Here is a 60,948-nt window from a genome sequence, read left to right on the forward strand (position 1 = left end):
TGTGGAGGGAGAGGTTGAGCCAAGGGGACCCACAGGGTTTTGACCAAGATAGCTGCCCAGTTCCATTCAAAACCCATACATTTCCTGAGCACCTGCTATGTGCACAGCCTGGATTGGGGGTAGGAAGGGATGGTGAGGCATTAGTGTGGGAAAGGAAATGACGGGAAGGCCCAGGTCCTGGAGGGCCTGTGATACCATGCTAAGGAGCTGGGGCTGCCTCCTTAAGACCAGGGATTATCAAACTGTGCTCTGTGCATCCGAATCTCCCCTTTAGCAGCCGTGAGGGGACACTGTGCCTCTCAGTCCCCCCACTGCCAGTTTACTTGAGTGAAGTTTTGGGGGTAAGAGAAGGGAATGGCAGCCAGAGGAAAATGTATGACTGTTACTAGAAGTGGCTACGCCTGAAACCCTTAAGCCTTAAAAGGACAGTTCTTAAGCAGTGTAAACCCAACAGCTGAGAGTGCCAAGCTGTATTTGTTTCAGAGAAAAATGTGCACCCTAACAGGTTTTACTCCAGATAAGACATTCATAAGAGTGTACAGTCCAAGGTCCCAAATCACACCCACGTAACACCCCTCATGAGGGGCCAGCAACCCAGTCAAGGCTGAGCTGTCCCTTTCACCATCTGCAGTGTGAAGGGTCAAAGCCAGGCCCACATGTCCCTTTGGCAGTCTTCAATTCCTGACTCCTGGGAGCAAAAGCTCAGACAAGAACAGACAGACACACAGACACACACAAGCACTACCAAACACATCCCTAGGAGAAATAATAATATACAAGTGGGGAACACAGTCTCTCCAAATTTAGAGGGAGCAGTTTTCTTTAACTCCATAGGGAAGCAGTTGGGTCCCTTATACCCAAGAAGAGTACAAAACAGAACACTTAATACCAGCTTGAAACATCCTGTGATCGGGGCTTCCAGCAGAATGCTGAGTGCCGGTGCTCTTGGCTTTCAGCAGCCCCTCCCAGACTCCACCGTAGGAGACAACCACTTAGAGCCTGTAAAGTGGTGATTCTTCTAGCTCGGAAGAGTTTCCATGCACTTCCCATTGGTCACCTTGTAATAGAAGGTAAAGGTACTGAGTCTCAAAAAACGTGGAATAACCAAAACATCAAACACCAAAAGCAGGGCTGCGATTCAAACTCGTTCTCTCAACCAGTGGGCATTCGGCCTTCCTGGTGAAGTGCTGACTGGCACACGGTGAGTTGTTGAACATTGAAGATGACCTTGATCTTGGGCGAGCGAGACATGTGAGATGCTCAATCAGTAATGAGATTACACAGGTAGAAACATGTTTCTGCCTCATACTTGGGACTTGGTGTCTAAGTCTTTCAGATTCAGTATGTGGTCAACATTGGGTCTTGCAGCAGCTGGGCCTGGCTCCCTTGACCTTGTATGAGCCAGCCCAAATGAAACAGGCAAGCTTATTCAGGGTTGAGTGCCAACTCCACTGTGATGACCAGCATCAGAGATCCATATTAGCTCTCTCAAGCGTATCTCCCTTGGCTTTATGTTGGAGGGAAATTCAGAACTGAGATCTTGAGTAGAAATGTGATTCCCCCTCACCATCTCAAAAAAAAAATTGTGGGAGAAAAGAGAAGCAATCGTTTTTCATTTCATTTTCTCTGGTTATGGAGAAAGTGGGAGGGGAGGAGTCTGTGGACAAGAAAGGCCGGTTGATTGGCAGGATAGTTTGTTTCATTTCCAGGCTATAAACTCACTGGGGCCCAGATAGGTCAAGTGACTTGTCCAAGGTCACACAATTTGTGGGACCAGAATCCTGCTGCCTGACACTCAATAAATGATTTTTGCCTCCTTTCCACTTCCTGCATCATTATCTTGAAGACCACACATGCACATGCACACGCGCGCACACACACACACATACACACACACACACAGCCTCCAAGAACAAATTAAGTAGACTCTGGGGTGACTTGTCATAGCATCAGTCACATCATCACAGGTGGGGTGTTCTTGAAAGGTTGTTAGCAAACTAATGAATTCTGTAATGGCTGCTCAATAATTCCCAGGGTTAAGGTGAGCTCCCGGAACACACATTTTTCGCTTGAAGAAGATTGAATTAAAACCATGTGTGTGGTGCCCTTGACAAGCTGTGAGCACTGCCCTTTTTTCTGAGAACATTTTCATTAGGAAGAACTCATGGAGATGGAAGGCCAAGGTTACCTGGGGAAGCAGACCTGGGAAAAACACCTGAATCAGGTGATTAAAGGGTGAGCGCCATCTCCAATTAGGCACTAAGTCCCCACCATCGCCAGGCCCACCACCGTGGTCCTAGGCAGTCAATAACAAGCTCTGAGTATCCACTGTGTGCAGGGCTCAGTCTTGCATACTGAGAGAGAAAACAAAATTAGAAATATGATGCCTGGACACAAGAAGCTCTTGCTTTGGTTGGGCGACATGGTCCCTGTTTTGGGACACCTCCCGGGGAAGACAACATTCCCTACCTTGGGAAGCTCTCAAATTCATTGAAGACATATGAACTTTTGAAGCTCCCGGTTGGGTGGAGAAGACAAGGACTGTGCTCTTGGGAAAGACCAACCCATGTGTTTGGAATGGAGGAAAGGGAAAAAGACAGCGCTTGCCCTTGGGGACCCTCCAGACTGATGGGAAGGATAGAGTTTCTGCTCTGATCAGGGAGAGGAGTGGCCCTTGGTCTCAGGGGGAGATAACATCACTGAGGTCCCCTTCTCTAATAGGGAGCTGGGTCCCAGAAAGTGATGTCCACACGTGTGCATCTGCCTGGTAGCATCTTGCCTGGAATAATCTCTTATATGGATGGCTGTTACTATTAACGATTTTCTTCAAAATTCATAACCCAACTCAGAATACCACATTTAGCCTGGTCTCCACCTGTACTTGGCAACTGATTTATCCCAGCCCCATGAAGCCTTCATCCATCAGTCCATGGAGAAGCCAGCCTCTGGAGGGCAGGGTGCTGGGGCCTCATTCTCAGACACGCCACAAACTCTTTCATCCCAGGCAAGTGGCCCTAGTGCCTGGCAAGTCCAGGAGAAGATGGGCCACGATGAATTTTTCAGAGGCAGCAATGGAGATGGTTGTCCAGCCCTAGTCTCAAGAGGCCCAGAGCAGACAGGGGGAGAAGTCAAGGGGACTGTTAAAATTCACTTCTATATTTTCACACTTTTTCTCTTGTGACTCTTGCTTCCCAGGTCCTATCAGCCTTGGGAACCAGAGGTGATTTGAGTGAGAATCGTAGAGGTTTCTGGATTTGAGCTCCACCCAGTTCCCTTCCTGGGCTCCAGGTCCCAGGTCCTGCCTTCCCCATAGGCCCAGGGGCCTGTTGCCACCGTGACATGACATATTTCTGTTTCTCCAGCTCACAGCTCCTCCGCTACTGCCCTCACAAGTAGATGTGCCTCTTTCCACCAACCTTGACTGGTTGCTTCTACTGACTACAGCTCATTTCCAGGGCCCATGCTCAGCTTCCCAGGCCACTTTCCCTAGGAACTTAGAACAAGGCCCTCAAGGAGACTCAAAGGGCCCTTTGAGAAACACACTCACTGGCCAGTGTCAAACCTGAACTGGGCACCCACCCAGGGTGTCATGGACTTTGATTTTCTCCTATTTCAAGTTCAAGTCCCAGCTTTCAGGGGACCTGGTAACCTCCTCCTGGCCCCCAGGACATAGTGGAAAATTTCCCTTTTGTTTGAAAGTCTCAGTTCCATGTAGACACAGCTGCTCCTGTGTTCCAGCATTTCTGAGAGGAGGTTTGCCAATTATACCCCGCATCATGACCACACTAGTTTATTTACTTTATTAAGAAATTTACTTTATTAAGAACTACCACCTGGAAAAAAAATCAATAAACAATTCAATAAGTCAGACAACGTAGCCTAACCACTGTGAGTTAAGGTTTATTGGGGGAAGAAAGTCGTTCTGACTTGTTGGATAATCTAAATTCTGGAACAGTTTTAAGTAAATACTGATTGGTAGCTCATGAGCAAATCCCACCCATCTCTGCTAACACAACAACACACCAGGGTCTTCCTGGGCCAGCTTCCACGGAGAGCACACAGTTTCATTTTGCCCTTTTGGACTCAAATGCACAGCGACCACTGATTTGAACTGGACTTTCTCAGTAGTGGGAGCAGGTTAAAAGTCTCTGGGATTTCAGAAAGATGGAAGAGGAAAAAAAGACTGAACTGGGAGTCGGAGGATTTGATGTCAAGCTGTGCATCTCCAAGGAAGTCATTTAATCTCTCGGTTTCTTCATCGATAAAACGAGGGAAATGATAATCATCTTGTGGATTATTCTAAGGTTTGTGAAAAGAGACATAAAAGGGTCAAACCAAAAGAGATGTCAGATGGAGCGTAGCCACGTCTTTCTCCTCCTGACAAAGTGTCTGTGATCACTGAAGTGATACATTTGGGGGAAGAAGAAGGAGGAGAAGGAATGGAAGAGGAGATAAAGAGGAGGCAGAGGGGGCTTCCCTGGTGGCGCAGTGGTTGAGAGTCCACCTGCTGATGCAGGGGACACGGGTTCGTGCCCCAGTCCGGGAAGATCCCACATGCCGCGGAGCGGCTAGGCCCGTGAGCCATGGCCGCTGAGCCTGCGCACCCGGAGCCTGTGCTCCGTAACGGGAGAGGCCACAACAGTGAGAGTCCCGCGTACCGCAAAAAAAAAAAAAAAAAGAGGAGGCAGAGGAGGTCTATCTCTACCAACACTGAAAATATGATGGAAGGAGAGGAGGGAGGGAGAGAAGGAAGGAAGGAGGGAGGGAGGGTGGGTGGGGCTGGCAGACCAGAAATGTTGAGGAATTCCTGGAAAAGAGTAAGCAGAAGGGACTAAGTTAACAGAGGAACGAGTGCAGAGAAAAATCACAGTCCAAGAGATGAGGAGTCTCTTAAGAAACAAACAGAGATTCTTACGTGCAAATGTGAAGAGACAGCCAAGAACCACTGAACATCTGAGGAAAACCCACACTATAAAATAGAGGCCCTGAGCTCACAAAGAGGGAATTGCATCTATAGAAGAAACAGAAGACAAATTTAGAATAATAACTAATATGTTCAGAAAGAGTCAAGATGATGACACTCATATACAGAATAAAAAGTTTAAAAAAAAATCCTTCCATTAGGGGCTTCCCTGGTGGCGCAGTGGTTGAGAGTCCGCCTGCCGATGCAGGGGACACGGGTTCGTGCCCCGGTCCAGGAAGATCCCACATGCTGCGGAGCGGCTGGGCCTGTGAGCCATGGCCGCTGAGCCTGTGCGCCCGGAGCCTGTGCTCCGCAACTGGAGAGGCCACAACAGTGAGAGGCCCGCGTACAGGAAAAAAAAAAAAAAAGTTGCAATGAAAAGCAGCAATTCTTGAACATGAAAAACATGAATATAAAAATTAAAATCAATTAATAATTCCAATTAATAAGTTGGATGGTGGAGTTGGAGAAGTCTCCCAGACACAAAGGGAATGGCCTGAGATGACTGGGGGCAGCGGGGTCCTTGGGGAGGGGTGTTCTGTCAATGCTGGTGGAACCTGAGAGGTGTTGTGGGAGGGGCACCCTGGCATTATGGAAATGATTCTTCCGTCATCACACCAACACTACTTGTGAGAAGTCAAGCCCATTTCTGGGTGAATTATGCAAGTGTAGCCTTCAGCCTAGTCCAAGTCAAAAAAATTACATGCTCAGAGTCAATGGGATCTGAGTTAGCCACGTCTGAGTGCACAGAGCTCTCCAAGGACACACACACACACACACACTCGGCCAAACTCCTGAGCTTGCTGAGTGGAAGGCTTTCCTTCTGTGGATCCTAGAGCCCAATGCTCTCTTTGCACAGATGAGGAAACTGAGGCTCAGAGGGGCAGAACTGGCCTCTCCTGGCTCCCTCTCCACCCTCATACCTCAGTCCGTCCTTTCAGAAGGCTCCTTGGAGTCCAAGTTCACAGGACTGTGCGCGTGCATTTCCCTGGAGTCTGCCCTGCCACCACTTCTCCTTCCCTTTGGGTTGGGGCAAGCCCTGGGACCTCAGGCAGCAGTCTGGCCCAGTCGGCAGCTCTGGAGAGGAGGAGTCCTGAGAGCTGCCTTTACGTTTGGGCAGCAAAGGAAGATGGAGACCAGCTGCTCCTCGTGTCAACTCTTCTCACGGGCCCCAGATAAGGGCTCTGCTTGTCTGTCAGGTGGCATCTGGACTCAGCTGGCTCTTTTCATCCCTGACCCTGACTTCTTCAGTAGGTACACTTGCCCTTCAGATTCTAGTCCCCCTAGAGCATCATCCAAGGCCCACTGTCTGATTGCTCCTCCCTTATTCTGTGGGTTCTTCCAAAGGAAGGAAGGAATCTAACATCTATAAACCCCTCCTATGTGCCAGACCCTCTGCGGGGCATTTGACATACACCTTTTATTTTCTTCTTCTTTTTATTGTGGTAAAATATATATAACAAAAGTTACCATCCTAACCAGTTTTAAGTGCACCACTCATTGGTATTAAATATACTCACATTGTTAGGCAACCATCACCACCATCCATCCCCATGACTCTTCATCTTGTAAAACTGAAACTCTAGACCTATGAAACAGTAACTCCCCATTCTCTACTTCCCTCAGACCCTGGCAACCACCATGACACTTTCCGTCTTTTTTATTTTAGCTGCTTTACATACCTCATGCAACTGGAATCATACGGTATTTGTCTTTTTATGATCTGCTTATTTCACTTAATATAATGTCCTCAAGGTTCATCCATGTTGTAGCATATTGCAGAATTTCCTTCCTTTTTAAGACTGAATAATATTCCATTGCATGGATGTACCACATTTTGTTTATCCATTCATCCATTGTTGGACAATGAGATTGTTTCCACCTTTTGCCTATTGTGGATAATGCTGCTATGAACATGGGTGTACAAATATCTCTGAGACTCTGCTTCCAGTTCCTTTGGGTATATATCTAGAAGTGGAATTGCTGAATCATAGGGTAATTTTATCTTTAATTTTTCGGAGGAAACATCATACTCTTTTCCACAGTGGCTGTACAATTTTACAATCCCATCAACAGTGCACAAGGGTTTCCTTTTCTCTACATCTTCACCAACACTTGTTTTTGATCATACTCAGAGCAACTATGTGATATAAGCATTCTTCCTCATTTTTATACATGAGAGAATGAGTTCAGAGAGGTTAAGTAAGAGATAGAAAGCCACACAGCCAACAGATGGGGAAGCCAGGATTAAAACCATGCCTCTCTGACTCCTTGTTCCTCCTGTCCTCAGGCCAGGGGTCTTCCAGTGAACTTTGAGTCTCATATGACTTTTCTGGGAAAGAGCATTTTAATTGGGGTGACAAGTCACACAAATTTGGGACTTGGATTAGCTAACTCCAGGTAGCAGGTAACTAATGGCCAAGTGGGGGCCTTGCCATGAGATTTAAAGCCACTTGATCAGGGAAGCTTCATGGAGAAGGCAGACTCAGCTTATTCCTAAAGGGCAGGCAGGCAGAATTTGGAGAGCCAGAGAGAAGGAAGGAAGACTATTCCAGGCTTCCCAGGCAAGATTTTAAATTGCTTTAAAAAGTAAAAGACGGTATCTCCATCTGCCTTTAAAGAGGGCCAGGGGTGTAGATTAATTTATATCAGGGAAAGATTACATCGTGGCCTGGATCCCTTTACTGACGGAGTCTGGTGGTGGAGCGGGAGCCACATGGAAAAACTGATCACGGTGAAGGGAAACTGACATGTGAGAGCTTCTGCTGGTTCCTGCTCATGCTTTTGATTTACAGAAATGGGTTCCAGCCCAAGTAGAGGGTGGAGGGCCGAACACTGCTCTTCTTAATAGAGGAAAGGAATCCTGAACTTCTGGGGGCAGCCCAAGGGAGAGGAGTGGAAAGGGGAAGAGAACAAAAAGAGGGAGAGATGTGGGGAGGTCCCAAGGGAGTGAGGAGCCGGGAATCCAGGGGCAGATGGAGGGCCTGGGGGAAGGGACGGCGGGGGAGGAGCGGCCTCGGACCTTCAGAGCAGCCATGAGCGACATCCAAGTTGAAGTTCACTGTGCTATGTGGTGACACAAACACACACCCATGATCCACAATGGAACAGGAAACAGCCTAAAGTTGGATTGCTGTAGGGATTCCAGGTAGAAGGGACCACCCCACAGTTCTCCCATTATTCATGAAATGGGGACCTGCAGCAGTGTAATTTAAATAGCAAAAGCAGACCCCATACATGGGGGAGTTTGGGGACAGTCAAATGGCTCACATACAGATTACAAAAGCAGAGAGAACAGTGGAGACAAACGGTATGAATGAGGTTGATGGCTTTCATTCACAGGCAGAGCCTTACCCTCATCCAGCCGTGGTGGCTATTTTCATCTAATTTTATTCAGTAGGTCTGCGGCACCATTCCTGTGGCCTGGCAACTGTCACAGTCGCTTTTGAATAGCAGCTGAAGCTTGTACATTGACAGTGCTGTCTGGCAGCACTGTTCTGAGCACTTCAAGTATCAGCTTAATCCTTGCCACCTCCCAATGACATAGCTTACTATGCTTATCCCCATTGTGCAGATGAAGAAACTGAGGCACAGGGAGGTTGAGTTACCTGCCGTGATTACGTAATAAGGGGCATAGTTGAGATTCCACCCTTGATGGTCTGGCTCCAGCGACTCACTCTTAATCACTTCATTATACTGCTTCTCTGCAGCTCTCCAGCTCCAGCCGTTGCTGCCTCTTTCCTTTGCTACTAGATGGAGGGTCTAACTACTTGGAGAGTAACAGTGGAAAACCCACAGACCCTCGTGATCCATAAAGATTTAAATTTGTCATCAATCCAAAGGATAATATCAGGATAAGTGAGTGCAAGAACCAAGGAAAAAGGTTCCAGCTCAGTAGAAGGATGACCTTGCTAGCATGCTGAGCCATCCAAATGAATGCACAGTCTCAAGAGGTAGTAAGCTCCCTGTCATCAGAGGGATGCAGGTGAGACTTCCCAACAGCTTGATGTGGATGCACACTTAGCTATGGGAGCTGTTCAGTTTCTCTCCAATTTGAGATTCTATGACTCCAGGAAATTTTCCTGATCTAGAAGAAATCACTCAAAAGGGTCAGATGCCAGGGATCACAAGAATCCACAGGCTTCGAGTTACCCAGGGTTTGTTTTATTGTCCATTCCTGAAATCTCCTTCCTCTCTCCTTATCTGCTTGGTTAACTCCTACTCATCCTTTAGGTCCCAACGTGAATGACACCTCCTCCAGGAAGCCTTCCCTCCTCATTCCATTCCTACTAGGCATAGGGGTCACCCAGGCTCTCGCCGCTCGCTGCTTCTTCAATTACCACGTCTTTCTGATTATAGGTCAGTCTCCCTCTGTAGACAATGAGCACCCAAAGGCAGAAACCAACCCCTATTTATGTCTCTAAATCCACAGCTCTCATCTTGGGGAATGTGGTCAGCAGGATCAAGCCAGTTCAGCAAATATGTCTTTACTACCAGTCTATTCTGTTCCACTCTGCTTATCTGTGTTTACAGACAAGCCATCTCCCTAGCACTGCCTCACTTCCCCCTTGAACACCAAGCTCCACTTTCTCTCTCCTGCTATCTGACCTGTGCACATTCTGTAAATGATTCATGGATGGATAATGTCAGGGGCTCCCTCTTGGCTTAGTTCTCCTGGGTCCACACGAGGTGAGAGGTGGCCAGATTCCCAACATTGGAGCTCTTCAGCATCCCACAACCGTGAGGGCCAGGAGCACCTTACTCATCTCATGCCTGTGGTGGATGCTTGGATGCAGATTCCCCCTTAATGAAGGTCTTGCTGGGAGGGCTGTGGCAGGCAGGCTTCGGCAGCCAGAGGACAGCTGCACCAAGGTCACACCTCTTCCCCGGAGGACCATATCTGATGACTGATTTAAGTGGAGAAATGTGCATTAAAGAGTTATCGTAAACACCTCTGGCTGCCCTCCTTCAAAGGCCTGCTGGCAAGGCTGGCCCTGGGCTGGTATCTAGGAACTTGGGTTTTGGAGGGTCCCCACCAATCCCTGATAAGAGTGGCTCCAAAACAATATGCTTCATGCTGAACACCCGTCTTCCTCCTGCGAGTTGGGAATCTGGTACGGGGCAGGCAGAGAGGCCTGTGCGGCTGGCCCTCCCCCCTCCTCCTGACAAAAGCCGTGGGCACTGAGTCTCCAATGAGCCTGCCTGGTTGGCAACACGTCACACGTGTTGTCACAGTTTGCCGCTGGAGGAATTAGTGCATCCTGTGTGACTCCACCAGGAGAGGGCTCTCAGAAGCTTGTGCCCGGTTTCCTCTGGACTTCCTCTGTATGCTGTTCCGGGCTGGTTTTGCTTTGCATCCTTTCGCTGTAATAAATCATTGCTGTGAGTACCACTGTATGCTGAGTCCTGGGAGTCCTCCCTGTGAGTCATCGAACGTGGGCACCTCCAGCACAGGGTGTAAAAGGCCATTTTGGTTTCAGAGCTCTGTGAGAGTTGGACACACTCTCCCTCTGCTGCTTCTATCCCTCTCCTTCCAAGGATGTTGATCCCCAGGGCACTCCTAATTAATATCCTGACTGCTAAACTCTGTCTCAGAGCTTGCTTCCCTGGGAACCCAATCTTCAACAGATACAAATGCAGCATTTCAGGGCCTACAAGTCACCAGGAATTTTGTTGTGTGTTAATTTCATCATCCCAACAACCCTATCAGGTTTTTCCAGAGGAGGAAATGGGAGCTGAGAGACGTAAGTGACTTGTCCAAGGTCACACAGCCAGTGAGCATTAGAGCTGGGATGGATCCCGGTCAGGATGTTTCTGAAGTCTGTGGCCTCTCCTGAACTAGGCTGCCTTTTACCTGTGGCTCTGAAGGTCTAGGATTCTTCCAGGCTCAAGGACCAGTGAGCAAGCATTCTCCAGTAAGATACTCCAAGAGGCATCTGGGAACCAGATCTGGGCAGTCCTGAGTGGGAGAGAATTCCAGTCCCAGGAAAGGGAGCAGAATGCTTTCTCTCTCCCAGAAGGACTGAGGAAAGGATGAGTAAACAGAACTCCTGAAAGAGGGATAACTGGAATGCTCACACCCACCTGCCCGCACACCTGCACCCTCTGGCCGGGACCTCAGACCTCCTGGGCCTCAGAGCCTAGCCCTGGAGTCTGTGTAGAGGACACGAGTCACACGGGGTCTCATCACCCATCGCAGCAGCCACGGGAACAGCCCAGAGAGTGACAGCGCTGAGAGGAACTTGGCTTCAGGCAGTAGAGGGGCTGCCACTCCGCAGAGGCAGCCAGGCCAGCTGTCGACTCCAGAGAAGATGAGGCTGCAGGGAGACGTGACAGACGGAGTCCCGGGGAGCTCGTGAACCCCATCTGTCCACGGCGGGTGGGGGCGAGCCGCCCCCCCAAGTGAGACATGGGTTACAAAACCAACCCTTCTAAAGCCACACAGGGGCTCTGATGCCCAACTCCATTCCACAGAGGTCGGAGGCCCGAGGAGGCGTTTTGGGGTGCCACCCTCCTCCCTCTTCCCTACACAGAGAGCGGCTCCATCTCTGTGCCTCGTGCTCTGTGTTACCGACAGGCCTGCCGATGGCGGGGATTTCTCAGTCCCCCGGTGGAACAGCACATGGAGCCAGGAGCTGCCCCAGGTCTGAGAAAGCTTTCACCCCCAGGGTCTTCCCTGCGCCGGCCTCCTGCTTTCAGGCCTCCATCCCCATTTCACACTGAGTCAACGGGAACACCACACGTAGCCCCTTTCCCCTGTTCCACAAAATACATGAGTACATAAGCAAACACGCTTGCCCAGTTAGTCAGATGCCCAGTTGAATTTACTGAAGACCCTGGGGGAGTCCCACATCGCAGGCCTTACTGTCAGCAACTTAAAAAGCCCTCCTCCCTTTCCTGTCTCCTGGGATCCTGAAATTCACATGCAAATGTAAGGGGACCCAGAAAAGCCAAGACTATCTTAAAAAAGAAGAAACAAAGTGAAGGACTTAACACTTTTTTAGATCTGATTTCAAAACTTATAGGGTGAAGGAAATGGGGAGATATGAGTCAAAGGACAAACTTCCAGTTATAAGATGAACAAGTTCTGGGCATCTAATGTACAGTATAGTTACCAATACTGGATTGTATAATTGAAAGTTGCTGAAAGATTAGATCTCAAATGTTTTCACCACACACACACTCACAAAAAGGTGATGGAGGCGTTAACTAAGCCCTACTGTGGTAATCATTTCACTATATATATATATATATATATATACATGTATCAAATCATCACGTTGTACACCTTAAACTTACACAAAGTTATATGTTGATTGTGTATCAATAAAGCTGGAAACAATTATTTTAATTTTTAAGAAACTTATTACAAACCCACAGTAATCAGGACAGTTAGGTACCAGCATAAGTATAGACATATAGATCAATGGAACAGAATTGAGAGTCCAAAAATAAACCCATACATCTATGGCCCATTAATTTCAACTAGGAAGCCAAGATGCGTCTATGAAGAAAGAAAAGTCATTTCCACACATGATGCTGGAATACCTGTATACCCACGTGCAAAAGAATGAATTTGGACCTTTACACCATATGCGAAAGTTAACTCAAAGATCTAAATGTAAGAGCTAAAAACTATAAAATTCATGGGTATAATCTTTGTGATCTTGAATTAAGAGACAGTTTCTTAGATGTGATAACTGAAGTACAAACAACAAAAGAAAAAACAGATAAATTGGACTTCCTCAAAATTAAAACCTTTTTTTGTGTCAAAGGACAGTATTAAAAGTGAAAAGACAATCCACAGAGTGGGAAGAAATATTTGCAAATTATATATCTGATAAGGATTTCCTCTCCAGTATATACAAAGAACTCTTATAACTCAACAATAAAAGACAACCCAATTAAAAATGGGCTAAGAATATGAATAGACATTTCTCTAGAGAAGATATACAGACGATCATTAAGCACAGGAAAAGATGCTCAAGATCATTAGTCATAAGAGAAATGCAAACTAAAACCACAATGAGATACCACCTCACAGCCACCAGCATGGCCATTTTCAAAAAGATGGATAGTGCTGATGAGGATGTGGAGAAATTAGAACCCTTACACATTGTTGCTGGGGATCTAAAATGGTACAGCCCCTGTGGAAAAGAGTTTGGCACTTCCTCAAAATGTTAAATATAGAGTTATCACATTTAATATTTCTTCATAAGCAGGAATGTTCTTGGGATCAATACCTGGGGATGTGATTGGGATGAAGCAGAAGTCATAGGAAGAAGTAAAGCTGTGATGCTGGCCAGTGACAGGCCCTGGGCTGACCCTGTGGGAGCTCTGGAGCCGAAAGGACCCATCAGAGTTGTCCTGCGTTGGACCAAAATAACCGATCCTTATACTCCCTCATTGATCAGTCATCAGATGGGGCATCCCCTCCAGAAGGGCATGACTGTGGGCGAGGCAGCCCTCCACAGCTAAGACAGCCCCCAAAGGTGGCCTGCCTACCACCCTCCCAGCAGCCGAGGTAAAGCCTTCGTTGATGGGGGTCTGGGTGGCATGTCTCCCTGACCACCCTGCTGGGGGTGGAGGGATCCGTTGTTGTGGAACAGAAGCACCCAAAGCCCAGTGGAAGGGTGTGGGGTTTGGGAGGTGAGGGGGTCGGTGCGGGGGAAAGGTATAAGCAGTAAGGGAACGAAGACACAGCAATGACAGATGCCTGGAGACCTGCCCTGTGGAGGTGGTGCTGGGACACAGGGATGGAAGGCAAGCTGCTAACCTTGCTCCCACCTCCTCTCTGGGAGGCCTAAAGGGCCTCTGCTGTGAGTGGGTCAGCTGGTGCAGGGTTGGCACCTAAAAAAGGCTGGTGGGAGCTCTGGCTGGTGGGGGCTGGAGCTTCTGTGGTCACAGCATTGTGCACTCAGTGATCCCCAGTGCCGCAGTGAGGCTGCCAGGTGTGCTGCTTGGGAGTGTGTTGGGGGAGAGGGGAGTGGGTCCTGCCTCTTTGGATGGAGTTGGTTAATCCATTCAGGGACGATCTGAGCTATTTCCTGAGTAAATAACTCTTGGGCACTTATGTACCTAAAAGCAGGCCAAGTACGGGAGTGAACACAGTTTCAGAGGCGCTGTAGCAGCACGTCTCCCAGGGAATGCTGGCAAAGCAAGGAGAAGCCCAGAGCACCGCAGGTGGGAAATGAATGCTTGGGCTGCAGCCCAGGTGGTGCCAGTGATTAACTGTGTGACTTGGGGCAAGTTCCCTGACTTATTTGGCCTTAGTCCTACCCACGGTTTAATGAGAAGGAAAAACCTAGATAGCCTCTCAGGTACATCCAGAGTTAATCCACAGGACTCATCACCCAGCAGGAAACCAATCAGGAAGGTTCTAAGGCTTGTGCTCCCCTCCACCCAAAGGCCCCAAAGGGCAATCCAGGGCTGCCCAGGGTGCTCACCATGCCTGGGCCCTCACACACCACTGTGCCCACTCTCTCGGGCTCTAGCTGCAAATTGGTTCACATGAGGAACACGAGCCGCCCAAATCACTCATAGGATGGCTCGAGAAAAAGCAATTAAATGCTTTCTTAATTGCAGGATGGCAAGAGGTTAATGAGTTACTATAAAAACCAGTCCCCGCCATCTGGTGGCTGTCACCAAAGCCCACATGCAGGGAGCGATCCCAATTTGTAAGACAGGACGACGGGATCACTCCAAGTCAGGAGAAGGGGTGGAACCGTGGGTGCCAAGGCTGGGGGCCCTGAGCTGCAGAGCCCAACGCGGCCCAGCCGGCCTCCAGCCGTCCCAGGGCTGCACAGAGCTTCAAAATCATGCTGGAGGGAAATCAGACGGGGAGCCAAAATCACTCATCAGCTCCTGCACTGGTTTTCTCTGGGATTCGGCTCTAGCGAGGGACGGCCGACAGCCACTTGCTCAGCGCTAGCCAGGAGAGGAGAGAAAAGCGACAGCTGAGAGAGAAGCCGGCCAAGGCGGAGGGAGGGACAGACAGAGGCAGGGATGCAGACCCTGCAAAGACAAAGAGATGCAAACCAGCCTGGACAGACGGAGAGACAAAAGAGAAAGGATGAGCGCTGAGATGCCAGGAGGTGGAAAATGACAGTGACACAGACAGGCCGTGAAAGTGAGAAGTGGATGAAAGGGCAGGTAATTTTCTAGAATCAGAGATAGGAAAGAACCTTTGAAGGTTTTGCTTTGTTCTGGGCAAACGTGTTCTCTCCAATATTCTGCAGCTCCCAGGAGTCAAGGAGAATGGCCCTTCTCCCTTGGAGGATGTGAGGAGGAGGCATTCAGGGGGACCAGCCTCCACTCTGCCCCTGACTAAAACACACACACACATTTATATATGTGCACGCACGCACACACACACACACACACACACACACTGATACACACCATCCCAGGCACAGCCAGTTCTCACTGGTCAGGAGCCACTTCTCCCCGTGTTGAGGAGGCCACGGGTCTCAGGCTGTCTCTCCTCTTAGCTCTGGTCACAGAGGTTCCATTTGCAGCCCCAAGCCTGGCGGAAGCAGGTCTGGTTTTCTGGTACAAAGAAGAAGGAAGCCAGAGAGCCTACGTATCCCAAAGGCTGCAAAGCCTGTGATTTCCACGAGGCTAAGCTCACTGCTGGCCCTCTCTGTCATCTTCTAGAAGTTGGCTGAGAAATAGAGAGATCACCCGTCACCTGTTCTTCTAGGGTCAGACTATTCTTCCAGGATGAGACCTTGAGACACTCACTTCCCAGGATTTTAGAAGTTTCCCCTCCCAGAGCGGGTTCTAACTGGCCACAGTAACAATATAGCAACCTGCTTGCAGTGAGAGGGTGGGACTCCTCTTCTGGATGTCACCCACTCCACCATCACTGCCCCCCGCTTTTGAGGACCACAGGAGCTTGCTCCTGAAGGCCAAGGTCTCAGCTTAAAACAAAGCCCCATAGCCCAAAGCAAAAACAAACAAATGGGGATCTACAGCTGGAAAATTCCAGTATCTCCATTTTTCACAGTATCTTTTGTCCTTGATTTTCCCTTCTCCTCTCTCCCACTCCAGTGCCATTTGGCCGACACATTTTCCAGAAGACTCTGTACCCAATGAACTAGAGACACAAGGAAGGTCTCGCTAATCCATCCATCTTACTAGAGGTTAGAGATTGCCCTAACATCTCTGGGGGAATCTAGGGAAGGGATTGTTGGTGTTCCAGGGTAAAATTAGAGTTTGAAATTCCTTGTCTACACATGGTATCCAACCAGCACAAGGGTTGACCATCATTGTCTCTTTTATTTCCAGCCATAAACCAGAATCCCAAAGCTGTCTCTAGCTGACCCCACCTAGCCAGCTGGTGGGTCCTTTGAGGACTCATGTCACCCCTAAGTCTCCCTGCAGCGGTCTGCCAGGTCTATGAATCAGGTCTCCCTGATTCTGGTCTGGGCAGCAACCTGGGTCCACCAGCTGTACGGCCGCAGTGCCACTGGGTGACACCCAGGAGCCAGCAGGGCATCAGCAGTGGTTCTGGGGAGTGATTTTGCTTGTGGTTCTTCCTTTTGTCCCTGTGCCTTTAGAAGGTCCAAGTGTTCTTCTTCCTCGGGATTCTGTGAGCCACTCAATTGCTTTCCTGTTTCCAAAGGAAAAGAGTGGTCAGGCAGACACACGAGAGAGACAGAGACACAAAGACAGTGACACAGAGACAAAGAGACAGAAAGAAACAAAGAATGAAAATACTCTAATCCTTGGAACTGCCATTAAACCACAGGCACTGGTCTCTGTCCCTCTTCTGCTCTCTCTGGACTGAGCTTTCTGTCCTCAGCCACGCTCCTGGAGGCCCCATGAGTTCAGAGCCCAGTTTTGTCCCGTGGCTTCAAACCTTACCCCTCAGGCTGGAACAAATACCCAGTCCCTGCTCTTTATCAAGCCACCCTCCTTCTATCCGCTGCCCACAGCTCCCCTGACACAGAGAAACGTACACACACGTGTACACACCCCACACCCACCTCACACACAACTACTTTGGCTCGTGTTCCACTCTGCATTTTCCAAAAGGCATTGCTAGAAGGGGACACATTCCATCCTCCAGCTTCTGGTCTGCTCGTGTTCAGCCCCCCTCAGGACTGCAGGGCCTCGGGCAGGGGAGCCAGGAGGGAGCAGAGGTGGTCGGCATCCAGAGTCTGGGCTGTTATATGGAGACAAATCGAATGCAGCTCACGTCTATTCCATGATCTTAAACTATGGAAAATCAGCACCCCAAACATTGGACCCAAAGGTTTTTCTTTAACTTGCTACTCTGGAGGGGTAATTTTCACCCAGGTGTGGCATGTGCACAGCCACGGAGCACCTGCCAAGTCATCTGATGCCCCTGAATTCCTTTTGAGCCAACACCTAACTTTCTTCTTCTGGGCAAGCTGGGGTTGCTTAGTTAAGAAGGGTAACTCAATGTCACTTTGAATGAATGAATGAATCAGAGGAAAGAGCTCAGGTTAGAGGACTGATGGTGAACATTTCAGGGAATTTTAATAAGCTCAGCCCTGTGAGAAAACAAACAACCAGCCACCAGAGGATAACTCTAAAACAAAATACAAGCAAATATAAGGTTGAGGGAACATTCTGTGCACACTCAGAATGTCAAGGAGCTCAGAGGAAAGGACAGACTGCTGTTGGAAGGTGACATCGAGATGTGTGTGTCCCCCAGGGCCGACTGCTATGGTGACTTGCTCTGGGTAGCGGCCACTCCCTCCCTTACAACATCGTCCCAATCAGCCGATCACAACTGCCTGGTCCATCTTAAAGCCTGTCAGCTATCCAGCACTGGCTGCTATTGACATGACTCACTCCCTGAGATTCTCTGGGGTAGCAGTTGAGAACTTGGGCCCTGGAGGAAAGAGCCTTGCGGTTTGAATCCTGGCTTCACTGCTTGCTGGCACTACTTGCCTTCTCTGGGATCCAGTTTAAAATGGGAATAACAACAATAAACTCTAACAGTGCTCTTGCGAGGATTAGATAAATTGATCCATATGAAGGTGTATTAGTCCGGCTTCAGCCAAAGAAATAAAACCAGTAGGAGATATACACTAAGCAGTTTGTTGCAAGGAATTGGCTTATGTGATTGTGGGGCTGGCTGGGTGAGTCTGAAATCCACTTGGAGGCCGCCAGGAAGGGCCGGCTGGAACTGAGACACCGGCTGAAGCTGCAGGTCTCAGGCGGAATGCCTTCTCTTTCAGGGAAGCCTCAGCTCTGCTCTTAAGACCTTTGAACTGATTGAATCAGGCCCACCCAGCTTGCCTAGGATCATCCCCTTTACTTAAAGTCGCTGGTTTGGGACTTTAAGGACATCTACCTTCACAGCAACACCTAGGTTAGCATTTGGTTGAATAGCTGGAAACTCAGGCCTAGGCAAAGTGACATATAAAACTGCCCATCACAGGGCTTCCCCGGTGGCGCAGCGGTTCAGAGTCCGCCTGCCGATACAGGGGACACGGGTTCGTGCCCTGGTCCAGGAAGATCCCACATGCCGCAGAGCGGCTGGGCCTGTGAGCCACGGCCGCTGAGCCTGCGCGTGCGGAGGCTGTGCTCCGCAACGGGAGAGGCCACAGCAGTGAGAGGCCCGCGTACCGCAAAAAAAAAAAAAAAACCTGCCCATCACAGAAGGGTGAGCTCCGTGGCTGGCTCCTGGTAACCCATCACTCAATAACATTCAGGTATTATTTTTTTTAGGATTCAAAAGCATCTACTATGAAGTTGACATAGTGAGTCAAGCTTCCCCCTCCATCTTACCTGACCCATCGCTTTCTCTTCCTCACTTCCAAATCTTCTTCCAAAGAGGGCTGAAGACTCACCCCAAGGAGTCAAAAGGAAGGTGACCCTCTTTCATTCATCCTCTCGGCAAACACTGCCTGGGCACGCTCTGTGCCAGCTCAGGCCCAGGAGCTATACATGCAGATGCAGGTACGAGTTAGTCCCTGCCCTCCTGAAGGCCTGGACGCAGCGACCCACCCTCCGTGGTTCCTCTTGTCTGGTCAAGCACGCCCTGCCCGGCCTGTGGACCTCCTCTACAGCTGTCCTCCATCAGCACCTGACTAAAGGGGTTGACATCAAGCCCAAGCTCTGAACTATGCACCCACCCAGAGGGGCACTTTTTCTAAATCACTCAAAGGGCCAAGAAGCTAGTGCATTAAACCACAGACATCAACAGAAGGGAGATGCTCCCCAGGGAGTCACATGCTGTTTAACACAGGACACCCCATTTCCCCGTCACAGGGCACACACGTGATGCAGTGAAGAGCACCTCTCAGCCCCTCAGGGTATTTCCACTCCTATTCGGGTCCGCAGGCCCTTCTAAGCACCCACCTTGGTGGCCTCTGCCCTCTGTTGATCATTTCCAGTTCCCCGCACCCTACCTCCTCCAATTCCCAGAGAGGCCGTGCTCTGTCCAGTGGCCACTGTGATCCCACTCCTTCATCCCAGCCTGAAGCTGCCCTGCTCCATGGCATGGTGATGGTGCCCACTAACCCAGGACAAACCTGTCCCAGGGCCGTGGTTCTCCTGCCAGTCTACACTTGTCCAGTTCTCATCCGCCCTTGCAGAACCCATGATGGCCCAGAGAGCTCCCCCCACCCTTTCCAGGAGCTCAACTTTCTAGTTACATGAGCTTGGCAGAGTTAATTAACCTCTCTGAGCTTGAATTCCTCCTCTAAAAAATAGATATGATCATAAAACCCATTTCAAGGAGTTATCATGAGAAGCAAGTGAAATAACATATGTGAAGTGCCTGACACATGGAACCCTGTCCATCTCCCGAATGCCCAGCCTCCCTGGCCAGCCCTTGCTGCCCACCCTCCCTCCAAGCTTATATGATGTGGATCGGGTACATGAGGCCCACACTTAACCCACCTGATGTCATGGCATCCTAGCTCCAGTTCACCAGTCTCCAGGATACCACAGCATGGGGAGAAAGAATATGTTTGCTTTCACATCTGCTGGGGAAGGCCTCCTACCCGTAAGTGGAACCTGCAATAACATGCAGGGTTTGAACTGTCAGAGTTGTGATCAAAGAGAGACTGGGGAGTTTATGACAAGGAACTCGTTTCATGAGAGAATGAGAAGCAGATGTAGCCTTTCCCCTTCCCCCCAACCTGTCCAGGACCCCAACAATATGGGGGGCAGTGCAGAGGACCCCAGTCTGTACTGAACCCCAGCACAGAGGAAGAACTGTGTCACCTGTCACACACTGTATCAATGTTAGTCCATATATTATAGCTTGATTCCTCCCAGCTCCCGGGAAATGCAGCGCCTGGGGTGGACTGGGCTGGTTCTCTCCACCTGGCCTTGGAGAAATCTGCCTCTCCTCTAGAACAGGGGCATATCGGCCAAGAAACTTCCACAGGTGGGACCCTCAGGACCCCATCTCTCCTGCTGCAAGACCGACCAGGGGATCTAATGGCGGGCGGGTTTTGAAATCTCAGCCTTATGGAGATTTGGGGCTGGGTAATTCTTGGTCTGTAGTATGTTCAGCAGCCTTCCTTGCCCACTCTTCCCTGGATGCCAGTAGCAGCCACTCCCCAGTGGTAAGAACTAAAAGTGTCTCCAGACATTGCCAGATGTCCTCAGGAAGCAAAGTCACCCCAGACTGAGAACCACAGAGCCCAAGTGCCTGCTGTGCCCTGGGCGCCCTTTCGAGTCAAGCAGCTGGAGGTCTTGTGACCCTGCGACTCTGGCCACCAGAAAATGGACAGGCTCTCCATCTTGGACCAGCCCCTGTGACATCACTTGGTTGGGTCAAGGCTCTTCAATGGCATGGTGACTCCCCACCCCTGACCAGGCTTGCTCTGGGTTTGGGGGATTGGAGTAGGATGTCATGGAAACAGGATGCTGGGAAGAAAACAAAGAGAGAAATAAATGCAGCATGGACCACGGAGCAGGAGGTCCCAGCTTCCTGGAACCCACTAGATGACCAGTTCACTCTCTCAGCTCTATAATTCTACCTTTTCTACAATGATGACATACTACCTTTTAAATCATTGTTAAAGCCTTTATTTAAAGTAATTTATCTACAGCTAAATAATAACTATCAAAAGCTGTATTTCCCAAACTGGGATTTTTTATTACTGGTGTGAACAGGATATGTTATTTTTCAAGGATATCTTTTTGTTACCAGACTGGGCCATTTCTATTTCATGCAAGTCAAGTGGGCATGGGTAATAAAATAAAAATAAAAACAGAAGGGAGCTAGTTTTATTTTTTTACTCCCACCATTTTTTCAGAAGAAAATAAATCTGCCCGTTCAATCACTCCCACCAAATTAATCTTTCCATAATTATTGTAATGCAACATACATATAAATAGTACATATTATATATATAGTCACATGTATTTTCACCAAAATGTAGTTATGCTATATTTTTCTGCAACTTGCTTTATCACTTAATGCAACTTTTATCAGTGACCCCTCCTTCCTGGTTGATGTCTCAGGAAACTCACTGCCCAGTTCAAATACCAGCTCTGACTTCTCACAGCTGTGTGATCTTGTGGAGGTTAATAAACTCTCTGGGCCTCTTCTGCAACGTGTGGCTGATGACCACATCATCTACCTTATGAAGACGTGAGTGAGTTAAAGAAGGTCATGATGGGAAGCACTCAGAACAGCACCTAGCAAATGCTCAGAAATATGTTACCTCCTGCTACACGGATCTACCTTCTTGTTAAGAGTTGAAGAGGATTCCACTACACAGATATACCATGCTCTGCCGGGGAAATAAATTTGTACAAATGTTTGCTCTTGTAAGCCATGGTACAATGAATGCCCTTGTCCTTACATCTTTACTCATTCATGCCATGGTTTGGGAGGATGAATTCCTAGAGGAGAGATCGGTGGGTTATTCAGTAAGCGCATTTTAAGTTTATATATCTATTGAGATATTACCTTCAGAATGGTTGTAAGGATTTTCATTCCTACCAACAGTGTGTGCGAGCTCGTTTCTTCACTCTCAGCGGTTCTGAAGGCTATCAATCTTTTTAATTGGATAGGCAAAAAGGAAAACAATACCACAATGTTGTTTTCATCCATATTTCTTTAATTATCAGTGAGATCAAGCCATGTTTTTTCTTCCAGTTTTAGATATCAAATAATTAAAATTTTTTTTCTTCTTCAATGGACCATCTGTATAGTGTGTGTGTGTATGTGTGAATCATGCATTTGTCCATTTATGTTGTTTCTGATTGATTTGGAGGAATACTTGCTATAGCATGGATATTTACAGTTTTCCTGCTAGAATGTATAGCAAATAGTTTCTCCCAGGCTGTCATTTATGTATTTATGTTTTGATTTATTTATGGTGCCGTTCACGGTACAGTTTTGTTTTGCTTTTTAAAAATTTTTAGGTGGTCCAATACGCCAAATTTTTCTTTTTTGACTTCTGGATTTGGTGCCAGACTTAGAAAGGCCTTCCCCACCCCAAGACATAGAGATATAAGGATCGAGATTGAGATATATGACATATGCCTTCTACCTGGACTTATAAGACTATATACGTGAGATTATCTGTAAAACTATATTAGAAAAGGATGACAGCTCAGATTATAGGTAAAACTAAACAATCTTACATATACACAGTCCTATATTGCCTTTTAATTTCTTCGTACTGTATATTTAATGCACAAATCTTTAATCCATCTGGAATTTTTTACTGTAGTATGACGTAGGTACCTAGTTTTATCCTCTTGCAAATGACTAGTGATTTGTGCTATGATTCAAAGTGTCTTTGCCCTCCAAGTGGCTCACCAGAAGGACTAAGGGTCTCTGAACCTGAGTCAGTCTGGCCTGGAAGAAAAGGGGCTGGGAAAGGAGTGGTCTTCCCTCCCCTCTGCCCGTCCTCCCTCTACATATATCACCTCGCTTGGCAACAGCAGGTGTCACTGAGGCTCTTGCACTCAGAGAGCAGGGCCAGGCAGGAGGGCTGCCAAGGGGGCCATGAACACTCCATCACTGAACACGGCATTAAGGGAATAGTCAGAGCCTGAGCTATGGTTACCCCGGGACCCTAGTAACTTATGTGCCCAGAGAAATCATTTTCCTGGATGTTGCATTTTAGGCAGCAAGGAGGCCCCAGTGACCCTTATATCATCTGTTCCCAGGTTTCTGTGAATTTACACAGGCTGGCTCCCCACAGTAGAAAGAAATCTAATTACTGGTGGAATAACTTACAGGTAAGGGGACCTCCAGTGTGTGCCCACCCTGGCTGTAAATCCTCAGAGCTAGATTCCAAGGAAAGTGAACTGGTGCTCAGACCAGGATGCCTCGCAGGGCAGGCATCCTTCCTAACCTGGGTGTGGGCAGGAAAGCAGGTGGGCTTTAGAAGAACGGCGGGTTACCAGGGCCCAGCGAATGGAAGGAACACTAAAATGCCTGGGTTCTTCCTTCTACTAACCACCAGGATGACTTCAGCCTCTTGTTTAACGTCTTTCTTCAGTTTCGCTGTCCAAAAACATGGGTTAACATGTATTAAGCCACATCCAAGGGACCGTGCTATGAGTTTTAAATACAAGCCTCCAGTTTTCACAACAAGGCTGAAAAGTGAGAATGAGTGTTCCCATCTTACACATGTTGAAACAAGATCAAAGAGGTTCAGGAAATTTGCCCTTCTGGAGTTCCCTCTCCAGAAGATGGCAGAGCTAAAACTGAAACCCCTCGCCAGGCCCGCAGCTTGAGTGCCTTCCCAGCATCCATGCTCCCAGCTCAGTAGACACCGGAGGGTGTGCATAGCAAAAGCTTTTCCAGGTCTCCCACAGAGGCCATCTGGGGAGGTTCCCGGGGCTCTTCCCTCCCTTGGCTTTGGTGTGACCTTGGTCCTGGGGACACTCACACACTGAGTCAGCTGTGGCCTGGTCCACACAGCTGCTGGGCACTCGCTGCACACCAGAACCCAGGTCCTTCTAGCGCTGTGTGTAAAGAAAGGAGGAAGCAGGCCTGCCCGAACCTGAGGGCTACACGTCACGTGTCTACATGGGCAAAAGTTAAATCACAAGCCAAATGTTACATCAGATATGATGCTCTATGCCCTCTCTACCTCAACAAAAATATCCTCAGCATAACAAGATATAAAAAGTTAATGAAGTTGTGGCTTCTATATGACTGAAAGTCTTCCACCGAAGACAAATGAACTTAATTATCACTGTGTGCATCTGGCTGTTCCATTAATGGGCTGGTGATATTTGGATAAGTATGAAAATAAGGAGAGAATACAAATATTTTAACCAAAGGTACTCAAATAAAGCTGAAACTTTTTAATTTCTTGAGAATTTAGATATTAAATATTTTTATAAAAATAGAACAATTTGCAATTCTATGATTCAGTGTCCAGCTAGTTATCAGTGTAAGGACCTAATGTCATGCTTCACACATACTATGTCTGGAACTGCATATATATACAAATTTAAGAGTCATATGAATTGCTTACTGTAGTAAAATATGCTTCAGTATCCATGTGCAAATGTTGTGAACACTGTGTTAATTCTTATCTACAGAACCAGGAATTGGAACATGAAGAGAAACTAGAAAATGAATGTTTGGCATGCCGAGAAACAATAATTTTTTATACAAGAATCTACTGCATTCAAGCTGAGAGGAAGGATTTGACAAGTTAATTAATTTGCCTTTCTCTTACCCAAGCACTTCTCCTGCTCAGATTCTCCTGCTCTCTGAGGTGGTGCCTGCCTCTGACATTGTTGGAAGTGTATGGCACACCACCTAATGGGACTTGATGTGTTTTCCAGGACATAAGGCAAGAGATGTGCAGAAGGATTTCCCGTGGGCCTGAATGGTGATAGTTATAAGGGCTGGTCTTTTAGGGTTACAGATTGCTGGGCCAGCCCTGAGCTCCAGATTCCAAGTATCAGAGGTGTGTGTGTATGTGTGTGTGTGTGTGTGTGAGAGAGAGAGAGAGAGAGAGAGAGAAAGAGAGATTCAGTGACCTCCAATGTATAAAGCCAGAGCCAAGGCCCCTCTATTCAGGTTTCAGGGTGGTGCAGGAAAATAAAAAGGTTTGGAGGAGTCTCAGGATCCCAAAGACCTGTCCCAGGAAGACTCACAGGACTCAACACTTAGTCATATTCATGGCTATGATTTATACCTGCAAAAAGATACAATGAAAAATCAGCAAAGACAAAGGTGCATGGGGCAACATCCAGATGCAAAGCAGGCCCAGCTTCCAACAGTCTTCCCCCAGTGAAGTCACACAGGACACACTTCACTCCCCAGCAATGAGCTGTCATGACACATGTGAAATGCTGTTTCCTAGGGAAGCTCATCAGAGACTCAGTGCCCATGATTTTTATTGGGGGAAGGAGGGAGGGAGTGCTGGCCACATAGGCACGTCTGTCTGCCATGTACCAAAATTCTGACTCCCGGGAGGAAGGCAGGCGTTCAGCATGAATCATACTGTTTGGACAGTTTAGGCAGAGTGAGCTACTCTTCCCAGGGAATGGTGAGAATCCTTCCCTAACCCAAGTTTCCCATTGCCGGCCAAGGGACAACTTTGCAAGCAGGCCTTCTAAGGACAGCAGCCTCCGGCAGCTCTAACTCTTTTCTCCACAGGAAGTAATTGAGGTGTGAAAGGTGGAGGAAGGGGAATCCTTTTCATTTCACCCACCCTTAAATTCCACTTAACGTGAAAGCTGGGACTGGCCTGAGCAGAGTGAGGGCTGGTGACACTGGCCTGAGCAGAGTGAGAGTTACCTCACAAGGTTAATCCAAGTAGCCACATGCAGTCTGAACGTGCTCATTTTCACTTGAAATAACACTCCCTTGCATACGCACACCATAATTGATTATCCAGTCTCCTAGAAGATACTGACAGTATGACAGCATTTTTAAAAAGCTCATATTCAAGCATATCTAAATAACATACTGTTCAGGAAATTCATAGGTGGTTAAACTATTTTTAAATGTAAAGGAATTCAAGACAATTTTTACCTGAGGAGGGGAGGAGAGGGAGGCAGGGATGGGAATCAGAGAGGAAGGCACACTCATTAGTAATGTTCTTAAGATGGGAGTAGGTTCATTTTATAATTATGGTTCATAATGTCACATGAAGTAAGTGACGAATACATATATTCTTTCACAGGTACCAAAAAATACATATGAAAACATTTTAATTTTCAAATTTACCATCTGGGGACTTCCCTGGTGGCGCAGTGGTTAAGAATCCGCCTGCCAATGCAGGGGACACAGGTTCGAGCCCTGGTCTGGGAAGATCCCACATGATGCGGAGCAACTAAGCCCGTGAGCCACAACTACTGAGACTGCACTCTAGAGCCTGTGAGCCACAAATGCTGCAACTCACGCACCTAGAGCCCGTGCTCCGCAACAAGAGAAGTCACTGCAACAAGAGAAGCCCGCGCACCGCAACGAAGAGTAGCCCCCGCTCGCCACAACTAGAGAAAGTCCGCCTGCAGCAACGAAGATCCAACGCAGCCAAAAATAAATAAAAATTATATCTTTAAAACTTACCATCTAGGCAATGGTAAGGTCTCCTTTCTGACCATGGACGCATGTGAGGTGGAATTTTTAGTGCTGATCACTCTCAAAACTAAAAGACATTGTAATTTAACTGACATAGAAGCACACGGTCATATTAAATCAAATGACGTTACACTTAATATTCTCTTATTACTGACTGGTCGTAAGCCATTCTGTTTTTCTCACTGAGGATCTTGTTTTTGTGAATCAGCTAGATTTTGTGAATCAATTTGATTTTTATTACTCTGCATTTCCTTGTTTATTTCCATTTTTGGGTAAATAATTGTTTGGTTTTCAGTATATTTATTTTTACAGTTACATTCTATTTATGATACATGATATTGGTTTTCTACTTATGGTAATGATGCAGTGTTTCCTTTTAAAATAAGTTTATACAAGCTAACATTTGAGATAAATTAAATACAAATGTTAATCAAATGACAGAATGAGTGGTATAGGGGTGTAACAAAGGTCATCTAAGAGGTGAGTGAATGACACAGCTTGGAAAGCATGGTACAGTTAATCGACATCCAAGTATCTATCACCCAAGTTCTACTTTGTTAGGTTCTATGGGAGGCCAGAGAGTTACAAGGATGTGTGTGTGTGTGTGTGTGTGTGTGTGTGTGTGTGTGATGATCTTTATTCTTAGATTCTTTTCCACCTGGAAAAGCAACACACACTGCGGTAGCTAAGGAAACAGTTATCGGTGAGGTTTTTTTTTTTTTTTTTTTTTTTTTGCGGTACGAGGGCCTCTCACTGCTGCGGCCTATCTCATTGTGGAGCACAGGCTCCGGACGTGCAGGCTCAGCGGCCATGGCTCACAGGCCCAGCGGCTCCGTGGCACGTGGGATCCTCCCGGACCGGGGCACGAACCCATGTCCCCTGCATCGGCAGGTGGACTCTCAACCACTGCGCCACCAGGGAAGCCCATCGGTGAGGTTTTAACGCCAGTGCCTGCGGGGGCCACAGAGAAAACTGAAATGGGGAAGGCCCAAGGTTTTAAGACAGTAAGTGTGAAGTTATGAGTCACACTGCCTTTTAAAATGCTTTCTAGACATTAGGCTACAACCATGCCCCTTACTTCCAAGGGCTGTGTACAAATCCATGGGCCTCCAGTTGGCACCACTGGTTTATTGTCCTAGATACACTTTTGCTTTCCTAAGGCAGGGAAATAGGGATCAACTTTAAAATCAGAAGCCAACAGTACAAGGCAGTACCTAATAGGGTCTGTCCCACTTCTATATTATGTCAGGACTTGTGGAAAAAGGCCCTACCGAGAGGATTTGTCTCACCTGCCAATGGAAGCAGAGAGTACTGTTTTACCAGATCTGAACTGATTGTGCTGTCCTACCGGAGGTAGTAGATGTAGACGGGCCATGCTTGGATGACACCAAGAAGAAACACCCTCAGGAAATGCGACCCACGAGTGATGCAGGCCGCAGTCTTCTAACGTTCTCACTTCCCCTATCCCACATCCCCCTCAAAGCCAATGGGCAGTAGAAATGACTGATGGGAAGCATTAAATAAATAATTGTATATAACACTGCTGGGGACCAGGCAAAGAGAATGATAGATGCCCTCGGCAGCTACATCCCATCACCCAGACCCAAGGAGATGACCACCGAGAAGGTCAGACCCTAAACACAGAATTCTGAGGCAGACTGTATTATTGGAGCCATCTTAGTATCCAAGCAAATTAGAAATATATTTAGGAAGAATGAAGGGAAGCAATAAGAGACTTGTTCATTGATTTAACCAACCTTCACCGAGTCCCATCTAGCCCTAAATACCGGTATAAGTAAGTTAGCTTCAACTTAAGGGGCTCATAGAAATGGAAGAGGACAGGTATATAACAGGTACCAGTGTGATACAACGTGATGATCGCGCTATGTAATAATACCACATTCCAGGAGGGAAAGAGCCCAGATAAGGGTAGTTCACCCTGCAGGAGAATGGGTCTGAAAAGGATCATTAGTCTTAATGACTCTTGTTGCCTAGAACAGAATCCAGCACATAATAGATGCTCAATAAATATTTGTTGAAGTGTTGACTAGATAAGAAGCCTGTGATAGGCTAGATAATGGTCTCCCAAAATATCCACATCCTAATCCCTGGAACCCGTGAATATCACCTTACTTGGTAAAAGGGATTTTGCAGAGATGATAAAGTTAAGGATTTTGAGATGGGGAGATTATTCTGGATTATCCAGATGTGCCCTAAGTAAATCACAAGTGTCCCTGTAAGGGGGAGATCTGACACACAGACAGACCCGGGGAAGACAATGTGACCACAGAGGCAAAAAGATTGACCACAGAGGCAGAGGAGTGATATGGCCACAGGCTAAGAATGTCAGCAGCCACCAGGAGCTGGAAGAGGCAAGGAAAAGGATTCTCCCCTGGAGTCTCCCAAGGAAGCACAGTCCCACTGACACTTTGATTTAGGCCCATAAGACTCAATTCAGATTTCTGGTCTCCAAAACTGTAAGAGGACAACTTTCTGTGGTTTTAAACCACCAACTTTGTGGTAATTTGTTACAGCAGCCACAGGTAACTAATACAGCCACTGCTCCAAGAAGAAATTAAGGCAGAGGGAGCTGCAAAACTGTCTGGGCAATGCCAAGTACTTTGGAGAGCCTGGGGAATTTGAGCTGAGGCATCCTAAGATGCAAAAGGAGCTGGAGAAAGATGAGTCTGGCTTGGCTGTACAGGATGGATGGAAGACGGAGAGACCAGAGGCAGGGAACTCTGCCAAGAGGTTCTGGAGGCAGCTCAGCGTGCAAAGGAGATGAGAGCCAGGCCTCGGGGATTAGCAGTGGGGACAAGAGAAGGGGCGGGTACAAAAGAAATTTCAAAGGCAAAATTGATGGAGCTTAGTGAAAGACTGAATATAGCAGATGAAGGAGAAATTTCTTCCAGCTGTTAGAGCCAAGACTGGCAGAGAGGAGGAAATTGGAGCATAGGGGAGACATTTCTAAATGTTTCTAACAATAGCCAGTTCATCTCAAAACTATCCCAGTGCCATGATTTGAGCTACTCGTCCAGTCAAAGAAACAGCTAGGGGATCAACGCTCTTCATGGCTGGCCACCAGTGGCTGGAGGAGCTATTGCCAGAGCTGCTTGTTATAAAGTATGGAAGAATTCCTTCCAGCCGACCTCCTGATCTCCCCTCAACCTAATGCCTCCCAACCCTAGATTTTCAGAGTGGGGATGGGCAGGGGAACGGGATGGAAGGGAAGGAGGGAGGAGGAGAGAAGTCGAGGTGGAAGGGAGAAGTAGAGGAGATGACAAGAGCTCAGGTCAAGCACACCACAGACATAATCCAGCTGCTGTCTTGCCAAGGGCACTGACTAGGGTCCAAACAAGCCATCAGAATGAGTTTTAAGCCCTCACAGCTCCATCAACAGGGCCCTGGTTCTCACTTGCTGCTCCTTCCATCCCTGAGGACCCTTGAAGTAAAAAACCTTTTCACCAGAAATACAAGTGGATTCTGACACACTGGGAGGCTGCAGAGTATGGAGAAGCTGGTGGAGGGAGCTGGCCCTGGTTGGAGGAGAACATCTGATAGAGAAGGTCCTCTCAAACCGGAACTACCCAGAGCAGCGAGCGGGGCTCAGAAAAGGCAGTGAACTCAAGAAGCTCATCTCCAGAGATCGTGACTACAGCCAGGGAGGATATGAATAATAGCAGAGCTATTATAATAATGGCAGTGCCCCAAGCACTCAGAACCCACTCCCACCCTGTGATCCCCTGACTCCCACTGGGCAATTCTGCAGGTGCATCAGCTACCTGTCCGGGTCAATTCTCCACGCAAGAAGGCCACGGCTCTCAAGTACCACTTTGTACAGAAGCCGTCAAGGCTCAGTGTTCATCTTGGCTTTGGGGGTGGGGATGGGGGAGGTGGAGAGAGAAAAGAGAGAGAGATTCCTGCATTTACTTCTATCTTAATTATTGAGCATCTCCTGTGTGTCAGACACCTGTTAGATGCTTAGAATATTCAGTGAATAAAACAGGCCAAGGCCCTGTCCCCATGATGCTTATAAATATTACCAAAAACCCTTTGAAAATAAGCCTGAGCAGAAACTTGAATCAGAACCAAATCTCCATATTTTCCAAAAGGATTGAACCGGCGAACGTGCATATGTTCTCTGGACCAAACCAAGATTTCTTTCCATTTGAGTCTTTCTTCTCTTTGGGGGCTCAAGCAACCTACTGGATCACAGAAACTCACATGGCATGTCTCTTCCGACAAAGTCCCCAGAGGAAGTGCTGCCATTACCGGGAAGCCGATTTAAGCACACCACTCTCCAGCAGTATTACTTTTTCCTTGCCCAAGCCTCTTCACGGGTTCATTCACTCATTCGATAATGATTTATCGAGGGCCCAGCACGTGCCAGGCGTGGACAAAGGGCTGGTAGTCCAGCAGGTGCACACCATCCATTAGCTCTCACTCCCTGCCTTGGCCACTGGGCAGGGCAGGAATGGCAGCCCTGGTCAGACAGACAGAAAGCTGAAGGTCAGCCCACAGTAGGAACTGGCTCCAAAACCCAGGCTTGGCAAGCGGCAGAGCTGGAAAATAGCCTCAGACCCCTGGTTCCTATTCTAACAGCTTCTCCCAGTTCCATCACTGAGAACCTGCCCATCAGGCTTTTTCACTCCCATTTTACAGACGAAAAATGGAGGCATAAGAAATCTCAGGGTTTCCCTGGTGGTGCAGTGGTTGAGAGTACACCTGCCGATGCAGGGGACACGGGTTCGTGCCCCAGTCCGGGAAGATCCCACATGCCGCGGAACAGCTGGGCCCAAGAAATGTCAGAATTTGTCCCAAGCTACACAGCTTGCCAGATCGAGGCATGCGTCCTGATCTCATGACTTCAACATTTTCTTTTCTCTTAATGTTGAACTGCTTCTCTTTGTTCCTGGTATCTTGTCCCCTGCCTCCAAAAAAATCACACACACACACAGACACACACACACACAACCAAAAAATAATAATAATTAAGTTAAATTAAAAACAGAAATGTCTTTTCTGCTCTCTGGAATCGGGCAGCAGGCAACAGCCAAGCCTCCCGAGAACACTTAGTGATTTCCAGGGGAAATCTGACCATCAATAACATCCAAAGATACTGCAATGTTTTCAATTAGGGGGCTGAGTGCTCTGGCTTCGGGGGCGAGGGAACAATGCAGAGTGCTCCGGGAGAGGAGGACTGACCTCTCTCAGAACCCGCTCTGTTCCCGGCTAATATGTCAATAGCCTCTTAAATGGAACGTTATGTGTCTGGGATTTTACTGTCAGACTCATCCTTTTTGGGTAGGGTTCAGGGTGGTTTTTTTTTTTAATCTAAAGTTGATTGCCTCTCTCATTATCAAAGCCACCATCCATCTGTTTCCACTTTCTTAAGGGCTGCAGCAAGGAATTGAGCTGGAAATGTGTTTTTACTTGAGGTTTTAGGATTCCCCTCCTCCCGCCTTGTTGAGGGTTGTTCAAGTTTTAATGTTGTCACTGCAATATGATCTTCCAGTAGTGGGTGGCCCGGCTGCGCCATTTGAAACTAATTTACAGCTTCATCTGGGACTATCGTCACTTTAAATTAATTAACCAAAAAGTACCAAAAAATTATATGATGGGGGGAGGAGGGAAGGAAGGAGATGGGGGAGAGTTGAAAACAGTGAGAAAGGGCTCCTAAGCTTGGCTGGATACTGCCCTTGGGTACAAAGGGCAATCTTTACTTTCCTTCCAGCCCACCTTCTGAAACTAAAACACACACATACACCATAAAAAATCCAGTGTGTTGTCTTTTGAAAGGTTTCTTTGGGAAGATAAGAACTCTGTGTTGGTTTCCACAAAGCCAACGCAAGGCTGTTACGAGGAAGAAAGGTAGGTAGGCCCGCCACCAGCTGATGGAAACTTCTGCAGCACACAAGGAACGCTGGAGATGAAATGATGGTGGGAGTTGTGGACATGGGGTGGGGAGGGGTAGTCTTCAGGGGAGGGGGACAGGGCAGGGAGGGGGCATTCACCTCACCGCTCCCCAGGAGCAGTTCCTTCCCCTTCTGTAGGAGAAGGTCAGTCGTTCCTCTCACATTTGATAAGTCTGTATTAACCCCTTATTATGTGGCAAGCACTGTGGGGAAGGAAGAGACTTCAAAAGGCTTATAGGATTCATTAAAGTGACAGCCAACATCTGTACGGCTCCTAGAAGTCTCACACGTTCTCACTTCATCCTCACCACAGCCCCCTGAAGCACGCAGCATTATCAGTCCCTTTGATAAGGGAAAGAACCAAGGCTCAGAGAGGTCAAGAGGCTCGCCCCTGACCACACAGCTATGACGTGACAGAGCAAGAATCCAAACCAAGGTCCGTCGCGAACACCTATGGTTGGGGATCATAAACGCAAAACAACGAGGACAGAAGGGACATTACATCTTTGGGTGCCTCCATACGAATAGGATCTGGAGTCAGCGGGCTCCTTATTTTTCTGCAGTCAAGCGTTCTGGCCCCCCTGCCATCTTGAGACTTGAGCTGGTGATGTGTCCAAACAAGGCGGCTCTTTGACCAGCTCTAGGGAGTTCTGTGCCCTCAACACCGCGTGAATCTGTTGATGACAAAACCAAGCACTTCATCTCTGGGCTCCATTTGACTTTCCAAAGCTGTGTTTGAGTGTTTGAGCAGCAACAGATTATAATCTATCTGCTCTTCCAGGGCAACAAGTATCTGAAAGTAATTTGAGAGCCATTAACTGATGCTTGCATAATGCCTGGCTCACACCAAATACCCAAGAAAACACTGGCTAGGACTGCTACTCCCCACATCCTCCCTCTTCCCCACCTCGAATCTCAGAGTTGGACAGACGAGACCTAAGATACAAAGGTTAGTCCTCAATCCCAACAAAACTATGGATAGCCATTACAGAATTAAGTAACCTATAGAAACACTTAGCACTTAGTGTATAGTAAGGGCTGTTGCAGTACTTTAAGTGAAGGAAGTCTCAACACAGCCCTGTGAGGTTTTTGATTACCCCATTTGATGGACAGGGAATCTGAAGTAAGGATGGGGGAGACATCCTTTTGCCCAAGCAATATCCAAACCCAGGCAGCTTGCCTCCCAGCAAGGCCTCTTAGCCATGATGCTATTTATCCTGCCCAAGTCCTCCCTACCTTCCCGAGCAAGTGGTTATCTAGCCTTTCCTTGAACACCTCTGTGATGGGGTGCTCACTACCTCCAGAGACAGCCTCTTGTTGCCTTTGAGGACAGTTCTGTTGGATAGAAATTACATCCTGATGTTGAGATGAAATTTCACTTCCTGCCATTTCTACCCATTGTTCCTGATTCTGACCAGATCCCCCCCAGAATAACTTTAAACTCTCTCCTCAAACTTCATAGGCACAGGGGACTTATTAAAATGCAGATCTGTGGCTTCCCCGGTGGCGCAGTGGTTGAGAGTCCGCCTGCCAATGCAGGGGACACGGGTTCGTGCCCCGGACCGGGAGGATCCCACATGCCGTGGCGTGGCTGGGCCCGTGAACCATGGCCGCTGAGCCTGCGCGTCCGGAGCCTGGGCTCCACGACGGGAGAGGCCACAACAGTGAGAGGCCTGCGTATCACAAAAAAAAATAAAGTAAAATAAAAAATAAAATGCAGATCTGTCTCTAGAGATCTGGGGTGGGGCCTGAGGTTCTGTGTTACTCACAAGGTCCCAAGTGATGGTGATACTGCTAGTCCAAGGATCCCACTTTGAGGACAGAGGTCCTAGATGAAGAGCAGGGTCAAAACCAGCCTGCCACCTGTCTCTATAAACAACATTTGACTGCAGTACATCCACGCCCATCTGTTTACATATTGTCTCCAGCTGCCTCTGTGCTACAGCAGAGTTGAGCAATTGCGACAGAAACTGTAAGGCCCAGAAAGCCTAAAATAGTTAGCCCTTTACATAAAAAGTGTGCCCGTCCCTGCTCTAGATGACCACCCTGCAAACCTGGAGGAGCACTGCCCTGCCCTCTTCCCAGCTCATCTCAGGCCTCAAGTCCCCTCAGCATCCTGGTGTCTAACTCCCGAGCACACTCAGGTTTGTCGGAAGCCCACTTAAAGGAGAAACATCACCCCAAATACTGATTGGCAGGAGTGGGCCGGGACCATTCACTCCCCGTTCCTGAGGTTCTATTCTCTGTGTGGGAGGGACAGCACTCGAACCTTCTGCCCAGTGCCCACGCCACTGCCATCCCCTCTTCCTCCCCAGCACTGTCTCCCTCCCCCTCCCCTTCCACACTCTCCACTGCTCCACAGACTCTCCTTGGGCTTTCTGCTTAATAATTGATACCAACTGCTGCAGAATGTCGACTCTCCAGTGCATTAGGAATTCTGCACCCGGGCCGATGCAGATGCAGAACAGGCCTCCCCTTCCTGCGGGCAGTGGAGGGTAGCTGTGAGTGGCCAGAGATATCTGGCCATCCAGAGATGCATCTCAGAGCCAGAGGGCAGGGACCCAGGCCTGGGAGGTGACCAGGGGCCTGTTCATTACCCCCAGGACCACTGCTCCCATGACCTCAAGGCCTGTGCTCACTGCAGGGGCATCTCTGGTGACTGGGAATGGCTCAGAGGGGCCTCCTTTCAGCTCAACAAGGAAGCCTTAAAGACATGGCTGTTCTCTTAGCAAGAACCCCTAAACGGGGCTGATTCGGGACTGAAGAAAGTTCCCGCTATACCTCACACCTGCTTTTTAAAAATGCCTTTCCTTCTCTCAGCATTGTCCAAGGGAACTTTCTGTGATGATGGAAATCTATCCATGCAGGCCAGTATAGTCACCGTTAGCCACGCGTGAAATATGGCTACTATAACTGAGGAACTATATTTTAATTTTAATTAATTTAAATAGCCACACACAGCTAGTGCCTACTGTACTGGACAGTACAGGGTCCAGTTCATGTATCAAATTCCTTAGAATTTTGTCCTTTCAACTCTCTAGGGCCTAGTCAAAAATTTCCCTAGGGAGAAATTACATTTTGGAACCAGTAACTGGTTCCTCTGTATGAATCCGGGCACTGAGAATACTGGTTAATTTGGGGAAGCCGGAGAAAGGGGAGCTGGAGGTCACCAGGACCCAGAGAGGGAAGAGAAAGGGCAAGATCAGGCCAGTTAGAGACCAAAAAATACCCCAACTTTGCCAACTTGGGGCCCAGCTGGGACCTTGAAGGTGACCAGGTTTCTACTGACAAACGTTATACTTGATAAATGGAAGAAGGGAAGGAAAGATGAGAAGGAAAGAAGAAGAGATGGTGGACAGAGAACTGATTCATCGTGTCCTTAGCTGTCCTGGAAGCTAGTTTAAGAAATAAAATCATAGGGACTCCCCTGGTGGCACAGTGGTTAAGAATCCGCCTGCCAATGCAGGGGACACGGGTTCAAGCCCTGGTCCGGGAAGATCCCACATGCCGTGGAGCAACTAAGCCTGTGGGTCACAACTACTGAGCCTGCGCTCTAGCGCTCGCGAGCCACAACTACTGAGCCCGTGTGCCTAGAGCCCGTGCTCCGCAACAAGAGAAGCCACCACAATGAGAAGCCTGCGCACCTCAACGAAGAGCAGCCGCCGCTCACTGCAACTAGAGAAAGCCTGCACACAGCAATGAAGACCCAATGCAGCCAAAAATAAATGAATAAATAAAAAAAATTTTTAAATGGAAAGAAATATAATCATAACAGCTGAGACAACTGGAAAGCAATGAGGTCTTCATTTATGGCCGTGCTTTTTTTTTTTTTTTTTTTCCTTTTGTGCCGTGCTGCTTGCGGGATCTTAGTCCCCAGACCACGGATTGAACCCGGGCCATGGCGGTGAAAGTGCCGAGTCCTAACCACTGAACCACCAGGGAACTCCTCAGTGCTTCTGAATAAAACATAAATTCCAGTGGGGGGCTGAAGAAATCTTGGGAGGAGTGAGAGTCGGCTCAGGCCAGGCAACGGGTAGATTTAGTTTTGACTAAAGGAAAAGAAAAGGCACTCTGGGCAGGAGGATGACTTGAGCAGATGGGCAAAAGCGGGCTTTGAAAGCAGCCTGGTTAAGCGGGCAACAGACCCCAGCCACCTGGGCAGGGTGACGGGCCAGCGGCAGGGAAAGGACTAAGGAGGGATGGCGGCTGTGGAGCCAGACTTGGGGGCCTGGACAGCTCCAAGGCAGGAGTTTGGGCTTCCGTCGTTTTCTTGCTTTCTGAGAAAGGAGGAGGAGTGGTCCAGGGTTCCTGCAGAGGTGTCTGAAAAGGCCACAGAAGCAATGCCAAGGGTCAAGGGTGGGAAGGAGCCAGTAGCTGGGCACAGTAGGTACTGGTACCATTCATGCAGGATGCGGGCTGTAACCAGCAAATGACACCTTCTCAGAGCTGCCCTGCGGTCTGAGACACTTCCTGTCCAATCCCTGTTCCTGCCCTCTCTCCTTTCACAGGTGTCACACCCCTGCCTACTCCTCGTCCCTCATCCTCCACAGGTGTTTCCCCCAGTAAACTGTTTGCACATCTAATTCTATCTTGGGGTCTGCTTCTCGTAGGACCTGAAACAACAGAGTAAGAGATAGAGAATCCTATTCTCTCCTAAGAGACTATACTCGCCTTGAAGGTTGAAGCATCCCGCTAACCAAACAGCCCCTGACAATGTGTCCGGGACATAGGAAGTGCTCAGGACACACTTACAGCATGAATATGCACAGGCCGCGGGGAAGGGGTCAGGCTGCCAGAAGCTGGGGCACGGGAGAGCACGTCACAGTGCCCAATGTCCGCCCCATCCCGTTCTCATCCCGCTCCCTTCTGGTAGTGACCCTCAAAGTTATGAGCAGTGTGAACACTCCTACATCAGAGTCCCTGGGGGAAGTGAGCCAAGCATGCTCACATCTGAGACCCAGCCGCTTCACTTTTCTCAAATATGGGCACCAAATGTTTCAAACTTTTGATCCTGGAGCGATAACAGAACTGTGAGGAATGGGGAGAAGGGGAGGGAAACCGCAGAGAGGGGCCGAGTCCCTGGTAATGTTTTCCAGGGTTGGGGAAAGAGTGGGGGAGTAGAAAGGGCATCTGTCACCTCTAGTCCCTCCCCTGCCACAGCCTGCGTTGTTAGGAGTCAAGGCCGGCACAGGAGGCACGTCCACACACGTCATTTACTCCCCGGGTTCACCCATTGCATCATTTAAATCTGGGCTTTTCAGCCTTGGCACTAACAACGTTTGGGGCCTGTTCATTTCTTGTTGGGGTTGGTGGGGCTGTCTTGTGCACGGTAGGGTGTTTAGCAGCATCCCTGGTCTCTCCCCACCAGGTGCCAGGACCGCTCCCCACCCCCCAGCTGTGAGAGCCAAAGATGTCCCCAGATATTGTCAAATATCCCTTGAGGATCAAAATTATCCTGGTTGAGAACCACCGATTTAAATCATCAGCAGAAATCCCACTTTAGACAGAATAAAATAAATTCGAGTCCTATGGACTGTTTTTCTCCCCATCAATCTCCCCACAGTAAGTACTGTTTTCAGATCTTATCGGGTCTCTGCTAACCTGAAACTCCCAAAACGGCCCTTTTCCTTTCCCGGTCCAGGAAGTCCCCAGCCCCTACCCCAGACTCCAGGACCGTCTCTGTGTGTCCAGCCCCATCTCATCAAATCCCATTGGCCTGGCAGCCCAGCCGAGCCCAGCAGACAGCCACAGTGGGGCTGCCTGGCTACAGAGTCTTCAGATTGTCTTAGTTACGTACGCCAGTGCTTTCTGGTGTGACTCAATAATGTAGCTGTGCTTCCCCTCACTGCATTTAAAGGGAACTAATCCTAGCCGAGATTATGTTTGCTGCCCATCGCCGAACATCTCTTGATTTATTTATTCATTCAACAAATAGTTATTGAGTTCCTTCTAGATGGCAGGCACTGCGTTAGGAGCTAGGGATATAATCGTGAATCAGACAGATACAGCCCTGCCCTTCCCAGTGCGGGGAGGTGTGGGCTCTGAATTCAGACCTCTGGGGTGTGAGTCCTGGCTCCACCATCTACTAACTGGCCGACTGTGGCACATTTTTGATGTAGGGCTCAATTCCTCCTCCAAGATGGAGATAATGATGGTTCCCACCTCAAAGGGAGGTGAAAATTAGATGGTGGGAGGCACAGAAAATGCTTAGCATGGCGCCTGTGTTAAGGTAAGAAAGAGCTCACTCTGTTGTAGGCGTTGTCATTGTGATTATTCAAGACATTATATTCATGACATTAGAGTCTGGTGGGAGAGACAGACAAATTTAAGCTACAATTACACAGAGTGTGAGAAGCGGCCTGAGAGAAAGATGCAGAGAACTCAGGTGGGAGGGTCAGGTTCAGGGATGCTTCTGCCAGGAAGAAGTGCTGCCTAAGACCTCAAGCTTAAGTAGAAATGAGTCAGGGAGAATGAGGAAGCATTGGCTGGAGGAGTGACCGCAGGAATGGGAGGAGGTGGATGGGTTCCAAGTCCACAGAGCAGCACACTTTGTGATTAGTACAGCTCCAAGCACATGGTAGATGACCCATAAATACCTGAAGGACAAGTGAGTGAACAGGGTGCAATAATCAGGTCTTTGGGGGATCATGCTGAGCCCAGAAGGGCCCCCAGAAATTCCTGTAACATACAGCCCAGGGGCAGCTTCAGGAAGCAGATTAGAAACAAAACTGAAAACGCCTTCCTCCCTGCCTAGTCCTCCCCCACTGGCAGCCACGAACTGTGCCGATGAAGAGAGAAGGGGCAGAGACAGAGAGAGAAAGGGAACGATTGTCAGGGCAGCCAGAGAAGAACAACAAAACACGGCCCGGCTACAGGGGCTGCCATCTGTGGAGACGCTGAAGAAATTAGGTCCAGAGTCTGGAAGGGCAGGAGCTGAGAGGAACCAGATCAAAGGCTCCAGAGATCGGGCTGCAGGCACCCAGGGCTGGCTGATGACACATGAGCTCACACAGGTAAAGCGCCTGGTATGCAAGGTGTTCTGCACGTGTTTGGGTTTCCAGGATGGAAAGCCCACAAGCCCGCTCCCCGCGGTGCAAAATGCCAGCTGGGAGCTTAAAACAGGTAGTCTGCAGCCACCACCAGAGAGAGCAAAGTTTTTTAACTATCAATTTTTTTTTTTTTTTTTTTTTTTTTTTTTGGTACGCGGGCCTCTCACTGCTGTGGCCTCTCCCGTTGCGGAGCACAGGCTCCGGACGCGCAGGCTCAGCAGCCATGGCTCATGGGCCCAGCCGCTCCGCGGCATGTGGGATCCCCTCCCGGACCGGGGCACGAACCCGTGTCCCCTGCATCGGCAGGCGGACGCTCAACCACTGCGCCACCAGGGAAGCCCTAAATATCAATTTTTAATTAGACAACTAATTCTCATAAAACTTTAAAACATTACAGATAAGGCCAAAGTCCCTGTGCACCAACCTCCGTTCTACCTCCTCCCTCCCCTCTCCCCAAAGACACCACCCCTCATCTTCCTGAGAATGCATCCTAGCCTCTTTCTATTTATTTACACGTCCACATAATGTGCCCGAAACAAGCTCACAATATTGCTTTGGAGGGAGTTTTATTTCCTTGCTTGCTGTTGTGGCTGTGAGTAGCTGTATCCTCCACGTACGATTTGCTTTTCTCATTCACAACATGTCTGGAGACCTGCCCAGGTGGGTCCCCGGGATCTGCCTCACCCTTCCTAATGGGAGCACTGTATGTATTATATATTATACTTGGTGGATTTGGCCTGTGGACACTTTAAACAAGGGTAGAAAATCCAAAACACCTCATCTTTTAAGGATAGTATGGGCTAAAACCGAGAATATCTGTTTTTTAGGACCTACTGTATAGCACAGAGAACTATAGTCCATATGTTATAATAACCTATAATGGAAAACAATATGAAAAAATATATATACATATAAAACTGAATCACTTTGCTGTATACCTGAAACTAACACAACACTGTAAATTAACTACACTTCAATTTTTTAATTATTAAAAAAAAAAGTAGTATTAATAGTGCCTGTGACTAGCACCAATAGAAATCAGATTATTTTCATGTCATGTGATAGTTGTTAGAAATATCTCAAAACATAGTTTATATTCGTATCTAAAATTTACCATAGTTATTAGCCTGTCATGAAAGCTTGTTATTTAATTTAATAAACATACATTTTATATAATTTTTTTAAAAGATTAAATCCCAAACAAACTATCTTCAAAAAACTCAGGTCAAGACCCAGAATAGTAGAGTCAGGAGGGGTCTTGAAGCTTAGAAGGAGCTGGGGCAAGTGTCCACCCTCCACAGTGAGAACCACATTTGGGGAACAGTTCAAATGGATGATTGAAAAGAGTTGCCATGGGTGAGAAGCTGGGCAGAGAAATTGCTTCCAGCCTTGTGTATGCTCGGCTTAACTGATACCACACCCAGCTGAGGTCTTAAAAGAAGATTCTCTCAGCCTTTCCTTGGGGTGGAATTCCAACCCTGCACTGGGGCCCAACCTGATTTCTGAGCTCAAGCACAGGAACCTCCTTCTAACGCGCTGGCAGTAGGGAAGATGAGGTGACCGGAAGTCAGTGGTTTCTGCAAATGTCTTCATCAGGCCACGCTGACCTGGCTTCTCACCCACAAGCACACATCCCACTCGCTTCTTGGAGAGGGAGGGGTCTTAGATTATTGTGGCTTCTATACTGGGTCCCTTCAGATCACACCTGAGTTTGGAGGACAGCCCAGGCTAGATTCCGTAAGACACGTCAGGTCAGAGGGTAAAACCAATGCAAGGCCATGGATGCTGAGGTGAAGCCGCAGGGGCTCCTGATTGGCCCTACACACAGACAGCGTGGATAGTCAGCGCACTCTCACCTTGATGATGCCTGGCGTTCCACACTACAGTTCCAGGGCTTGCTAGAGGCCCTCTCCTTCATCTTCTTTTTCAAAACTAAACTGTCCTCCAACCCCACTAGCCTGAAATTCAACCACCTGGGTTGAACACCCAACACACCCATGTGGATGAGCTGGGCAGGATGAAGACCCACAGAGAGAGACCCAAGGAGATGCCGGGCCTGGGCTGCCACCTTGGCTTCAGGTCACTGACTTTGATACCTACAGTGGGTTGCAGGCTCACAGGTGCACACTTTTCCCATTACATAAACGGGAGCCCAACAGTGCCCTGCCGACTTCCCAGGGCTACTGCCAGCTCAACATGAGCTCTAGGTGTGCTGTCCAGATGCGCATGGGATGGGGGAGCTGGTAACATAACTCTGCACTAAGCCTCAGTTTTCTTATCCACAAAATGGAATAACAAGAGCCTCTACCTACCTCATAGATGGTTATGAAGACTGATGTAGATGCTGCAGGAAGCACCCAATAAAAGGGAGGTGCTACTAATCATAATTGAAATAATAATGATGTATAATGAAGATTATGAGCATCAGAGTCTGAGGATTTAGCCTCCAAGCAGACAGAAGCTCACTGCCCCTGAAGATGCCAGGTTCTTGACTCAGCTCTTCTGATAAGAGGGAAGCCCCACCCTGCTGCCGGCCCTCCAAGCCTCCACTGTCCCAACTTTATCTCAGTCCTCCCGAAGTCTCCTGACCTTGTGTGACCTGGGCGCTGCCATGACCAAGCTCAGCTCTAACTCACTGGACCTCAGGGTGGGCAAGAAACTGCAGAGTGTGAGTGATAGGATGGCCCCTCCCACCTGGTTAGTGCTCAGCATTTACTACAACAATGGGGTGACTGTCCCAAGGAGGCTCAGGGGCTTGCAGCTGGGGGTCCCCCAGAAACCTCAGGATGGTGGGCCAAGCAAGAGGGTAGAGCCTTTACGGCCCCTCCTTCGGTTGTTTTTAATTCTGTTGGTCCCCAGCCAGCACCCACCATGCCATATTCCCCTTTCCTCCTCCCTGAGGTCCCGCACCGCACCAGATGTCTGAATTTTATCTTGTCCCCGCTAAATCCTGACATTGGAGCCTCTCTACCGCCCTTATGCTAAACTGGAATAACTTCCAGAAAAACTCACAAGTGACCCCAATCTCCTGCTGAAACGAGTGGCCTGATCTCAATTGTGTGGCGAAGGTGGGGTTGTGAACAAGTCGCCCCCAGAAGTTCAGAAGGTCGGAGCTCAAAGGCCAAGCCCTAGCCCTTCACTTACCAGATGAGAAAGCTGAGTCCCTAGAGAGCTAGCGAGGGACCACGTGTCTTTTGACCCTCACCCCCCGAGCAAAACAAACTCCATCTGGATACCTGCAGCATGCTTTTCAGCAAAACATGGCTATAAACCCGTTCGCAAGTCTTTCTTAGGTGGTATCCCTTGTGGCTGTGGCCTTTGATGAGAGTCATCTGGGCAGATTCCGCGTGAAACGTGGCCTTGGGGGTTCGGGTCAGCGGGAGGTGGCGCCTGGCAGAGCCCTGCGCTCCCCACCACACACCCGGAAAAGCGGGTGGGGGGGCGGTGGTCCGGGATGGAGGGGCGGGGGCTCCACGCGCCCACAGACCCCAGCGGCCCCCTCTTCCTGCCGAGGTGCCCAGGTCTGCACTTCCGGCCATGAACGCGCTCGCCGGTCCTCGCTGCTCTGGAAATTCTGGGAAATTCCTTTGAAGTCTGGGAGCCCTTTCATTCCGGCGCCCTCTCCTCTAATTCCTGCCTAAGCGCTGCGGTTGGCCGAGCGGCTCTCCGGCAGAGGAGAGAGTCCCACCCCCAGGCCCCGCAGGCCGCGCTGCGTCTTTGCTCGGGTGCGCAGCGCCACCTGCGGACCGATCGCCGGTCCCTTTCTAGCCGAGGGTCCGGTCGATCAGCGGGCATCAGAGGCCCAACCGGCTTGGTGAGGACTCAAGACAGCAGCTGGTCTCACAAGCACAGGGTTCAAGGGGTTCTGGGTTCGAGGCCAGCTGGACAACTTGAACTTAGGTCACCTGTGAGCGCCACTCCGTGCACAGATGAAGGACTCACCCAACCTCCTGAGCTGCTGGGAGGACCACAAGCAATTGAGGTTAGGTCTTTGGCAGTGCCTCGCTTCCTCTCCCCCAGTCTCGCCACACCCCTCTTCCATGCCCACCACTCCCCTCCCGAGACACCTCTGCTTCCCTGCAACCTCCCTCAGCCCTTACCAGTGCAGCCAAATCTAATTGCTGCTAAGCCTCAAAGCCCCCTCGGCAATCCTGAATGCCATCTCCCCAGGACAAGGACTCCCCTTCCTTCTAAGGTGGCAGTCAAGCCAACACGATGGACAGAAAGGCACAGTCCGTGAGCTGAGCGAGCACTGATGTAGGAGTCAGGAAACTGGAGTTCAGTAAACAGTCCTGTGACCTTGGATAATTCACTTACCCCTCTCAGGGCAATTTCCTCAACTTTGAAAAAGGGGAGGTTCTGTTTATATCTAAACATCTTGATTAAAGTTCTCTTTCCAGGGGCTTCCCTGGTGGCACAGTGGGTAAGAATCCCCCTGCCAATGCAGGTGACACGGGTTCAAGTGCTAGTCCGGGAAGATCCCACATGCCGCAGAGCAGCTAAGCCCACGTGCCCCAACTATTGAGCCCGCGAGCCACAACTACTGAGCCCGTGTGCCACAACTACTGAAGCCCACGCGCCTAGAGCCGGTGTTCCGCAACAAGAGAAGCCACCGCAATGAGAAGCCCGCACACCGCAACAAAGAGTAGCCCCATCCCACTCCCTGACCCTCCTCCTGGGTTGGATTAGTACAGGGCACCACCACAAACTCATCCCCCGGACAACAGACCTGGGGAGGGGCAGCATGGGCTCTACCCCTACATCTGAGAGTTTTCAGAGACCACCTCTACTCTCCATCCCTCCCACTGCACAGCCCTCCTTTCCCCCTTCATCCTGCCTGCTTCTCTGCCTTCTGCTTGAGCAACCTGCCCGCCACAATGTGGCTGCTAGAATGGTCAACCAAAACACAGTTCTGACCAGGTCACTGCCCTGTGCAACACTCCAGTAGCTTCCAAGAGCCTTGAGGATGCGGGCAAAGATCCACACCCTAGCAGAGAGAGCCCTTGACGGTCTGATCCTGCTGCCGTCTCCAATGTCAGTCCTGTCCCTTCCCACCTTAGACTTGAGAGTCCCCTATATGAACCTGCCTGTGACCCCCACCACCACCAGGACTCCGCATCCCTCCGCTTCACTTACAGGGACCCCTTTGCCAAAGAGGCCCCTTCCCTCACCATAGCCATGTGACTAACTTCTGCTCTGGGCCTTCTCCCCCTCCCCAGCTAAGCTATCTTGTCTCTGTGCTCAGAGCCCCCTGTGCTTACTTCTACCACCTCCTCTAACCATGTGATGTTAAAATGTCATTCAGTGTTCTTGTTGTTCCAGTTAGGTGTCTATCTTCCTCCTCTAAATCGTGAACTCCTCAAAGGCTGTCTTATTCATCTCCAAATAATCCAGGTGGCTCCTGGGATCTCCCAGCCCATTTAGCTCTAGTTTAGATGAGCCTTGTGGGGGACACAGCTAATTGCCTACCCAATAGCCATTTTCTGAGCCCTCCTTAATGACAAAACCCTGATTTTGTTCAGGGAGGCAATATGCCCCACTGAAATAGTCTCCTTCTCAGACTCTCTTGCAGCTAAGCGTGACCATGTGACACACCCCGGGCAGAAGTCACTGGATGGGGCTCCTAGGACAGCTTTTCAAAAGAGGACAGATTCATGCATCTGACCTTTTTTCCTTCCCTTTTTCCTTTCCTGGAACATGGGCAAGATGTCTGCAGGAGATCAGCTACCACGCAACCATGAGGACCGAAGCCACACAAGTAGAGCAGTAAGATAGAAGGAACCTGGGTCCTCCATGATAACCTTGAGACACTGTACCAACGCCTTGTTTAAACCCCTCTTTGGAGGGTTTTCTCTAACTTGCAGCTGAATGCAATCATGACTGATACAAACAATTTCCTCACCCAAGAGAATGGGCTCACATTCTCATCATCACCACTGAAATTCAGCTCCTACTCATTTTTCTTTTTCATCCTGGAGCCTGAAGTGACAAGCCACAGCCTTCCATTTTCACAATTTCACAGTGGGAATTAGGTTAAGTGAAAATATTTTCAGTAAAGACACAGACATGATACATTGTAGCATCTCACATTTATTCAGACTAAAGAGTAGCAAGCCTCATTCTTAGAAATCCTTCAGCCACTCCGCACCCCTAGGGAACATATTCTGATCACATCCATTCGTGTAGTCCCCAGCTTCACACCCTCTTGCCTCCTCTCCCCTCTTTCCCTCTCCTCTGATCTTCTCTCCCCAGCCCTCGAATGAGCAAAACCCGAATTCTCCCACGTTCTCACTCACAGCAACTTAACTGTCACCTCTGTGGCTTGGACTCCTATGAGCACCCTCACCTTCTTTCCCAGTGGCTTACCAAGCTATTATTCCAAAGCTATTATTCCTCTCTAAGCTGAATTCTGTTACTAGAGGTTAAGAGCACTAACTTTTCACTCTCACTACATTTATTTTTCAATCATGTTTCACACAATGTAGGGGCTCCATAGTGGGTTGAATTGATTGAAGGGAACCCTGAGATACACACGCTGCAATACTCAACCACCTATTTTAAGAGGTGCCATGGCCTCTAACTCAAAGGAATAACTCTCCTGTGAAAAATGTCAGGCCACATAAAAGAAAAGATTGGTGCTAAGATCAGACAGGTAAAAGGCAGATGGCAGAGAGGCCCATCAACTCTCTGTCCCTGTGCAAGTCACACTCAGTCTCTGGGCTCAGGTTTCCCATGAAGAACTTAGAATGAAGTTAGAAGGAACTTTAAATCTCATCTTTAAAAAACTAAGAATGATATGAGACCCCTTTATATATTGGGGATATTTTTCCATTCCTTAGACTGTGCCCTTTTTTCTTGATGGATCTTGACAAATGTTTATTAATCTTTTCAAAACACTTATTTGGGGGATTTAAAAAAATTACCTCCAGTTTATGTTTCTTTTCTCTTTCTTTGCTTATCTTTATTATCACTTTCCTATACTTTCTGCGTTTATTCTAACTTCTTAAGTTTGATGCTTGGCTCATTAATTTTTAGGCTTTCTTCATTTCTAGTATAAGTATTTTTAAGGCTATAAACTTCCCTATACATATTGCTTTGGCTGCATCATCATGTTTTGATATGTAATATTTTCATTAGTGTTCAATTTTAAGTATTTTCTAATTTATGATTTCTTTAACCCATGAGTTATGGAGAAGGGTTTCTTTTTTCAACTTCCAAAATAATGGGGGGGGGGGTTGTAGTTTCTTGCCATTATGATTGTTGATTTAATACTTAATTACATTGTGATTAGATAATGTAGTTTGTATGACAATAATCCTTTTGAAATTTATGAGGCTTACTCCATGGCCTTTCTTATAATTAATTTTCATAAATGTTCTATGTGTATTTGAAAAGAATGTGTGCTCTCTTTTTGTGTGCAAAAGTCAGTACTTTTCTATTAGGTCAAAATTTGTGTTGTTCAAATATTCTATATCTTTGTTAATTTTTTATCTACTAGAAAAATCAGTTAATAATAGAGGGATGTTAAAATCTACTTTGATCATACATTTGTGGATTTATCCTTACAGTTCTGTCAATTTTTGCCTTATATATTTTAAGCCTATTTTTTTGGGTGGGGGGTGGTTCATGTCACTTGGAATTGTTACATCTTTCTGGTGAAGAATGTTCTATCATTATGTGATACTCTGCTTCTGTGAGTTACACTGTTTTCCTTAAATACTATTTTGTCTGACAGTAATATCACCACACCATTTCTTTTCTTTGGTTTAGTATTTTCCATGCTTTTACATTCAGCTTCTGTGTATCCTTATGTTTTCGGTATGTCTCTTGTAGATGGCACATAAACTGAATTTTGCATATTTAAGAAATAACTCTAAAAATCTTTGTCTTTTACCAAGAGATTTTAAGCTACTTTATATTTATTGTGATATTTGACATATTTAAATTCATTTTACCTATCTTATTTTGTACTCTACAAATGTACCACTCTGGTGTGGGATATTGATTGTGGGGGAAGCTATGTGTGTGCTGGGGGTAGGTGTAGAGGATATCTGGGAACTATCTGTACTTTCTGCTCAGTTTTACTGTGACTCCAAAACTTCTCTAAAAATTAAAGTCTATTTTTTAAAAGAAAAGGAAGGGAAAGAAAATGACAGGCCCAGATCAGTTAGCAATCAACTCAAGGTTCACTGTGAAAGTCACTGTGAGGGTCTCTGTGGAGACCCTCATCTCTTTTACCCACAAGGAAGGACTCCTGGGCTAAAACTCAAGTCCCAGATCTAATGGTAAATGTGGCAATGCTACCAAGAGGACAATTTTCCCATATCAAAGTCAAAGCCTTCATAGCAAGAGTGGGACCCTGAGATATGGAAGAGATGACATTGGGTGAACAAGCCTGAGAATGTTGAACCCCAGATGCCCTAAGTCCTCAGGGCAGAAGAAGCTCCCTTCTCTTTGCTAGAGAAGAGTGGCCTCCCCAGGCCTGAAGACCATGGATAAACCTTACCTGAGACAGACATCTCCCAAAATGATTCCTGGCTTTCTCAAGATCTTCCCGTACCATTACTTGTTGCCTCAGGCCAATAACCAGGGTCAGGATTCAGCACAGCCCAAGAAGAGAAACAGTCCCTCCTCTGGGAGGAAACTGCTTACACATTGGAGGAATGGCAGCACCTGGCTGCTGAACACCTGAAAGAGTCATGAGACCATGTGTGGGAGTGGATCTTGAGAGTTTGGGCTCGCTGTGGTTAGCTAAAGATAAGGTTGAATATCTTTTCTATTTATTGACATGGAAACATGTCATAACTCAGAGTGAGTGTCTTGGCAAGAGCTTTGGAGCCAGCCCTAAGATACTGCTGAGGCCTTATTCAAGGCTGGACTCATTGATGGCCTATGGCCCAGGAGGTGGAGATGCTGGAATGTTTGGCGTGATATTGAGGAAGGGGTAGAATTCTCAGGAAGGTGGGCATGTTAGAATGGATGTATTATATGAAAGCACAGAGTTCACTTTGTTTCCTCGAAGCAACCAGAACCTCCCCTCATTATAAGGCAATAAAGATGGCACTGGAAAGGGGTTCTCCAGCATCTTTTAGAAGCTCAGTGGTGGTGGGGGCAATTCTCTGCAGGACAGGGTTGAAAGTAGCAGATGCTGCCATGGACCTGGGATCCCTAGAATCCTTGTGGAGATGACAGGATTCCAGACAGGCTGATGCTAAGGAGAGCATTCAATCAGCAGCAGCAAGGTGGATATAATTACTATAATAGGCAGCAAGGCTGGAGTGGCAATCAAGCCACCTTGACCTGTGGGGATCTTGGTGACTGCTAATTGGTCATGCTGTTCTGAGGGGCACGATAGATAGACAGTGAACTAGGGTGTTATTTGACATGTATAACAACAACAACAAAAAAAACCCTGAAAAACAAAATACTAAGAGCTAGCAAGCAGAAGCTGTCACACTGGAATGCAGTGGTTCTGCATACAGTTTCCAGATCTAAGTCAGCTCACAGACCTGCGGCCCATGGATTGAAGAGGAGGCCAGATCTCCTTGAGAAAGGACCCAGTACTATGATCCCAAATATATATGATAAACCATTTTCTGATCCCTTCCCAAAGAGTCCTGCAGTCAGTTCCTATGGTAACTGTGCAGGGAAAAGACTTTTCAAGGAATCTTGGACACAGGATCTGAGCTGACACTGATACCAGGGGAGCTGAAATGCCTCTGTGGTCACCCAGGTAGAGTGGGGACTTATGTAAGGCAGGAACCACAGGATGGTAGTAGGGGTGGACCCTCTCAGATCACATCCTTGGTCTCTTCTACAAAGTGGTGGTCATGACAGCACCGGCCGTAGAACTGAGAGATCTAAATGACACGCTCACAAGTCCACATAATCATCTTGGACAGTGATAACTGCCCATTTATTTTACAGCTTAATAATAAGAAAACTGGTCCCTAAACCAATCACGGAAAAGCAGAAAAATTAAAATTTAAAAATTTATAAAAAATAAACACAGTCTTCTCACCTGACCAGTCTTGGGTACTCCCCGATACTGCAAGTTCCCCATGGAAAGGGGCCGTGCCTTCTCCTCAACCTTTCCCAGTTTCTCCCAGTATCTCTGCTCTCCAGTTTAAGAGATTATTTTCCCATGGCATCAATGTGGAATGGAGCACACTTGACTAGGAATTAGGAGCCAGGGTCCTAACCCTGGTTCTTCCCCAGCCAGCAATGCGACCTTGGGAAAGTCCCTCACCCCATTCAAGTTCCCAGTGTAAAACAAGCAGGTGAATTGGATGCCCACCAAGGCCTTTTGTTCATCTCCAGGACCCATAGACTTATCAAGACCAAATTCCAATGCATACATCTTTGGGGCCTCAGCAGTTCAAGGAAACTAAATTTAGTTACAATGGTCTCCTCACAGAGACCTTCGAGTGGCTACCTAACACAAATGACCAACTTGTTTCTGCTGGTAGGTACCCTTCCAAGTTCCCAGGTACACTCAGCACAGAGCTAAGGGGCCAATGTGACTTTTGCCTTGTGACAATCCATGAAGAATCTGTTTCCCACTCTCACCCGCACCCTTGGGCATGCCACTCTTCTTCCATCCAGTCTCTGCTTTCTGCCATCTTTGAATTCTTCGTGACCCCGAACCTGCCATTTGTATCCTCTTTGTGATGCTGTTTGCTGCCCAGGCAGGAGAGGAGATGGGAGGGAAGCAGGAAGCAGGATGGAGGCCCCGCGAGTCAGGCTCTCAATCGAGCCCGTGGGCTCCCTTTAATCAGAGACAGGCCAAAGCCTGGTTAGCCCAACAATGCATACCTTAGGCAGATGTCTGCCTGCTGCTTCTAGAAAACTTTTACAGCAGCACTTTCTCCTCTCAGACTTTTGGCAGAGCTCTCACCATTTCTTCATATTAATAATGAAAAAAGAAAAACCCTCAACGAATGTGCAGTGAAATGAATCTGCAATTAATTTTAAATAAGCTTAAAATTCCATTGAAATGCCCTCCCTTAGTATTTTTATGGGAAATGGTTTTTGCTAGATATGCACACCATAAAGATCCTGAAACATACGATAGACAAAATCCTCTTAGGCATGCTAAAGGATAATTTGGTTTTTCTCAAAGCAACATTAAAAAAATAATAAATAAGGGATAGAAATAATCCAGCTTTTAAGGAAATATTAACCACTAAACTATAAACTATCCCAAAAAGCAATCTCTCTACTCAGGAAATTTAGCATATGGTTCTCTCCCAGTTTAACCCTTTTGCTTTTTCACATCTTTATGCATCTCTCACTTAAGCCAAATCACATAAAATTCCTCATCTCAAGAGGCCTAAGAAGGTCTTTTCTCGTGCATCCAAAATCAGAACGACCCTAAGGCCAGAGGCTCCATCTTTCGCCAGGCTGGTCTGGCTGCAGGTCAGCCCCACCCCAGCCAGGAGGGACAGCCGCTCCAAGGCTCTGGGAAGCTTTCTTTTCCCCGGCCTCCGGGACATTTTCCAGATCCATTTCCCAGACCCCTCACGCCTATCTGATCCCAGGCCAAAACTTGGCTCCAGTAATAACAAAGAGGCCCAGAAGATGAAAAGCTGAAGTCCTTTTCCCCTCCAGTTGAAACCAGGTGTGATGTTGGCAGGGAGAGGTTCCAAGCTCCAGAGAGCCAGATGAAGGCGCGCTAAGGCAATAACCTGAAAACGAGCCCCATGTGGGGCAAGATGCCCAGACCTTTCACTTATTTTGCTATAAATGAGTTTCCTGGGGCAAAATAATTTCTTCCTTCAAAGAAAATCATAGTCAAAGGCCGAAGAAAAGGATGGGGAGAGGGGGGAAAGTGAATGGGGAGGAGAGAGAGGCAGGAGGGAGGAGCCCCTGGGTGGATGGCCCAGGTCTTCCCAGAGAGCTCAACCAGGCCCCTACGAATTCTCTGGCTTGTAAACTCCCCCCTTGATATTTGCCACGGGAGCCGCTCTAGGAGCTTTGTCCAGCCTTTGGGCTGATTCTGTGTCCCTCAGCAGGGAGACAAGCCATTGTGGTGGTTTGCCAGCCTCCCAGAGGGCTGGACCTCCTGGTGCAGGCTCCCAAGGGAGGTGTCAAAATCCCAGAGTAAGGCCTGGGGGTGTGTGCAGACCGCAGGCTGAATTAGAAGGCTGCTCTCACCTTCTGCCTTAGTGGTCACTCAGATGCAGGGACTTAAGAAGGCAGCCTTCAGGCCTGCCTGCCAGGAAACCTTTGATCTTCTTTTATAATCTCAGGGTCACATATATTTGGAGCTTTTGGACTTGACCACAAAATGAAAGCCAGAGAGCATGCCAAGCTGCTTCCGCCAGATCATTTAGAGTGGACAGCATTACAGGTTGAGCCGGAGCTGGTAGCCATCAGCCCAGGAAGGGATGTCTTGTGCAGTGACCAGAAATGGAGACACGGAGGATGGCAAAGGATCTTTACTGCCTTTGGTAACAGCTCATTCAGGTAGGGAAATATGGTCTGGCTGGAGGCTGCCACACTTCCCAAGATCTCAGCAGTCTCCTGGATCTTGAACCACCACGTGGAACCCAGCACACTCAATGCCAGACCAACCACCATATCCCTCTGGTCAGTTTTCCCTTTAATTGCAACTTGGAGAAGGCTGAATCCTCACTCCATCACATCTGTCCTACCAAGATGAAGGGAGGGGTTGAGGGATTCATTTGTCAACAGGTATTTATTGAGCACCTACTGTGTACCTAGTATTGTTGCAAGCACTGGGGATATAGCTGAGAAAGAAAAGATTCTTTTCTCCAAGGAGTTGCTGCTTGGGGTACCAGAGTATGAATCCGCAGGCTTCAGAAATCATCCAACCTAACAACTCCCTTTGCCAAGGGGCTCCAAGGCCCAGAGAGTGGCAGGGTCTGCTTAGAGCTACCCAAAGCATGAACTGGGTCTCCTGCTCTCTAGAACAGTGTTCATTCTGCCACCCCACACTCTTACTCATGAATCTCACAAATCTTTATGGATCATCTACTGTGAACCCAACCTGAGGACCCAGAAGATCCAAAGGTAAGGCAGGAAGTGGGCTTCAGGACTTGAATCTCATATCTGTCATTTAATATGTGACCCTGTGTGAGTCATTTAACTTCCTGGGCCTCCTCTATCAAGTGGGATCTGACAGCAACTAGCTCGTACTAGTGAAATTGTTATAAGACTTAGGGAGAAGGTTTGTCTACCTCCCATGGCTCAAGAACAGCTATGTAAATGCTGGACGCTATTACTAGGTCGTGGCAACTGCCCTGCCCTCAAGGAGTAGAGAGTCTAGATGAAAAGATAGAACATGGGCAACGTGGTTAGAATGCTGACACCCAGATGCGTGCCATGTGTCAAATGACTGGTGCAGAGGAGGGAAAGAGAATCCCATCCTTGACTTCCTGAAGGTGATAGGGCTTGGCCTGAGCACTAATGAATGGGTAAGATTTGGATCATTCTGAGCAGGCTGACTATTTGAGACTGGAAGGGGCCTTCGTGATCATGTCCTCATTCATTTATTCTTTCACTTGTTCATCTGACAAATATTTATTGAGCAACAATTATGTGCCAGGCCCTGCTCTAAACATTAGACGGATAATGGGAAATAACATAGGTGATGTCCCTGCCTCCATGAAGTTTATATTCTAGAAGGGGAGACAGTCAACAAATTAGTAAACATATAAATTAAAAAGAGAATTTAAGGGCTTCCCTGGTGGCGCAGTGGTTGAGAGTCCACCTGCCGATGCAGGGGACACGGCTTCATGTCCCGGTCCGGGAAGATCCCACATGCCGCGGAGCAGCTAGGCCCGTGAGCCATGGCCACTGAGCCTGCGCGTCTGGTGCCTGTGCTCCGCAACAGGAGAGGCCACAACAGTGAGAGGCCCACGTACCGCAAAAAAAAAAAAAAAAAAAAAAAAAAAGAGAGAGAATTTAAGGAGTAGGTTGATATAACAGAGAAAAATGGGTAGGGAGGAGGCTTCTTTAGATAGGGAAGCCAGGGAAAGTCTCTGGGATGCAGTGGGGTTTTTTTTGAGGATGCAGTGACATCACTTGCTCAGGATCTACCACGGAGAGGAAAAGAAAACAAGGTATCCAGATGTCTCCTGGGGTTTTGGTTAAAGCAGTAGGATGATGATACTGTGTTTTACTGAGATCCTGGGTTCTGTTTGGAGCATGCTCTGTTTGATATGCTTCTTATATATTCAGGTCAAGAAGGACACAGGGCTGGAGACACACAAATGGGACTCATCAAAATGGGAGATTAAAAGTTATGGGGCTGGGGGGCTTCCCTGGTGGCGCAGTAGTTGAGAATCTGCCTGCCAATGCAGGGGACACGGGTTCGAGCCCTGGTCTGGGAAGATCCCACATGCTGCGGAGCAACTAGGCCCGTGAGCCACAACTACTGAGCCTGTGCGTCTGGAGCTCGTGCTCTGCAACAGGAGAGGCCACGACAGTGAGAGGCCCGCGCACCGTGATGAAGAGCGGCCCCCGCTCGCCGCAACCAGAGAAAGCCCTCACACAGAGACGAAGACCCAACACAGCCAAAAATAAATAATCAATCAATTATTTTTTTTTAAAAAAAAACTGTGGGGCTTGGAGAGATCACTAGGGAGAGGATAGAGAAAGAGCAGAGGACCCAGAATCAAGCTCTGAAGCCCTTTGATATATAGAGGTCAGTTGAACAGAGAGACTGAGAAATATTGGACTCTGTGGAAGGACGAAAATTAGAAGAAGGTGGTATCAGAGAAGCTGTAGCTCATTCAGTTTCATTCCCACAGAGAAGCTGTGGCTCATTCAGTTTCATTCCCACCTCCTTGCAATGAGCCTTCCTGCCCACGAAGAGGATGGGAAGCCAAAGAATATCATACCCATGGCTCCCCTCCAGCTCGGATCTGCATGTGACCTAGCTTTCTCCAAGCAGGTACACTAACTCACAGTTTGGAATATGGGACATAGCATGTATCTGTTGCACCTCCTGGCAAGCATGGCCATGGGGGCATTTGGTTTTTTGGAACAGTTGTAGCAGAGCGTCCTGGGAGTCCCTAACTTTGTGAGTGTTGAGAGGCAGGTATGGAGCATTCCTTCAGTTGGCATGGACTACAGCAGGGGCAAAATGGACTAGTTGCAGCATCCCAGCCATGGCAGAGGCAGCAGCTCCTGTGACAGGCCAGTTCTTCAGTGTTCTTCTCAGAGATGTTTCTGCTGGATCAGATGTGGAGGGTGACAGTCTCCAGCTGCCTCTCCAACCTTTCCAATGCTTTTATAAGCACTGGACTCTCCCTATTAAATCTCTTTCTGCCTAAGCTAGCTAGGGTGGATTCTGTCATCTGCAGTTGACCCTCAGATGAGTCAGAAGTAAAGGGAAAAAGTATTTAATAAAGAAGGGAGTAGCCCACTATGCCAAACACTGCAGGGAGTTTAAGGTGAGAGTAGGAAAGCTTTTGGATTTGTTGGCATGAAAGTTATTGGTGACTTTGATGTGAACAATTTCAGTAGGAGACAGAAGAATGAATGGGAAGTGTTGCATTGGAAAACACTCTTTTGAGAAGTCTGGCTGATAAGAGGAGCAGAGATATGATGCAATCGCTGGAGGGAAATGCAGGCTCAAGGAGGAGTTTTTAAAGACCGGAGACCTTAGAGCATTTCACCTGCTGAAGAGATACTGTAGAAAGAGAGGAGATTAATCACACAGGGAAAAGAAAGGATAGTCCTTGAAGGTAAGGAAATAGGATCCAGAGTGTGTGGAAAGGCTGGCCTTGGAAAAGATGAAAGAATCTTCCTCGATTATAACAACCTCTTGGCATTCAAAAGATGGAGGGCAGACCAACTTGGCCCCAGAGTTTGTGCAGGGATCTGAAAGGGATAAAATAAGAGGAAGCTAAATTGTATAGAGCCTTGAATGCCAACCCTTGAATTTAGACTTCCTCCTGCAGACACTGGGTTTTGGGGCCAAATACTTCCAACCAGAGAAAATATCCGAGAAAGACCCAAATCAAGTCCACTGAAAGGAAAACCATTATCAGCCTAACTAACTGGGTACATTGCCAGTTGTTGGGCTGGCATCAGAACTGGGGTAGTGTTTTGAGCTAAGAGCAGTATGATGGATAGAGCACCGATTTTAGGTTCAGATGGATCTGGGTTAGAATCCTACCCCTTAATAGATGTGACTTTGGGGAAGCTATTCAACTTTTCTGAGCTGCCTCTGTAAAATCGGAAGAATAATCATCCCCCTTGGAATGGATACTGTAAAGATTAGATGCTATTACATACCTTGCCTAGTACCTAGGAAGTGCTTAATGAATAGTAGCTGCTGAATCAGAATTCCTGGAAGAGGGGCCTGGAATCTGCATTTTTAATAAGTTCTGGGAGGTTATTCAAGTGTTGGTCCCTGGGGTCTTCAAAAAAGCTTGTCTTGGGCTTTTCCTATGACCTGGAAGATAGTAGGAGCTCAGTATTTTTTTGAATGATTAGATAGATAGATAGGGGAGAAGGAAAAGAAGGAGAAGAAAGATGATGTCTTAGTCTGTTTAGGCTGCTATAACAAAATACCACTTATAAACAACAGAAATTTATTTCTCACAGTTTTGGAGGCTGCAAAGTCCAAGATCAAGGCACCAACATGGTCTGGTGAGGGCCCTTTCCTGGTTCATAGCCGGTGCCATTTTACTGTTTGAAAGGTGGAAGGAGCTAGGGATGTCTCTGGACCCTCTTTTATGGAGCACTAATCCCATTCATGAGGGCTCCACCCTCAAGACTTAAGCCCCTCCCAAAGGCCCCACCTCCTAATATCATCATCCTTGGAGGTTAGGATTTCAAAATATGAATGTGGTGGTGACACAAACATTTAGACCATGATAGGTAAGTAGTTGAGTAAGTAGATAGATAGATAGATAGATAGATAGATAGACAGATAGACAGATAGGGATGACAGAACAAAAACATAGATAGGTAAATAGAACTGGCTGCAAAAATTTACCGTCTCAATTTGAAACATTAACATTTAGAACCTTCTTTATGAGATCTTGCCACTCTCCTGTAAATAACGAGGCCACAGTACATGAGTCATTTCCCTCTTTAGAGAAAAAACCCAAGGGAGGACCCCATAATCACACAAAGTCCAACACCAGGCAAAGCCAAATGAGCCACAGACTAACTGCACACAGACTTGTTATCTCCTAATAGGACAGTCGGGGTTTTCAGTGACATCCTTGCAAAGCTGATCTGTTTGAAACAAACATTTCATCTGGAAGCAGAAAAGTTCTGTTGGACCTAATTACATTGAATCCACTTCAGGATGGGATTTTACCTCTCCATCCCCAAATATGCCAGAATGCAGAGCATACTCCCATGACCCGAGAGATTCTCTACCATGATCCCAGACCCCACCAAAGCCAGTGCTGACTCAGGCAGGAAGAATCACTTTAAAATTGGCCCCTTTGCAGGTTTTCACCAATGCCTTATCATTCACCTAATTTATTAGTGTCTGAAAACCAAGGCTTTGGAACTGCCCTAATTTCACTTCTTCCAGCCTGGCTGGCAACTCTCCTGAAGTTTAAATAAGCCAAAATTTAAGTGTGTGTGGGTGGATTGTGGGAGGGGGGCCGGAGATGATGAGGAAAGAAAGTCCAAGAAAAAAAAACTGCCTGTCTGACATTTTCTTTCAGGAGAATCGTTTGTTATTCCATTAAAGCTCCCTCCCTCATCATTCTTGGTGAATGTCAGTTTGAATATTCAGCTTTTCATCAACCTTGATCTCTAGTTGATGCCTCTTCCTCCCTGCAGAGCAGGAATTTTGAAAGGTTAGAGGCAAAGAGCCTCAAAATCGTAGCCTATTAAAGGTTTGGAAGCCAGACTGCATTTCCTCCAGCTTCATTTCTTCAGGCTATTGGTAAGTGTCCCTGGCAGCTGAGCCTCGCTCTGTAAGAGCCCCAGTGGCTACAATGGACTGTTTTGGGGGTTTTTTTCTATTTTTCAGTGAACATGACATTTTGAACCTGAAGCTGCGGTATTAATAAAGTCTGCATATGGAATGGAGATCTGAATGACCTGAAATTTACAGATTCAATTTGGGGCAGTAATTGCTCCTGCAGCTATTTTCTGCTGACTGCGTCAGAATGCCAAAGCATCTTAAGAAGGGTGGGGGACATCTTTAGGACAAGCTCAGACAAACTAGCTGGAGCCCTGTTGAGGCCTGGTATAAAGCTTCAGAATATTTTTCAGTTTTTGTTTGAGCGTGGCAGCCCAGTGTGGTAGGAATTCCACCTGGGGTTGGAATCCTGGCATGCTCATGAAATGCCTGTGTGACCTCGGGCCAGCTGCTTTAATCCCTCTGGACCTCAGTGTTCTTATCTGTAAGCTGGGTGGGAACGATGCCTGCTTCATGAGGGGAAGTGTGAGAAATACAAACCAGACCTCATAGAATGCCTAGCCCAGGGCCCTGACACGTGGTTTCAGCTCAGTCCAAGTTCACTTCTCCCTCTCACCCTGGCCTAGGTCTCAGGGGGACGGGGCCGGGGGTGGGGGGGACGGGAACTGGAACCGGTTTTTCTCAGACATGCTCACTGCTCAGAGAGTTCTCTTCCCAAGGTTTTGTCCCGGCATAAATTCAACAAGCAAAGACTCCTTTGATGCTAGACAGAGGATACTCTGCGTCCTCACCCTTGGTTATAGCAAGTTCAATATCAGTCCCTTACTTTACATCAAGAGAGACAAAGGCATTGGAATTTAAATTCCTTTGAGTACTACAAGATAACAATCAACACCTGCAAAAAGAACTGATACATTAATCTTTTAAAACTTGAGGGATTTTTTTTTTTCTACACAGTAAATGAACACTGATCTATTTTTCTTCCCTGAAAAGACCTTCACATACACTGCTAAGACCTTGCTAGCATCCATCTAAACAGTGGGTATTTATTTTTAGGACATCATTATACATTTTGCTTAAGAAAAAGAAGCTCTAGAATTTCTGAAAATCTTTTTTAGGCCATGCATAAAATTTCATGTGTGCTGCACCATGGGTTTCCCACTACCATCATACAAAAATATCCCCCCATTAGACTGTCCTCTGCCTAAAATTCCACCACTATGGATCCAGTCCTTTGGGGTTAAGCATTACCTTTCCATTTGGCTCCTGGGGAGTTAGGGAACCTAACAGCTGCTAATGACAGTATAGCAGGAGTAAAGCTCTACTCATAAACTTAAACATGCAAAAATATAATTACATTTATTTTCCTCAACTCAAACTAATTCCAGACCCCTGAGTCCTGAATCTTCCCACAGGATCCCCTGCCACCTGCCCATTCTCCTGTTTCTGGCCCCTCTCTCCAGGTCTTTCAGAAGTTCTGGCTTCTGATTCTAATAAGGCTTGGGTAGGAAGTGGACCCCGACTAGTAGGTGTCTACCTCATTTGCCTGACCCAATCCCCTGGGGATAGGCCCTAGGTGGCTTCACATCCTCCCTAAGATAAGCAATGCTATGGTGACCATCTCAGTCCCAGTGAGGTTCTCTGGCATTTGAGAGCAGGTGGCTAGATGCTAGGGTACACGTATGCCCAGTTTCGTTCTGCACTGCCAGCTTGCCCTTTAAGACCTCTAGACTATAGAGATCATGGTTTCTGGTTCCCCACGGCCTCCCCAACATTTGGCATAACCTGGCTTTCTTATTTTTGTCAACTTGATGTGTGTAATGTGTATCTCATTTTGGCTTTATTTTTTCCTTTCTGTGATTACCAATGATTCAGATGCTTCAATAAATATTTCAGTGTAAATCTCCTACGAACAAGGACATTCTCCTACATAAGCCATAATAAAATTCCCCCACTCAATAAATTTAACATTTATACACTACTAATGTCTGATTTACGGTTCATATTCAACATTCCCCATTTGTCCCAATAATTTTTGACATCATAAAAAACACCTCCCAATCTGTCATCTATTTATTAACATCATCTATGAAGATCATTTAACAAAATCTTTAATATTGATATCATCAAATGCGTTAATTGTTCTCCCTAAGAAGAAACGTTTGGAGGGTCCCATTTAAGAAGTTTTCGGCTATCAAGTTGCAAAGATGTGTTTCAACGATTTCTCCTGTTAACTTTATAGCTTCACCTTTCAAATGTAGCTCTTAAATCTAAGTGGGGTTTACCTTCGTATAGGACAAGAAATAGGCATTCAACTTTTCTTTTTCACAGAGTGAGTAAGTTTTTCCCATGCCATCTAAAAAACAGTCTTTTCTTCCCCCAGGTGTTTGGGGCACTCTGTTGCACACCAGGCTCCCATGTCCAGGGGTCTGCTCCCAGGGTCCCTCTTCTTTCCATATATATCTATTTGCCCATTCCTGCACAGGAACTACCCATGGCTTTGCCATATGTTATCATATCTTTCTGTCTGATAAATTGTGTTCTCTCTTTTTGCTCTTATTTTTCAAACTTGACAGCTATTTGGGGACTTTTACTCTTCTACATCAATCTTAGATTATATTTTGTAAGTTCCACAAACATTCTGCCCATAGCCAGCCACTGTAAAAACCTTGATACACAGCTGCCCTGATACTGAGTGGCAAAGTTACAAATGAAGGTTCTATCTCTGAAAAGTCATTTCATGTCATACCACAAAATGCCAACATGTATCTTGAAAGTAGACAAATAAAAGCAAATGTTTGTGAAGTGTTTGTGAATCCCAATTCACAAGCACGAATGTACAAGGAAGGACACTTTTTCTAACATTCTCAAAACTGGCCTGAATTTCTCTTTGGAGCTCTGCTGGGGTAGTATAAACTTAATTTCAGTTAATTAATTTCATCCCACTTTCTCTGGGGTGGTATTTGAGTTCCAAAGGACTTACAGAGAACCAAGGCTTCAAAGAGCGGGGAGATCTATTACATCATCAATATCATTAAGTCAGGGAAGCATCATTAAATGTCTATTGTCCCTCTACTCCTCAGTCAATGGTCTCCAAACGTCCCTCTCTCCTCCTCTCTCGAGCTCCTGGCAGTCATCCTGTGGTTGCACGATCCCACAAATCTATCTGTTAGGGTCTCAGCAAGGTTCATTCTCCTCTCCCTGGGACTGCCAACAGTTGCTTTTGTATTAGGATTCTCCAGAGAAATAGAACCAACAGGATGTGTGTATGTATATAAAGAAAAATTTATTATAAGGAATTGGCTCACATAATTTTGGAGGCTGGCAAGTCCAAAATCTGCAGGCTGGGCTGGCAGGCTGGAGACCCAGGAGGGCAGATATTCTAGTTCAGGTCTGAAGGCTGTCTGCTGTAGAACTGGGAAGAGATTGGCAGATGAAGTCCAAAGGCAGTGTGCTGGAGAATTCTCTCTTGCTTGGGGAAGACTTGTCTTTTTATTCTGCACAGGCCTTCACCCGACTGGTTGAGCCTACCCACATTTTGGTGGGCAACCTATTTTACTCCAAGTCCACCGATTTAAATGTTAATCTCATCCAAAACACCTCTACAGAATCACTCAGAATAACGCTTGACCACAGATCTGGGTACT

General features: G+C 47.5%; 1 long non-coding RNA gene across 1 annotated transcript; it reads right to left on the reverse strand.

Moving 5' to 3' along the window:
- Nucleotides 1–18,779: 18,779 nt before the first annotated feature.
- Nucleotides 18,780–60,656, reverse strand: LOC309803138. The gene is made up of 3 exons (XR_014293906.1): nucleotides 60,610–60,656; nucleotides 19,847–19,963; nucleotides 18,780–18,883 (listed from the first exon to the last, which is right to left on the reverse strand). It is a non-coding gene; the product is annotated as an uncharacterized lncRNA (long non-coding RNA).
- Nucleotides 60,657–60,948: the final 292 nt, after the last annotated feature.

Source organism: Mesoplodon mirus (genome assembly GCF_964341445.2).
Source record: "Mesoplodon mirus genome assembly, chromosome: 4".
NCBI classification, from domain to species: Eukaryota; Metazoa; Chordata; class Mammalia; order Artiodactyla; family Ziphiidae; genus Mesoplodon; species Mesoplodon mirus.